This window comes from Amphibalanus amphitrite, unplaced genomic scaffold (genome assembly GCF_019059575.1).
Source record: "Amphibalanus amphitrite isolate SeventyFive unplaced genomic scaffold, NRLGWU_Aamphi_draft 000082F_arrow, whole genome shotgun sequence".
Taxonomy (NCBI): Eukaryota; Metazoa; Arthropoda; class Thecostraca; order Balanomorpha; family Balanidae; genus Amphibalanus; species Amphibalanus amphitrite.
The window spans coordinates 1-69,861 of NW_024881578.1; the positions used below are offsets into that span (position 1 = coordinate 1).

General features: G+C 49.8%; 5 protein-coding genes across 13 annotated transcripts; all 5 read left to right on the top strand.

Moving 5' to 3' along the window:
* The first annotated feature begins 2,561 nt into the window (after nucleotides 1–2,561).
* On the top strand, nucleotides 2,562–8,222 carry LOC122379648. 2 transcript variants are annotated; one of them, XM_043362009.1, is made up of 2 exons: nucleotides 2,562–2,673; nucleotides 5,541–8,222. In XM_043362009.1, exon 2 carries the CDS (start codon nucleotides 5,559–5,561, stop codon nucleotides 7,806–7,808), a length of 2,250 nt encoding a protein of 749 aa, XP_043217944.1. In that variant the 5' UTR covers nucleotides 2,562–2,673; nucleotides 5,541–5,558; the 3' UTR covers nucleotides 7,809–8,222. The 2 variants fall into 2 exon arrangements, with proteins under 2 accessions (XP_043217944.1, XP_043217943.1); XM_043362008.1 differs by lacking the exon at nucleotides 2,562–2,673 and adding an exon at nucleotides 5,248–5,424.
* A 13,807-nt stretch (nucleotides 8,223–22,029) lies between these two features.
* LOC122379667 (transcription factor Sp4-like) lies at nucleotides 22,030–35,509 on the top strand. Of its 7 annotated transcripts, none has more exons than XM_043362053.1 (13): nucleotides 22,030–22,144; nucleotides 23,083–23,282; nucleotides 23,580–23,688; nucleotides 24,424–24,614; nucleotides 24,988–25,119; nucleotides 26,524–26,710; nucleotides 31,190–31,332; nucleotides 31,703–31,871; nucleotides 32,298–32,514; nucleotides 32,846–33,029; nucleotides 33,351–33,458; nucleotides 34,007–34,093; nucleotides 34,680–35,509. In XM_043362053.1, exons 2-13 carry the CDS (start codon nucleotides 23,124–23,126, stop codon nucleotides 34,806–34,808), a joined length of 1,815 nt encoding a protein of 604 aa, XP_043217988.1. In that variant the 5' UTR covers nucleotides 22,030–22,144; nucleotides 23,083–23,123; the 3' UTR covers nucleotides 34,809–35,509. The 7 variants fall into 7 exon arrangements, with proteins under 7 accessions (XP_043217988.1, XP_043217985.1, XP_043217983.1 ...); XM_043362050.1 differs by having other exon boundaries at nucleotides 22,031–22,144; nucleotides 33,351–33,470; XM_043362048.1 differs by having other exon boundaries at nucleotides 22,037–22,144; nucleotides 24,424–24,626; nucleotides 33,351–33,470.
* On the top strand, nucleotides 28,054–30,617 carry LOC122379665 (dynein axonemal assembly factor 3-like). Its single transcript, XM_043362046.1, has one exon. It carries the CDS (start codon nucleotides 28,243–28,245, stop codon nucleotides 30,427–30,429), a length of 2,187 nt encoding a protein of 728 aa, XP_043217981.1. The 5' UTR covers nucleotides 28,054–28,242; the 3' UTR covers nucleotides 30,430–30,617.
* Nucleotides 35,510–36,163: 654 nt separating the features above from the next.
* Nucleotides 36,164–40,494, top strand: LOC122379668 (mucin-5AC-like). Of its 2 annotated transcripts, XM_043362055.1 has the most exons (5): nucleotides 36,164–36,326; nucleotides 36,659–36,763; nucleotides 37,579–38,343; nucleotides 39,182–39,322; nucleotides 39,686–40,494. In XM_043362055.1, the coding sequence occupies exons 1-5, from the start codon at nucleotides 36,234–36,236 to the stop codon at nucleotides 40,079–40,081; spliced, it is 1,500 nt and encodes a 499-aa protein (XP_043217990.1). In that variant the 5' UTR covers nucleotides 36,164–36,233; the 3' UTR covers nucleotides 40,082–40,494. The 2 variants fall into 2 exon arrangements, with proteins under 2 accessions (XP_043217990.1, XP_043217991.1); XM_043362056.1 differs by lacking the exon at nucleotides 39,182–39,322.
* An 11,257-nt stretch (nucleotides 40,495–51,751) lies between these two features.
* Nucleotides 51,752–53,339, top strand: LOC122379691 (transcription factor HES-4-B-like). Its single transcript, XM_043362083.1, has 2 exons — nucleotides 51,752–52,062; nucleotides 52,285–53,339. Exons 1-2 carry the CDS (start codon nucleotides 51,910–51,912, stop codon nucleotides 52,816–52,818), a joined length of 687 nt encoding a protein of 228 aa, XP_043218018.1. The 5' UTR covers nucleotides 51,752–51,909; the 3' UTR covers nucleotides 52,819–53,339.
* Nucleotides 53,340–69,861: the final 16,522 nt, after the last annotated feature.

Here is a 69,861-nt window from a genome sequence, read left to right on the forward strand (position 1 = left end):
ATATATATATATATATATATATATATATATATATATTAATATATATATATAAATATATATATATATATATATATTATATATAATATATATATATATATATATATATATATATATATAATATAATATATATTATTCATCATGATAGCATCGATGCGTCTTGACGAGATGAATACAATGAGACCATCCGCGCGGCTGTATCTTGTTCCTGTACGGAGTTATTGGCCAAAAACCTTTGGTGACCTTTGATGACGTCACATGACCTTACAGCTGCCCAACAGCAAAACAGACCTCAAGGTAGTGCAGGTTGATCGTCAAAGTACAGCTGTAGTAGTACTTAACGTTACACGAATATGATGTGTATTGTGTAACTGTGTTAGACATCTTGCATTGTATCATGCCAATAGGTATGCTTTGTCCCTATATGATGGGATGTTAAATAAAACTGATTGATTGATTGATATGAAGTCATGTATGGTATATGAGGCCATTCCGACCGTTTTAGTGGTAAAAACAGGGAGTTGATTTTTCCTTCATTGACTTATAATACAGAGGTCGCGAAATTGACCTGACCTTAGGTCACCGATATCAAAATTCCGAGATATACAAATTGTAGCTACTAATGACCTTATAACATCCTGCGACTTTCAAAGGCCTCCGACATCTACTGTAGCTCTGGCACGGTGACAAAGTTGCAAAAAAGTGACTTAACCCTCGCCGGCCGAGGGGGGGGGGGGCGGGTGCCGCCCCCCCCCCCCCATAGGGTTTTTTCGCGATAGCTCCGAACACGCTGGCGATAGAGAGCTGAAACTTGGCATACCTGACCTTTGATCCAAGCCGGATCTTTTGACACCAACCGCATTTTTGGGTCAGGTCAGGTCACTGACCTATGACGTCATAAGTGAACCTCTGCACGGTCTTCAGATGTCGCAACTTCGCAACGCCCTCACTGCCAGAGGAGATGTCACAGGGAAATGAAACTTGCAGGATCTAGTATCCATTATGAGTCCCACAACTTGTATATCTCGGATTTTTCCTAAAGGTCATATGAGGTCAGGTCATTTTCGTGACCTCACCATTATAAGTCAATGGGGAAAAATTCAAACTGCTATTCTGGCGCCGGGAACGATCTCCAACTATCTCAAGCACACAGAATCGTGATTTGATGCACTCCTTGCAAGGTTAGATGCGTCACTTTTGCAATGTTGACCTTGCGTGACGTCATTTATGACGTCATCAAGGTCAAATTAGTTTTTCGTCAATAACTCTTGATCAAATTGAGCTAGCGAGTCGGGAAAGGCACCAATGGACTCAGGAAGGCCTGCCGAATCGAATGATATGCGACATGACCTCTTTCGACCAGCTTCGTGACCTGGGGGTGCTGACCTGACCTTGACCTGAGGTCAACACCCCAAGTTGACCTGACCCGGACAAAAAGTATATCATTCGACGCGCCTGAGCGAGGGGAACACGATGCTGCCAAAATCGGCGCTCTGCGGCCGTTTTTTGCGAAGTTATTCACCAAAAACTGAACCGTACCCTGGGGCACTTGACCTGACCTCAGAGGTCACCGGTTGACCTAGGACCTTAAAATCGGGTACCAATATCTGCGTCTCGTAACGGCGCACACGCTCGTTTTTTCCGCGACGCGCTAGCTCCACCAGGGGCGAAACGGCGAGGGGGGGTCGTACCCGCCCCCCCCCCTCGGCCGGCGCGTATGTAGAAAACCAATAGGTCCGGCGAGGGTTAAGGTTGGGTCATTCAAAGTGACCTGGTGACCTGACCTTAAAAGTTGGGAGGTTCAAACTTGCACACCATGTGTAAAATTGATGAGGGAATAGTCGTATCAAATTTCGCGGCGCTACGCGCCGCGGTTTTCCCGCTATTTGCGAAAAACCTAAGGGGGCGGATATCCGCCCCCCCCCCCGTCGGTGCGCGTATTATACATATATGTAGCTATAGCCAAACGCCCAACATGTGAATTACACCTTCACGCTGCCAAACATCCTCATTATCTATACAGTATACGTACGGCACCGCTGCTTCGCCGGTTTCCTGTACTTCCCCCTACTCCCCCTGCCCCCGCCCCTCCCCCGCCACCAAGGTCGCGTGCAGGTGCCGGCTCGGTCGCCGGTGCAGGGCGGCGACGGCGCCGGCCGGCGGCCGCCCACGTCCACCGGGAGTAGTCGCGCGCCATCTACCCGGCACACCCAGTCTACCCCTTCCAGCGCGCCACCGACCAACCAGCCAATCGGAGGCTGCCACGCTCCTCTGCTCCGAAAGTCCCGGATGACTGCAAGCTCAGACATGCCAGGCTGGGGCCGTACTATGAACTGCATTATTTGTCAGCTGGCGCCGTATGGTGGCGCTAGCATAGCTTGTTGTATATCAATGCTAGATATAAAAGACTAAATATCTATCTATCAGTTTTTATATGAGTGCCATTTTACGTGTAGATGTTCATCTACTACCGTAATTATATCTAAAAACACGGCAGCTATCGTACGTCGCCAGCTGGCCAGCCAGCTGATTCAATCCAGTTGTTAACAAGGCCTGAGGCTGCGTTGCGCTGGAGGGCGCCAGTTCGCCGGGAGCTGCAGGTCGAGTCAGCCGCGCCCTGCCTTGTAACCGTCCCAACGGAAATCCGACGGCAGTTCTTCTGATGAAATAGGAAAGGTATGTTTGACTGTGAGACCTTTAAAGTCGGAGCTCGGCATGTTTCAAGTGGTTATACCTATAGTTCTGTTTGCGATGCGACGGTAACACTGAAGCGTCACTTTTGCCGCATTTTCAATAAACGGAAGGCGTAGCCTGAGATAGCTTGAAATTAGGTGCATACATTTTAGTTCACCACACCAGCATACCTAAGCGTGTAGGATATGTGTAAATTAGGTACATTTTAGTTCACCAGCATACCTAAGCTGTAGGACGGTGTAATGTGTAAATTAGGTAGGTACATTTCATTTCGCCAGCATACCTACATGAATGCATGATGGATTTCTCACATCCAGCATTTGAATTGTAGAGCATCGCCGCGCCGGCCTTTTTCCCCTTCCCTCTACCCTCCCCTCCTCGCTCCGCTGAGTAATTGAGTAAGCGGCTGTTGGTTAGAATGTGGCCGGCTGAGCTTACGAGTAGTGACACTGTCTGAAGTTAATTGCATGTCTCATAATAGCTTGGACGAGACCAGGCACACACTTGCCGATAAAGCAAATATGTTAGATTATTTTCCATAACGCCGTTGGCTGCAGTGAAAGGGCTCATGGCTCTACAGACTCACAGAGCCCCTATTGAAACCAGACAATGGTCCCATTTTGAATTTCAAGTAGCGCGCTATATGATAGTCTTGACAAACGTGGTACAAAATTATTATTTGTATGTCACAAAATTTAATCTGACTGTGTTAAATCGAACAATGTGCTCGCCACTGCACTGCTCGGTGACGGGCCCAAATACAAGAATTGGTGGTGGTTCGAAAGCCAGAAACCAACCAACTTAAAATAAGCTCAAATCCATCAAACTTGCAACAATGCTTCTTGCTGGCATATAAGTTACTTATCAGGCCAAACTTGCTGTTTATCTATATCCTACATAAAGGATGTGTCATTGTGTCATGTTCACTCAACACTTTTATTATTATGCTAAGAAAACGATTAATCTAAGCACAAAGTCAACGATTTGTTAAAATGCTCGACAATGTGGGTATAATTGAGGTCAAAGCTTTTATAGGCTATGGCTGAGGGCGCAATATATTGGTCACAAAAAGTAGATACTGGCCATGACTTAACTGACGCACGGTTTATAACTGTTTTGTGAGGCGTTTTTCATAACAATAGATCAAACCATGCATCAAGCATTGAATGATGGTGGTGCGAAAAACATCCTATTCGAAGCCCACAGAGTACCTACTTAAGCAATCAGACAACAGACACACTTATAGTGCAAAGCTATAGAGAGCTGGACGGAATGCTTACGTACGTACAAGCATAATGCTCTTCAGTTCACATCACAAAATTCAACACAGAAGTGATCCTGAAACTGGACGGTTCACCAGACTGTCAAAGCGGACTAAGTTGATGTGCCCCCGATACTGCTGTCCTATCACACGTCCTTAAATATATGAAACGTTAGCCTTTTATCCCATGCAGCTGCCACTCCTAGCGAGTGAGTTAAGTGCTGAAGGCAAGAGAAGGATTGTATGGATGTGCCGGAACGGCAGACACGTCTCTTGGCGTATGAACGCAGCCGTCTCGTATGACAGATTTACCACCTAAAGGCTGCAAGAACTCGGTTTTACAAAACCATTTCAGAGCTATGAGATGACAGAATAGGACGCAGACATTGGGCTGTGCGGGCAACGACAGTGCGCCGCAGCGGCAGAGGTCGCCCCGACTGGGACAACACCTTTTGGGACAGCTCGCCCTGTCGCTCAAACGGTCACCCCGGAAAGGAAAAAAGTGCAGTCCAACGAGGACCTGCCCCCACGACCGCTTGCCTCGGTGGGGAAACCGTCAGTCCAGACAATGAAGGGGGATGCGGATGGGCTTGTCCTAAAGGAAGTAAAAACGGCTAGTAATGGCTAGCTTTAGCGAGCGCAGGGTGTCTGCCGGCTTTTGGAATGCATCGCAGCTGTCGTGGCACTCAAAGCGCATCAATGGACAAAAGGGCCTTTGATGGACGGGTAGTTGGCGGCGTCAGCTGACGTGCTCAGTCAGCGACCGGTACCGCAGCGTCGACTCCGCTCGGAATGCTCTAAACAAGTGCGCAAGGGCCTGCAGCTGGATGCTACCATGTCACGGATACCGTTTGGAGGCCTCGACAGTTTCCCGCTGCATGGCGCCACCTGTCCGATGTCAGGGGACGCTTCAGTCGCCGATATCCTATCGGCCGACGTGTCGGTCGGACAAGACTAGACTACCCATACCTCTGTTTTCACGCCTGCAGTAGAGAGCTGGCCCTCAAATTGGTGACGAGCGCCAGCGGCCGTGAGAGTTGAAACAGCCCACAGCGTCAACGACAGGCTCAAGGCTGGCCACGGCGGTGGTGGATGTGAAAACGTTAATTAGTTTTGCAGAACCCTTTCTTTCAAAGGTTTGCAGACAATCGAGCAGGGAAGCTCTCAGACAAGTGTGGTATGAAAAACGATGCTTTGTAGCTACATCCATGCACAGATTTTAATAAGAAAGGAGCCAGGAGGCCTTTTATTCCACAATCATGACGTTTCTGGAACCGGATACCACAGTACTGCGTCATGCAGACACCGGTGCTTCTGAAAGCCAAGCGGAGGTGGTGTACCGCTGCTACGTCGCTATCGCTGTCTATTTCCGGTATCTCTCGTAGTTCGCCTGTCAATGTCTTAGGCTGTCAGTCTCGCACACAACGTGTAGCAGTGAACACCAGTGCTTATACTGTGGGCCTGTGACGGCGGTCAGTAATGAATTACTTGTGTTCAATTAACAGTGATTTTACTGGATGATTTATTGAGTGATGTGATGCATCGAATGCGCGTGGCATCTCAGTGAATGTGCGCCTTTATTTTTCAGAGTGGAGGATAAAAGAAGATGCGGACGATAATCGTGAAGATGCAAGTGCAGATAACGGCTATCCTGTGTGGGCTGGGTAGTGGGGCTCCATCCCCAATACCAAACAGTACTAGAGATGAGGTGCTTCAGCTGACTGGATTCGGTGCGGAGCTATCTCCCAGTCTACTGCCCGCTCTGTGGGACACCGAAGGAATATACTTCCCTAATCACAGCGCCAGTGTCAGTCATTGGAGACACTCCAGCAGGCCCTTGCTGCTGACCTACGAGCCCATGATTGCCGGCCCGCTGGAGCCACGGCGATGGCTCATCCTCGACGTCGGCGATGATGAGGACCTTCTGACGGGAGATCGCCCGATCGCCGAGCTGTCTGCTGGAGCTCAGCCATGGGAAGGTCCTGCCGGCGGTTGGCGTACTCGTGACTGTCTTGGCGGGCTGCGCGAGACGGACGCCGAACTGAGGGCGGTCCCCAGCCGACGCCAGTGGGACGACTGCAGCACGCTCACCTGGCGTCTGACCGGACTGGGCGAACACCACCCGAGACTAGCGCTGCTGGCCGGTCAGTTCCAGGTCACGAACGAATACAGCTCCGGAGCGCCCGTCTACCGCGCCGCCGACACGAGTGCCGTGCTGCAGAGGGTCGTGTCAGGATCGCGCAGCAGCTGGGTTCTACACTCACCGCGCGACAACGAGACCCAGATGGCCGCTCTCGGAGAGTACGCGGACCGCATCAACCTGATCCGGACGGAGCGGTTCGTGGCGTCGGGGCTACCCGGACAGGACTTTCTCGATCAGCCGGCCTTCGTTTGCCATCCGGAGGAATGGGAGATGGGCGATGCCGACTTCACGCTGCCTGACCTCGATGGGTACAAGGTGACTGACGACATCCATGATCAGGCTCAGTGGAGTCGTCAACGCTTCACAGAAGAAGACAGTGGGGCATACGCAAGAGCTTTTGGGACCCAACCTGAAGAACACGCTCGGATGCTGGTCACTACCAGTATAACCCGCACGAGGATGGACCTGATCATGCTGAGCATCACGTCGCCTAGAATCTCACTCACTGACCAGGGTTGTGCAATCATTCGACTGCACAACAAGGGCTTCCAGTTGTCAGTGTCCTTCCTGAGAGACAGCGGACACCACGAAGATCTGCTTGAAACCGGCTCCATCAGCGGCTGGAGAGATGTGGTGGTGAGCTTGACCGGGTCTGGACAGATGACTCTCACTGCCAGTGATCCCGACGGCCCCAGCAGCCGTCTCGCCGTAACACAGATACTTGTGTTCAACGAGACATGCGATCAGCTGCAGGGACGGACGTCCGCCTGTGATGAGGACACTTGCTTCAACGGAGGCACGTGCACCAGTGTCACACTCAAGCACCACCTTTGTCTTTGCCCACCTGGTTTTCTCGGACCGCGATGCGAAGATCGCGTTGACTGCGGAGAGCCAGATGTCATTGCCTTCGGTCAAGCAACACGCGTATCCGGAAACGCGTACCTGGACCGTGCCTACTATACGTGTTCTCCGGGCTACGCGCCCTCTGAGACGGTGCTGGGGGTGTCCTGGAGCGTGTGCCATCGCAACGGCAGCTGGGTAAACACACCGCGCTGTGAGCCGCTCGCCGGACAAGCCTACCTCAAGTGCGACTTCGCCGCCGAGTGTGCGGACTTCAACATGCGCTTGGACAACGAATACAACACAGACACGGACCAGGAGTGGGAGAGGAGCGAGCGGCTACGGACGTCCGACATCCGTCCTCAAGGGGTCTTCCTGACCACGTACCGAGCACGAGGACAGCGTACGCTCACCTCCCGTCTTCGTACACCGTGTTTAGACCTCCAGGCGTCTGGCTGTCTGCAGCTCGACGCCTACCTATCGAACGCCACTCTGACCGTGATGGACTGGCGCACGAACCGCGTCTTGTTCCGCACAGAGGAGGGCGGCCGCCGCCTGCTGGTCCCTCTTCATCCCCAGGCTGGCCCGCTGCTGGTGGTGGCGCAGCTGGAGCCGGGAGAGTCGGAGGCTGCGCTGGACTCGATCCGCGTGTACCAGTACACCTGTGACCAGCTGCTGAAGGTGACCCTTGCCGAGCCTCGGCCCTGGCCCAGGTGGCCGCCGGCCGGTCAGACCGACCGCTCGCCAGTACTTGTCTCCGTCTCCGAGGAGACGGAGACAAGTACTGGCGAGGCTGCCCCCATTCTGCTCGTCCTGGTGCCACTTGTGGTCTTGCTAGGGATAGTAATGGTGCTGGGATCCTCGCGAGACTAGCCTGACAATAATTGGCATCGAACAATAAACCTTGAACTCAGAGCTTGCGATGTGCCTGCGATGCGCTGTGAAGATTTGTTTTCACTGTGAAAAGAGTGTTCTCGTTGGATGTGCGCGTAATTTTTATGTTTTCATTTTCATTTTTTGTGTTTTGTGCTTTTGTGCCTTTTCGTTTCGTTCTCAAGATGTCTTTGTCTTTGTTCGGCGGTTGGGCGCTGCTGCAGTGGTGGCTGCGGTCAGGGAGCCGCCTTTGTGATTGGTTGTGGGCAGCGCCACGTGACCCACGTGATGACCCCCGGGCGGTACCATGTGACCGGGCCGACCCGGGGCGCGCAGCTGCCGGACACCTTTCCGTGCTTCTATCCTCAGGATACTGAAATCCTTCTCCTCCACGCCGCAACCCCCCCCCCCTCCGGGCTGGACAGGCAACTTCATCTCATGCGGGCTGCTCCCTTGGAGCGGCACCGCCGCGCTGCTCCCGAGGGAGCGCACCCCGTAGCCGGGTGCAGTGAGTGCCTTGGGGCTGGGTGGCCTGTCCTCTGGACGGGCTCAGCCCCGGCGACTCACTAGGGTACCTGCCCAGACCAATGTCTCCCCCTAATTCCTATCATCCTTCCGGCTCTGCAATGGTCTTGTCGACCGAAAGGGCCTAACCCAACAAAACAAACAAACAAACAAGCTGCCGGAGCGCCCAGTCTGGCGCAGTGTGCCCATGTGTGCCTTGATGTGTCGATGAGAGTGGCGCGCTGTCGTCGTGGGATGCAGTCACATGGGAAGAAAACTCGGTAAGGCATGTTAAAATGTGCATCTTTTTGTATCGTTTCATCTTCCCCGTCTGATATTTGTCTTAATGCTCTTTGTATTTGTTTGTCTTTAAAGGCATTACCTCGGTTGATTTAACCCTCGCCGGACCTATTGGTTTTCTACATACGCGCCGGCCGAGGGGGGGGGGCGGGTACGACCCCCCCCCCCTCGCCGTTTCGCCCCTGGTGGAGCTAGCGCGTCGCGGAAAAAACGAGCGTGTGCGCCGTTACGAGACGCAGAGATTGGTACCCGATTTTAAGGTCCTAGGTCAACCGGTGACCTCTGAGGTCAGGTCAAGTGCCCCAAGGTACGGTTCAGTTTGTGGTGAATAACTTCGCAAAAAACGGCCGCAGAGCGCCGATTTTGGCAGCATCGTGTTCGTCTCGCTCAGGCGCGTCGAATGATATACTTTTTGTCCGGGTCAGGTCAACTTGGGGTGTTGACCTCAGGTCAAGGTCAGGTCAGCACCCCCAGGTCACGAAGTTGGTCGAAAGAGGTCATGTCGCATATCATTCGATTCGGCAGGTCTTCCTGAGTCCATTGGTGGCTTTCCCGACTCGCTAGCTCAATTTGATCAAGAGTTATTGACGAAAAACTAATATGACCTTGATGACGTCATAAATGACGTCACGCAAGGTCAACATTGCAAAAGTGACGCATCTAACCTCGCAAGGAGTGCATCAAATCACGATTCTGTGTGCTTGAGATAGTTGGAGATCGTTCCCGGCGCCAGAATAGCAGTTTGAATTTTTCCCCATTGACTTATAATGGTGAGGTCACGAAAATGACCTGACCTCATATGACCTTTAGGAAAAATCCGAGATATACAAATTGTGGGACTCATAATGGATACTAGATCCTGCAAGTTTCATTTCCCTGTGACATCTCCTCTGGCAGTGAGGGCGTTGTGAAGTTGCGACATCTGAAGACCGTGCAGAGGTTCACTTATGACGTCATAGGTCAGTGACCTGACCTGACCCAAAAATGCGGTTGGTGTCAAAAGATCCGGCTTGGATCAAAGGTCAGGTATGCCAAGTTTCAGCTCTCTATCGCCAGCGTGTTCGGAGCTATCGCGAAAAAAACCCTATGGGGGGGCGGCACCCGCCCCCCCCCCCCCCCCCTCGGCCGGCGAGGGTTAACCCGCGCCCGGCTGGGGGTCCTGGATTTCCACGCCCTGCTGGGGGGGGGGGTGTTTGAACACCCCCCCTTGTAACTCGGCTCCTGGGCCACGTAGCGATACGCGGAAGGCGGGGTTCGAAAGAGCGTCAAAAATAATGACGAAATCACTTCTTTCAATTTTTGGTCAGGTCAAAGGTCAGGTCACCAGAGGTCATTGAAGGCAAAATTTCGCCGATTTCCAGGTCAAATGTCGAAAATTTCCAAGAAGCCAACGCATAACTCGGGAACCAGTAGAGCTACAGCGCCGCGGAAAAGCGCATTCGATAGCCCTATTAACGCCCTTTCTGAGTAATTCTCTCAGATTTGACCTAACGTCAACGGTTTTGCCTGCAGGGGGCAAAAACTGCAAAAATAGCCGATTTTTTCGGAAACAGGTTTTCTGCAATAACTTTTGATCCAAGCCTTGTACGAGCTTACTTTTACCGGCATCGTGTTCCTCTCGTCAAGACGCATCGAATGAACTATAACTTGACCTTGAAAGGTCAACTTGAAAATTTGACCTCAGGTCAAGGTCATGACCTGACCGGTAAGGGTCATGTTGCATATCAGTCGATCCGTATCGTCGAGCTGAACACATCTAAGGCGTTTTCATCGCTCTAGCATGCCTATATCAAAAGTTATTTGCGAAAAACTGTTAGATAACATTCGTGACCTAAGATGACCTCAGGGCATAAACAAGGGTCACGGACACCATTTTCATGTTTTGTGTGTCTAAACCACTTGTAATTCGGTGTTTGGGAGTGTTTATAATGTCTTTCGTCCAAAATAGGCGCATTTCAATTTTCTCCCATTGACTTATAATGGGGAGGTCGCAAAATTGACCTGACCTTAGGTCATCGATATCAAAATTCTGAGATATACATTTTGTACATGCTATTGCTCTTAGCAATCGCTGAAAATTTCAAAGCGATCGGTCACTCGGTGTAGCTATGACAGACATTGAAACTTTTTATGAGGTGAGGTCACTTCAAGTGACCTGGTGACCTGACCTTGAATGACCTTGGTCTGAAATTTTCACAACATGTGTAGAATTGATGTATGATAAGGTGTACCGCCGTTTTTGAGATATTCGCGAAAAACCACAAGGGGGGGTGTTCAAACACCCCCCCCCCCCCCAGCAGGGCGCGGGTTAAATGTTAGCATGTTTTGTTTGTTTTCCTTTGTTTCCGAAAACCGTTTCGTTGCTTTACAATAAATTCAAGTTAGCAGCGAGCGCGTTTTCGAGTAAAACAGGGACCTGCGGCGGAAACAGTGCTGCTGTATATCTGTTAGTGTAATTGATCTTATTTTCAGCCTTACATTGGCAGCCATATTTAAGGATAATTCTCGAACCGAAACCACTTCAAAAAGTCTAGTCTTCCTTGAGTTATTCTAGCCATGTAAAATTTTAACTACTGAGGTGGAAATAAAACATCTACATCTATATATCCTGATATTGTCCGCATCAATTGCTTTTTTTGGCTTAGATGGTGAAACTTATAAACGACTCTTGGGCTATGTAGCTGTGAAACAGCAGGCAGTCAGTTCCGTCACACTTCAATCTGGTAAAAAAATCTCGTATTTTCGTATATGACTTAGGTGTATCAATCGTATCTTTTGTAATTGTATATGACTTAGCATCATATACGAATTAAAAGAAAAATACTCGTTGCATATCTGCAACGCTGCAATATATTCGGTACTTCAACAGAAATTCCTGTGGAATCATCTTAGGGCCACGCCCTACGGGGAACGTCCAGTTAGCCTTTGTGACCAAAAGGGAGCGAAGCGATCACCCAGGCTTTGCGAGAAATATATCAGCGGACATGTGTCGTGCTATGCAGCGTCAGCCGCCAGGCGCGTCGCTCTGTGGCTGTCTGACGAAGGTGGCCACTTTGAGCATTTGCTGTGAGGGACTGTAGACGAGAGGAAGCAGATGAGCCATGAGAGTGATGTCATCATGAATTTCCACGAAATGTTCTCTCGTTTCATTCCCAGTCGCCTGCATGCAATAATATATGTTGTTGCAGAGTTCGGTTCGTTTCGGTTTCGAGCAGTGTTCGCCATGGGCCGGGCCAGCCCAATGGGCCATGGACTGGGCTGGGCTACGGGCTGGGCTGGGCCCTCAAATATGAAGGATCGATGGGCTGTGGATGGGCTGGGCCAGGAACTGTTAAGTGGAGTCAGGGGCTCGCAACTGAGACAAAAACTATAACTACATAGCTTATTACTGTGCAAGACTCAAAAACGAGTCAATAAGCACGCATGCAATGTGCATTGTGCATGCGGCTCGCAAAGTATTGTTTCTTTGCTACCTTTGGGTACCTGTGCGATGTCAATAATCTTTAACCCATTCATTTTTGACGGGCTGGGCCGGGCTGGGCTTTGACGCTTTTACCATGAATGGACTTGGGCTGGGCCGGGCTGTGAACCCATGGGCCTGGGCTGGGCTGGACTAGAATTTTGCGGCCCGTGGCGAACACTGGTTTCGAGCTCGGGTTCGCGTTCGGTAATCGGGTTTCGATGCAGTTGGGGCATTCCACGATAGATCGTACCACTTTTTTTCCAATTTGACACCCTCATCTCTCGGAATTTGACGAGAATTGGTCTCAGGGGTAATCAGGGGCTCTGAATCCACCTGAAACAATTTCAGGCTTATCAGATAAGTATTTTTTGAGTTATGGTGTATAGCATTTTTTGGATCTTGCTTTGCAGCGCTAAGTTTGGCGGTCTGTAACTCTAAGACGGATTATTCAAATGCCAAATGTTAGGTATATAATATTGAACTTGCAATGAAACAGAGATTAATATGTATTTTTGAAATTTCGAAAAATACGCTTTTTTGATATATGACATATCGAGTTTTCTTTCATTTGTATTTTTTGGACTTTGGAACCAAATTTTTTTGAATTTTTATTTCTTTAAAAAAAAATATTTGGCTCATTGTTAAGAAGTATGCAAAAAAAAAATAGGAAGGTGTTCTTTCTATAAATGTATTTATTTTACGTCACGATAACGGTTTCGAATAGTGATTTCGGGAGGGGAGCTTACAAATGGCGTGGTAAAGCTGCCTAGTGACATCACGGGTTACTGAAATTTCAATTCAAGTCTGAGTCATCTGAAAAAAGCGAAAAGAGGGTTCATTCAACCCTCTTTCCTATAAGCGCGAGGGTAAAAAAGGCTGTTTGGTTCTGACATTGTTTTGGACGCCAATGACCATAGCTGTCCGAGATGAAAGTTACAGGACGCATACATGGTGTCCTCCGGAGGTCTCACAACTTGTATATCTGGGAATTTTTCAAGGTTACATGAGGTCAGGTCGGTCACGTGACATCACTGTTATAAATCAATGAGGAAATATAAAAACTGTTGTTTTGGCGCCGAGAATGATCTAAAACAATCCCACGTACATGTTATCGTGATCAGGGGTGTCGTTTTCCGAAAATGATTGGTAGTGCCCAAAGGCGGCGGCTGGCCATATATGACGGGGCTTACAAGGTAGGGTACCCCCAAATCTGCCTTTCTCATCGGATTTCGGCCACTTATTTTTCGCCCTGGTCATTGACAAGACTAACCGAAATCTAAAAAAAAACACAAAAAAAAAACTTTGGAAATCTGGGTCCACACCGGACGCCATGCACAAAACGTGCAGTTATATAGGCAATAGTGTCGGAGGAATGCACGCCATTCTGAAAGAGGCCCACATCGACTTAAAAGGACGGCTGTGCTGAAAGGGGACAGGAACAGCTTTGAGGGCCCAAGCCGACTAAAAAAGACGGCTGCGGGGCCAGGAACGGTTTTGAAGACCCACGCCAATTGAAGGGTTCGACAACTAACGAGGACTGGAAACACAACGATAGTTAGAAAGACTTGCTTGCCAAAATAAAAGGATGACAGTACGAGGGGCGTTCAGAAAGCTACGGGCCCGACCATGAAGGAGCAGAGAGATACAGCATCGACTCATTAGACCAAAAAGTTCATTTATTCAATAAGACAAACACATTTCGCGCAGCGCTTCGCGAGAGCCCTCAAGGCCTCCATAACCAAGTGGGTTTTGGACCCATCCTGCACGTCCAAGACGGCTGAATTCGTCTCCCTGCTGTTAGCGAGGTTGCCGCTGCTAATTTTCTTATGTTGGGGAAGAGGTGGCAACCACTAACCAGAGTGTGCAAGGTTCGGAGAGAAAAAAGTGGATGCGACAACAACTCGAAGCTCATCGCTTCACTGTTCGTCATCCCGCCCATGTACGCAGGTGCGTGGTCGCGGATCAGGTGCACACTTTACGTCAGCTTCCCTATAGCCTCTCCTCGATGTTTATCGAATGGACGCACATCATCAATTGTGTGCCCTTGTTTCGGAAAGTTGACGAGCGGAGGGGGGTCGCATCGACCCCTCCCCCTGCCAGGCCGTGTTATGAAAAATGCCCAGGGCGAGGGTTAACGCTTGGTGCCTTTTCTGCACTAACTACTATGAAACGAATCACTGCTCTCTTCTGGGCGTCGCCCATCCTATCCGAAATGGCGAACTATGCTACGAATAGAAGCCCGAATCAATCACAGAAGAGACTTAATTAATGGCCACTTACTTAATTTGCGTAAGTGGACATCCCAATAACACATCATTTAACACACCGCCTTGCAGGCCAAAATTCCAACTCCTTCATTGTTCGGCCCGAAACTTTTTGAACGCCCCTCGTAGTTACGAGCTTCAGTTTTCGGGGTCTGATGCGGTAATGACCTGGCGTTGAACCCTGGGGAATAAGGCTGCATCACCCACTCAAATCAATATACCTATGGCCTATTCTGGAGCACCGCGGCACCTTCCGAAGTCGGTGTAGGGCCTCCAGCGGCTGGTGTGGAGACGGATCGGGGTCTATTAGGGGCGGTCGCGTGGTATGCGGGACTCAGAGGCAGTTATGGACCTCTATAACCAATTGCGTTTTCGAGCCTCTTAAAATCCATTAAGGACCGGAGTCCTAGACACGTGAAACCTCATTGTCAGCTACATGCACCTACTGTGGCTAGAACCTTATTTATGTACTTGCATATGTGCTTATTTATTATTTACTTATCTGTTTATTTTGATTTTTTATCAACTGATAAGTGACAAAAGATTGGTAGGGCTCAGCGAACATTGGTAGGTCCCAAATAAACATTGGTAAGGCTCGGGCCCTACCAGGCCTATACAAAACGACGCCCCTGATCGTGATTTCATGCACTCCTTGCAAAGTCCATTGCTTTACTTTTGCATTGTTAACCCGCGCCCCACTGGGGGGGGGGGGCTATTTATAGCCCCCCCCTCCCGTTTTTCTGCAATAACTTCCAAACCGCTTGACGGATCAACGCCAAAGTTTCAGGACCTTCGGCTGCATCAATTTGACACCTTGTGTCAAAATTTGAACTTTGTAGCTACCATAGGTCGGCCGGAAATGACGTCAGAGTGACGTCATGTTCGTCCGATTTCGACGCAAAACATTGAACCACGACAATCGCTCCCAAGAGCTCAGTTTTTAAGCTAGATCCAATTTCTTTGCATGAAAGGACTCAGAATTGACCGCGCTATCAAACTGCTGTCTCGGATTTTCAAAATTTTGAAAATTTCGAAAAATTTATATAATAATATTCAAAATTTATATTTTATATTTTTTTCAAAAAGTTTTTGACTTTTCGAAAAAAACCGGAATATATGTGACAGAACGCATAATGTTGACTAACTATAGCAAGTTTTAGCTAAATATCTTCAAAAATGGCCAAGTTATTCGCATTATTGCAAAAAATTCACAATTATTAATTTTTCAAATCAATTTTTCAGTACGTATTTGACATCGTACACCAATATAAATGGCACCATCGTGTTCCTGAGCTCAAACTGCATCCATTAGATACCTTTTTTGTTGAAAAATGTAAACTTCAAAATTTGACCTTTTTTTGACCTGAAAGTGACCTGACCTAAGCGAAATTCGACTCCAACTGACCTCGAATGACACAGACGACATCAAATTCGAAATCTATGGCCCAAATGGACCATAAAACATGTGTCACGTGACCGACGCATGATATAATATTTTCGTGACCTGTGATGACCTGACCCTGACCTGAAAATCAAAGTACAAGTTTGGTACCCTCAAAGTATCTAGAGCATCTCTTCACGAGTGTAGAAACCAAAAATGAGCCTGATCTGACTTGTAAGACGGCGGCCAGAGCCCAAAATGTGAACAAGCCAAAATGCTAATAATTTTTACTTTGACCTGACCTGTGACGTCATCGGTGACCTCGAGGTCAATGAAATTAGGTTTCGCTCGACAGTTTTTCCGGGGCTATCAGACGCCGTTTGAATTTTGACGATCGGCCCAGTAGTTTTGGAGTTAGGAGGGGGGGCTATGAGTAGCCCCCCCCCCCCAGTAGGGCGTGTTATACACAGACCCCAGTGGGGCGCGGGTTAACCTTGCGTGACGTCATTTATGACGTGACTAGGGTCGTAGGAGTTTTTCGTCAATAACTCCCGATCAAATGGAGCTAGAGAGTCGGGAAAGCCACCAATGGACTCGGGAAGACCTTCCGAATCGAATGATATGCCATATGATACCCTTTGCCCAGCTTCGTGACCTGAGGGGCTCTGACCTGACCTTGACCCGAGGTCAACTACTTAAGTTGACCTCACCCTAGCAAAAACTATACCATTCGATGCATCGGAGCTAGGCGAACACAATGATGCCAAAATCGCGGCTCTGCGGCCATTTTTGGCGAAGTTATTTACTAAAAACTGAACCCGTAACTTCAGTCACGTGACCTGACCTCAGACGCTACCGGTTAACCTGAGACCTTAAAATCGGGTAGCAATCGCTGCGACTTGTAACGGCACACACGCTCGTTTTTTCCGCGAGGCTCTATAGCTCTACATATTAGAAGCGAAACGGCGTGCTGCGGTCGTATCAACCCCTCCGAAACCCATTTTGTTTGCGGGAAAATGAGGAACTTATAGAAAGAACACCTTTCTAATTTTTTGCATGTCGATTTGCAATGACATGAAGATTATTTTGAAAAAATAAAAATGTGAAAAATTTTGGTCCCAAAAGTCATTAGGGGCAGATGAAAAAAAGATTAAGGTTTTTGCTCAACAATGAAATTTTTTCTTTGGAATTTTTAAATAGTAATATTAATCTTTTATTCATCGCAAGCTTAGTGTTGTTTACTTTTTGTTGGTTGCTTAACCCGTTCTTGAGTTATAGGCCATCAAACTCACCGTTACATACCGAAGTTGAAAAATGTAATGCAATATAACTCAAAAAGTTTTGATCTGAGAAGTCTGATATTTTGCCAGGCGTCTTTGGGGCCTATGAAATTAGGTTGGTAGATAGGGGGTATCCGGGACATTTGATAGATAGAGAACTAGGCAAGCTGGACAATCAAGATAGGGATGGGGCCAAGGGGAGAGGGAAGGAGAGCTCAGACAAGGGAAAAGATAACTTTTAATTCTTGTAGTGCTCTTTGTATGTAAGGCATGTAGGTGATTGGTAAATTCCTTTTTAATGACCTCCTTACAAATTATTTATGTTTTTGATGTATTTAGCTTGATACAAATTTTCGGCCACGGGCCTTGATCACATATCAGTTTAAACACAGACCACCACAGACCTTCTGTGTTTAAACTGATATGTGATCAAGGCCCGTGGCCGAAAATTTGTATCAAGCTAAATACATCAAAAACATAAATAATTTGTAAGGAGGTCATTAAAAAGGAATTTACCAAAGGGAAAAGATAACCGAGTCCCTCTGGTCATTTAATCCGCGCGGGGCTGGGGGGTAAATTTTACCCCCCTCGCGAATTTTTGCGATATCTCAAAAACGGCGGCGTGCAGCGCCGCCAAACTTTCAGTACCTTTTCTTACATCACTTTGACACGTTCCCTGAAAATTTGAGCGAAATCCGTCGGAAATTTTTTTAGAAATTGACGTTTTAGTGACGTCATGTTCGCCATTTTCGCCTCAAAAACGGCAAAAGTTCAAACGCCGCTAACATCTTCATTTTTAAAGGAATCAAGACGTAACAAAAAAGGTTATACGTAATTTTACTTTGTCTATCAAATGGCTATCTCGGTTTTTTGAAAATTTTGGATTTTGGCCTAAAGTTTTTCAAAAAACTGACTTTTTTGGGAAAATCATTATACAATCCAAAACTTTGAGTCTATCGAAAAAACCGGAATATATGTCAGAGAAGTGGTCTATGTGCACCTACATACCAAATTTTAGAAGAATCGGTTCAAAAATGTGGGAGTTATTCAAAATTTTATGACGTCACGACACACAATTTTTTTGAAAAATGACTTTTTTGGAAGTTATAGACCTCGTACGGAAACAAAAATAGCACCATTCGATTCGCCGTGAAAAACCGCATCAGATAGACACCTTTTTAGGCCTTAACAACCAACTTCAAAATTTGACCTCACTTGACCTGACCTTGACCTGACCTCGACCTGAAATTCATCCAGAGGTGGTCCATATCACTTATTGAGTGTGCCTATTGAATTCTATGAGTAAAATGACCCATAAAACATGTGTCGCACATGCCCTTTTCTATATTTTGTTTTTGGGTGACCTGACCTGACCTGACCTGACCTTGACCTTGACCTCTGAATGATATTGTATGCAACGAATATTGTCTTGGTAGCCTAAGAACACGTTTTGGGCGATCAGTCTCAGTCCATGACTCCATTCTTCGGCAACTACGGTGCAAGGCCGATACTGTAGAAACTTGCATTTTGTACCCTTGACCTGACCTTGACCTTGACCTCAAACTTTAAATTAAGTACATGTTTTTAGTAGTTCGTGATGAGAGCTTTCGATTGGCGTTTGAATTTTCCAAATCGGACCATTAGTTCGGGAGATAACAGGGGGGGGGGGGTAAAATTTACCCCCCCCCCCCAGCCCCGCGCGTTCGGCTGGAGACCCCAGCCCCGCGCGGGTTAATGCTCATCTCACCTCTGACCTCAACAACAAAATCCGTTTACATCAAATAAGTACCGGCCACCGGGAGCACAAATATCACCGGAAATCGAGCCGAACTATCAGCGGAAAATGCTACAAGTTCCCTATTGGCCACCGCCATTCTGTCTGAACTATAGACTTGTTGTTTCTTTACAACTATATGGTAACGTACCTAATGTCATGTGACATAATAATTCACATTTATTGGGCATGCGTCTGGCGTCACGAATGCGTACCCCTAGGTATTACCGTTATAAAAGTTGCTCGAGTCGGCGCATAAGAACTTTGCACTTCAAAAATTTAAAGGGACCCTCCCACCTTAACATTAGATTTGAGTTGAGATAGCCAAAATGGGGTCCCTGGCTCACAATTACCGGTTTCGGCACTCACAACATCGAGAAATGCCTTAAATCGGAAATATTGAATTTCAAAATTGCAGCATTTTGATTCAGAGGGGCTAATGCTTAGGAATACCCCTCTGAATGTGTGACGTCAGCGCAAATATCCAACGGTTTTTAAATGTTTGACTAAAACGTTTTGTAGCACGCGGTGGTATATGCTATTTGCGCGCAACATCTGCCGCAAACGCCGCACTTCTAAAATAAAGTCGCTAGAAACAGCGGAGATCCCAAAAAAGTAAACAAAAGTAAAAGTCTAATATCTTGAAAACCGGTGAATATTTTTCGGTGAAATTTGGTAGATATTCGTTTTCGCTCTTTCTGAACCGAGCGACATCACTTTCATGCCAATTCATAAACTTTTTTGAAGGTGGGAGGGTCCCTTTAACCCTCGCTCGTGGACGGCATTTCGCCATCCTTCCCAGTGGAGGGGGGGGGGGTAGGTACGACCCCTCTGCCGTTTCGAAACGCGGCGTCGTAAAGATTAGCAGAAAAACAGCGTATTGCTCTCGTCGAGAGGTCGCGAAATTTAATTTTGCGCGCCTGTAGCGTCGTTGATAGGTATAGGTAGCAGATATCGACATGAGGTTTTCAAATTTCAATGTCATATTACTTGATGAATTTGAAGCATTTTGGTGCCAAGTGTAATACCTACATTTTACCCGATAACTTCCGGGGCAGAGGCACAGCGCCCGCGGAAGCCGGCGGGGTCACATCCGTGCCCCGGTGGCCGAAAATGCCGTCTGACAGTTGGGGTCGAAAACGTGTTCTAACTTGTTGGTGACCTCTTCTTGACCCTGAAACCCTCAATAAACCAAGTGTCTGAGCTTTATTTGGCCGACAGATTTGAATTCAGGACCAAAAATTAGCCTCGGAAGGTCAAACTGCAAGAGGTCACCAGAGGTCACTGACGTGAACTTGACCTGACCTTGACCTTACATAGGTCAATAGAGGGTATGTCAGTGCCATGTCAGTCTCTTTTGACCCAAACAATGTCAAAATGTAGGTAACCGATATCATCGTTAAAAGCACGAAAAACTACAGTTTCGTACAAAATCGGCTGACCTTGTTACCTTTGTGGCGTCATAGCTGCGTGTAGGGTAGCCTGGGGCAAGACGCCCCAGATAATTTATTTTGCTGCATAAATTTTGTCCAACATCACCTGGAAGGCCAAATTTGTGCTCAATGCGTTCTTTGGACATTTTACTTTAAATTGCACCCCTCAAATGGATTCACTTATGATCCGACTCCAAGCTAGGAAGTGATTTGTGAAACAACTGCAAATGGGGCATTTTGCCCCAACCCCAGGGCAAAACGCCCCACGGCCTGGGGCAAGTAGCCCCATACTTAAGATTAAAGATTTAACATGGTAGTTGGCTAAATCTTATGTGAGAGGTCCGTTAGACCTCTGGAGGCACGGCACTGAAGTTAGCACATTCCATCCTGTCAGGTGCTCAGCTATGACACTATTGTATGAGCAGGTTTTTCACCTACCTCATAAGACCAAGTAATAAATTATTGCAATGCAAATGTTAACAAAATACTTCCTTTGCCATCCAGTTGCTGAGAAAAATACACATAAAGGCAGAGAAACTTACTGTTCGCCAGCTACCGAACATTAGAAAGTGGGTAGCCCGAACAACACATGAGGTAAAACGCCCCAGGGGCTTTTTGCCCCGCGACCTACTGGGGCGTTTTACCCCATCACGTAGTTCGGTCAGAGAACAACGCCTTGCACTCCAGGAAGACATAATTTAACACGAACCAACCCGGCATGATAAGCGTTAGACAATAGTTGTTCAAAATACATAAAAGTCGTTAACCTAATGTGGACCATAAAAGAACGCCATGATACATAATCTGACAACAAAACATAAAAATCACTCAAAAAACACATTTTTGGCTATATCTCCCGAAAGAGTCATCACAATTTCTTTCCAGTCTGCTCATATAATGATCATATAGTGCACGTTTTATAGAAGAGGTGATGTTTCCCCAGAACCCTGCCAGTTCCGAGAAACATCGGTGAGGCGTTTTACCTCGGCGGGGCGACTTGCCCCGGTCTACCCTAGGTATTTTCAGGTCAGGTCAGGTCACTGACCTTTGATGTTGTGCTAATTTAGATGAACCTCAGCATGGTCTGCACGGTCCTAAAATGTGACATGTCGCAACCCCGCGACGCCCGCAGTGCCAGGGCTATTTTACAGCTAGGCTGCTCCGACTCCTGGCTAGTCTCCACGACTCCGGGCGACTCCCTAGTCCCCGACTCCGACTCCCGAGTCCGGAACTCTGGGACCAACCGCCAAGCAGTCGCACCCGAAAGCCCGCGAGCACCAACGGCCGATACCTACCACCGATCACGCCGGTAAAAGGGCTCGATTTTTATCCGATCAATAGCAGTTTCGCTAGGGCTGCCCATCCCATAACACCATCCGCCAGTCGGCGGCACCGTCGGATGCGCGGAGCGCATCAGATAAGGGAGGTCCTTGAACCCATGCTCCTATGCCAGTTCCCCGCCCACCGGCTGGCCGCGCCCGGACAGCCAGCCCCTTTTCCGGCAGGGCGGCGACGACCGGCGCTGGGCCCGCCCCTAGCCCTGCCTCTTCCGGATTTTAGGCGGCGCCGAAGGACAAAGTGGGTGGGACGGGGGTGACCGCGCCTATCCACTTTCACCCGGGCCCCGCCTCACTCACCAATCACGAACAAGGGGACTGGACTTGTGCGCATTAGTAGGCATACGCAAAATATAGTTCTTACTATTTTCGTTATTTTTATGGTGAATTTTGCATTTTTAATTTATGTTTCTGCTTCTTTGTCTAAACAAAAATAATCTACAACTTGATTTGCCATTTTATGAAAATTGCTTTTCTTTTGATGAAATTTGGTTTTCACAGACGCCCGCCCTTCTGACGAAACGGGGATGTGCTTGTGGCGTGGCGAGAGGCTGCCCTCGTGATTGTAATTTCGGTGTTGCTGGTGAAAGTATTTTTCGGGTAAGACAAGTTTTGGATGCTAGGGATTTTCACAATTCTCGATTTTGGCAATGTGTGGGTTTTAAAGTGTTAATCAAGTTAATATAGGTGCGCAACATCTGTCTCATTTAGTAGGTACGCATGGGCATATATGATTGATTTTTGTAAAATCCAAGTAACCTTGCTTACAAAGCAGCATTTAAACCTGAAATCGCTGTTTTAGTATATTTGTCTTTTTTTCTCAGTTATGCTCTTGCAACCATATCAAAATGATTATTGATTATTTTCTTTGTGATCGGGTGGTTCGGAAAGTCACTCTTGGCATGCCATTGTTGGGTTGGGTGGGTAGGCTAGGGCTAGACATCCACATTTTCTTTCTTTAAAACTTGAAGTATTTTGTTTCCTTATCATCATTAAGTCCTTCACTTTGCTTTGTTTTTAAAATTTTATAGAAAGTTGACTGGAAGTTCAATTAACTTTTTTATATTTTATCCAAGGATAAAAATTGAATGAATAGAAGGTCATCCTGAAGGGAAACTTTTTATATGATGATGCCAATTTTCTTTTTCAAAAGTGATATTTTTAAACAATCAAAGAACAAAGATATTCAGTTCAATGTAGGTATTTTACTCAGGCCAGGACCTTCCCGTGTGAAATGTCAGATAAAGCCTAATAGAATGCTGACTTTTTAAAAGAAAGCCCAGAAAGGGCTCATTTGTCCTTGCTTGGTGAATATTGAATATTGATACTACCTACCCACCTATGCTGCCAGCTTAAAGTATGACAATTGATTTAATACAAGGTTACCTACTTATAGCTGATCCTTTATTTTTCTGATCTTAAATTCACCAACCACACGTAAGAAAAATAAGTCCTATTAAAAATGACATTATGCAACACGAATGGCTTTTATGCTGATTTTATGAATTTCTGTGCCTTATTATTATGTCATATTTCAGTGTTGTCTGAGGCAGACGAGCACTTTTGTTCAGAAGTCAAAATGCCAAATAGCTCCCAGAGTAGCCCACAACAACAGCAACAGCAGCAGCAGGAGCAGCAGCAGCAGGCTCAGCCGCAGATAATAGCCTCTTCGGGAGTGCCCATCACTTTTGATGGCCAGGAAGCCACCTTTATCCCAGCTGGCACCCATGGAAGTTTGGTGAGTGAGGGATTTGAGTTGATTTGTTTGTAAGAGATGAGTGATGTGTTGTCATTAAGTGATGCTTTTTACTCATCAACCAGCTACATGATTTACCTTGTTCAATTTCATGGTTTGGTAATATCTTTGAAGTATGCTGCCAAACTATCATATTTTCACAGGTTTTGTTTGCACTATCGACTATCGCTGTACCTGCAGTCTGTGGGGCAGTGGGCAGTGCTGGTGTGTGAGTTGTTACATTGTTGTGAAGCTGTTGTGGAGAATCTCACTGTGTGCTCTGCCCTCCTTTGCGGCCAGGTGTCTGGTGCTCAGTTCCTCTCAGGTGCCCAGCTGGTGCGGCCCCAGAACCTAATTGGCTCCAACGTTGTGCAGAGCGTCGGCACACAGGCCATCTCCCTCAGTCCAGGTGAGTGGCAGGATGTGCTGTCAGTGGCAAGGCCTCTTTCATCTGCTGTCATTTTTTGCAGATGTGTTATATGCCAAAAGCAAAGCTTTTACCGCCAATTAAAAATGGAAGCTGAATCGTTCTCAGTTGCTCATAACTGGCTTTACACGTTAATATGTTTGACTAGGACCAGTTTTTCCTCTTGAATTTAACATCAGAATCATTTACGTCTGTCTGTGCCATCAAAATAACAGTTCTGCTATCTATCTACATATGCATGACTGTTCGCGACGATGTTATTTACGAGGCTGGTGGCGTCTCGTTCTGGATGGTGGTGTGCGCCGTCCGGCGCTGTTTCTCCCAGTATAACCCTCGTCAGACGCCAGTGATCATCCCTATCACCGGTTCTCCGACACCTCCCCTGACGCCCTCCCCTGACGCCCTGCCGTGACGCCTTCCCTGACGCCCTCCCCTGACGCCCTTCCCTGACGCCCTTCCCTGACGCCCTTCCCTGACGCCCTTCCCTGACGCCCTTCCCTGACGCCCTTCCCTGACGCCCTTCCCTGACGCCCTCCCCTGACACTCTCCCTGCTGACGCCTTCCCTGACGCCTCCCCTGACGGCCTTCCCTGACGCTCTTCCCTGACGCCTTCCCTGACGCTCTTCCCTGACGCTCTTCCCTGACGCCCTTCCCTGACGCCCTTCCCTGACGCCCTCCCCTGACGCCCTTCCCTGACGCCCTTCCCGACGTCTCCAGGTCGACAGCTGCAGGTGCAGACGCCGAACGGGATCCAGTTTGTGCAGGTGCCGGTGCAGCAGAGCATGCAGACCATCTCCGTACAGATCCCCATGTCGACGGCTGGCGGGCAGACCGTCTACCAGACGGTGCAGCTGCCGGTGGCGGCCGCGGGCGGCGCCCAGCAGCTCCAACTGATGCCGCAAATCCAGGTCAGCGGTGCTGTGAGTGTTGGCGGGGTGCGGAGAGGGGAGGGTACTGGGGTGGCCACTGGCCATGGAGGGGCAGGGGCGGGAGGCTTTGTTCTGTTGCTATTGTGCCTGAAGAATCTCTTCCTGTTGATGATGAAGGGATATTTTTGTGATTGTTTCTTTTGTCAAGGTATCACTTGATATAATTTTTTACTGCATATTTCATTCAGAAGCCTCCATAGACCGATCCTGCGGAATTGGTAAACAGACTCCGCAATGTAATGTGTTTAACCGAGGCGCTCCACACCTCGCTGTTTGCCCTCGGCGATGGGTGGTTACTGGTTCCCTTCGGCCCGCTACCCGTCTGACAGTGCGTCCCGTGTGCGTGTCTCAGATGCCGCAGTACGCCCAGGTGCTGACTCCCAGCGGCCAGCTGCAGCAGGTACAGGTGGTAACCGCTCACCACCTGGCCTCGCTGCAGCAGGCCGCCGCCGCCCCCGCCACCGCCGCGTCCACCAGCAGCCAGGTACGGCTGAGGGTCGATAGAAGGACCTCATGTCTCCGTCCTTCGTGTCTGTATCGGAGTAAACGCGCTGGGATGGACGGGCTAGTGTGTCATGAGATTAACAGGAGCGTTAGACTAACGCTCCTGTTAAGTGGGCTCGATTTCTACACTGAGAATTGAGATATCATATGTGGCTTACATTTAACCCTCGCCGGCCGGGGGGGGGGGTGCCGCCCCCCCCCCCTAGGGTTTTTTCGCGATAGCTCCGAACACGCTGGCGATAGAGAGCTGAAACTTGGCATACCTGGCCTTTGATCCAAGCCGCATCTTTTGACACCAACCGCATTTTTGGGTCAGGTCAGGTTACTGACCTATGACGTCATAAGTGAACCTCTGCACGGTCTTCAGATGTCGCAACTTCGCAACGCCCTCACTGCCAGAGGAGATGTCACAGGGAAATGAAACTTGCAGGATCTAGTATCCATTATGAGTCTCACAACTTGTATATCTCGGATTTTTCCTAAAGGTCATATGAGGTCAGGTCATTTTCGTAACCTCACCATTCAATGGGGAAAAATGAAAACTGCTATTCGGGCGCCGGGAACGATCTCCAACTATCTCAAGCACACAGAATCGTGATTTGATGCACTCCTTGCAAGGTTAGATGCGTCACTTTTGCAATGTTGACCTTGCGTGACGTCATTTATGACGTCATCAAGGTCATATTAGTTTTTCGTCAATAACTCTTGATCAAATTGAGCTAGCGAGTCGAGAAAGCCACCAATGGACTCAGGAAGACCTGCCGAATCGAATGATATGCGACATGACCCCTTTCGACCAGCTTCGTGACCTGGGGGTGCTGACCTGACCTTGACCTGAGGTCAACACCCCAAGTAGACCTGACCCGGACAAAAAGTATATCATTCGACGCGCCTGAGCGAGGCGAACACGATGCTGCCAAAATCGCGGCTCTGCGGCCGTTTTTTGCGAAGTTATTCACCAAAAACTGAACCGTACCCTGGGGGACTTGACCTGACCTCAGAGGTCACCGGTTGACCTAGGACCTTAAAATCGGGTACCAATCTCTGCGTCTCGTAACGGCGCACACGCTCGTTTTTTCCGCGACGCGCTAGCTCCACCAGGGGCGAAACGGCGAGGGGGGGTCGTACCCGCCCCCCCCCCTCGGCCGGCGCGTATGTAGAAAACCAATAGGTCCGGCGAGGGTTAAGTTGTTAAGTATTCGAATAGTATTGAGAAATAACCGTACGCTCACTGTTCGTTGAAATGATCCTGCTGAAGCACTGAGTGCTGTGAATATATCCTACAATATTTTTAAGGGCATCTTATGTCGTTACTCTCTGATAGGCGTTGTTTCTTGCTCGACCTCTGCTCATGTATCGCTAACATCCCGTCTCCACCGGGCAGCCGACCAGTCTGTCCACCACCACGTCCACCACGTCTGTGATGGGCTCGGCGCAGACCTCGCCCGCCGAGGAGGAGAGCAAGGAGACCACGGCGGCGGCGGCCGGAGCCGAGGCTGCCGGCCAGACCATGGCGCTGCAGCTGGCGCAGGCGGGACTGTTTGGAGGACAGCAGACCATCACCGTGCAGGGTGAGTGGCCTAGAGTAGTGGCCGGGATTTGACGTGATCTGGGTTGGTGTCCTGGGATTGGAGGGGACCGTGGTGAGTAGGCCCTGGAGGAGGCTGGTGGGTGATATGGAGGCAGGATTGGACTTTTTATTCTTGGAACAGTGCCAGAGAAGAACTGGAAGGAGAGACATTGGAGGAACTCCATTTTTCACTTCATTTGACACCTAAGCACTTCATTGATCTTTCTCTTTTGAGCGTTTGATGCTTGAACCGTTTGGTCTTTTAGCGATGTAGTGCGAAATGACCTTTGATGTTTGTGCAATGCGAAATATGTAATTATTGTAGTAGGTAGGTGCTAATAATGCACGTTTTGATGTCATTTCAACCGTCTGCTGCGCTTTATTGCATCAGACTGCTCCCTACGTCGCTCCGTATTTGCTGTCATTTCTTTATGCATTACTGGTTTTCGATATTTGAAGAAAAAAAAATTAGGTTCGGTGTGCACGTTTTCAATTTCACTTTCGATAGTTTGTTCAAATTTTAATAACACCAGCTCTAATTCGCAATACAAAAAAAAAGATTAAAGTATCGAGAATCAAGTATCATCCTTGATGTCTTTTCTGTTCTAAAACGTCATATGGTATCTGATCTTTCCTCAGCTGTTGGTTTTACAAATGCCATAGCACGAACCATGCGTACAAATCCAAACACATTCGCTACTGCAGACATGTCGTTATCTTCCACCGTTACATATTCTGTGCAGCGTCGCCCACTCGACGGTAGGAGCCTATCGCTGTCATTTCCGTCCTGCAGCGCGCACGATACGCCACTTGGGAACGTGCCGCAGACACTGGCGCACGGGGCCCCCGGGAACTGGTTTTGTCGTCACTGGACCGCGGGACGGGACGGCGGACGACCGAGGTCGGATGAGTCACCGGACTCTGCCGCTCGCGGCTGGCAGTGCGCTGCGGCGCATATTCGGGATAATCCGTCGCAATGGTGTCCTCTGAGAGTGGGCGGTAGGATGTGATTAGAATGGTCCTTGGAAAGAGATGTCCCTGAGATGTCCTGGGGAAACTCACGCAGCACGGATGGGTTTGACGGTGCAAACTGCGTGAATAGTGAATACACATGTTTCGTATGCTGCTGGGATACGACTTGACTCGCTGCTCGAGATGAATTTGCGAGGTATCATATGTGATTACACGGAAGAAGGGTACTATCTTCTGTGATGACTATCGGGAAAATGGTTCGGACAGTCATGCACTGCTTATTCAGCGGACTAGTGGAGCTGTGACTCTGGGGTGCTGTTGTCATGGCAACGCGTTGGCGTCGCCGTTTTATCGAACTGCAAAGTCCCGTGCGACTCGAGTATGGTAGTTGACGCCGGTTTGTTATTCGGCTTGTTCGTTACAGGTTCCTTTGCCAATGCCAGAAATGGTTGGTCAGTGCAGTGCATCGTTTTGATTCAGTTTCAAGAATCAGCACAGCTGTCTCGCCATATTTGATCGGTGAATCTGACGGTCGTTACCTGCCGCCTTCGGTCTTTGACAATGGCTATGGACGCCGCCAGCGCCATGGGCTCAATCGCCCTGTGGGGATTCTCTCCGGCCATCGACTTCACCGTGGAAGATTCCAACCCGGGAGCCTTTGAGTTCTGGAACAAGGACGGGTGTGATGCTGCTAGCGTTCTGTTCGCTGGCGTGCCCGATCTGTGTCATATTCTTCAGAATCTTCCAGAAGCGCTGCATCACCCCAACCGACCGGTGGATTTTTATGTATTAGAGAACAGCGTTGAGGTGTACGCCCGCCAGCTGCTGCTGCTCTGGCTGCTGTGTGAACCGGCCGATAGTGTAGGCCTGCAGGAGAAGGTATGGATGTTCCTCGAGATCGTCGGTAATACTCTGATTCGGCCGAGCACGGCCCGTTATATCGCCGAGACGGCCACAAAGCTGATTGACCTGGTGACGGGCGGTGACGACTGCGCGGCGCTGCCGCTCGTCTCGCTCGCTGAGCTGCGCCACCGCGAGCGGGACCAGATAGCAGCGGTGTTCCAGTTCTGGCGGTCCTCTGACCCCAAGATAGACGTAGCGCACATGTGGGACCTACGTCTGCGTCAGCAACTGGCTCAGCGGTACGACGCGCGCAGTGGTGTCTTCGACTGGGACTACTACATGCGTCTCAAGGACCGCCTGGAAGTTGAGTTCGTTCAGCCGGAGGAGTACAAACACTGGCGCGAGACGGGTGTAGCGTTCAGACGGCCTGGCACCGAGCAGACGTGTCCGAACAAAACACTGGTGACGGTCCGTGCGCTCGGCCGGCCCGGCGAGCGGCAGCTGCGCCGCGGGTACTGGGGAGACATCGTCTCTGGCCCCTACGCGCCTTTCGGTCTGCGCTCTGGTGACCCAAGCCTGGCGCGGAAGCAGAACGGTCGCTTAGTCGCCACGGCCGCCACAGTCAGCGCCGCTAACCTAGAGGCTCTCTTCAGTAGCATGTCTTCATCGCTATCTACAGCCTCACACATGCGGGTGCGGTTCCTACCAGCCGACGGCGGCGCGGCGCTGTCGCGTCGAGCGGCCTTCCGTGGCCGGTTCGCGGCGGCTGTGTTCTCCAGCGGTATGAGTCACCTTCTGACGCCTCCTGTGACCGCCTGTCTGCGAGACGGTGCTACTGTGGCAGTGGAGACGGCTCGCTACGTGGTCTGTGTGACGGCAGAGCAGCAGGGAAGGCTCCTGGAGAGGTACGGCGAGCTGGCGGACACCGCCGACTGTCGACCGTTGAGAGAGAGTGACGGGGGTGAGGGAGGTGGAGAGGTGGGGGAGATGAGCGGGGAACAAGAACCGGCAGAGAGAGCGGAAGAGATGGAGAGGAAAGAGGACCAGTCGTCAATGGGAGAGTCGGAGGCAGATAGATCTGGGAAAACTGCAGGAATGAGCGATGGCGATCAGACGGAAGAAAGGCTGAAACCAAAAGAAATAGCTCCTGTGTCTCAGCTGAATGCTGGGTTAGAGAGCAGCAAGGCCGAAACGACTGTCACGGAAGAAGGCGACGAGTGCCAGCCTGCTGATCAAGCCGATGAAGGCAAACCGATTACGGTCGGAAACGAACACGCCTCAATCAAACCACCAGTGGACGTTGATGCTGGCGATCTCCCAAGAACAGTAGACTCTAAAGACGGCGACAAAGTAACTGAACTGGCAGATAATGTCCAACACTGTCAGCCGACAGGAACCGTAGAAAACGGTGCCGGAGAGCCGAAAATCTCGGGCGCTGCGGCTGGTACCTGTGTTGGAGACGCTACACCTGACACTGCAGAACAGTTGGAGAGGTGTCCACTGCCTGTAAAAGACGCGAACGCTGATGGGGAAGACAAGGTAACCTTCAAAAACGTTCTGGGACAAAAAGAGGGTATAAGTCAGTCAACTGTGGCTGCCAGTGACTCCTCTTCTAGCGGTGTGGACAACGTGGATCCATCGAGGGCTCCTTCAAAGGACTCCTGTTCTGTCGGTGTGAACAATGTGAACCCATCTTCCGCCAGTGACCCGAGCTCTGATGGAACCGACAGTAGAGAACCACCTTCCGCTAGTGACTCGCGTTCTACTGGTGTAGACAGTGTAAAATCGACAGCCTCGGCGGCGCGGAGGTTCTGGGCATCCGATAAGCTAACTGCTCTCCCAGAGTGGGTGTGTTTCGTCAAGCGACGCGCCGATGGGGTGGTCTCTGATCTGCTCTCCTGGTAAATGATGGGTGTTTGAGGGGTGCAGTGGAGCTCACGCTTTTGTGTATTGTGTAGCTGTTGGGTGAAATAATGCCGCGTTTTCAGTTTCATTCGTTGTGTGTGGACGTTTTGCTGTATGTGGGTCGTCGTTCTTCTCTAGATGTCTTGAGAATGAGAGGTAGCGGCTGCTGAATACATTTCAGCCTGATGGCACGTTTTTTACTTACGAGTAAAATTGTGAAATGACAGAAGAGTGAAGATCTAATCTTGAATCTGTTATACCTTTCTCCGTAACTGCACATCAGCGGTGGCAAGAATGCGACAAAAAAAAAAATGGAAGAGGTGCAACAGCCGGCGCCTAATACATTTTTATTGTGTACTTTGTCTTCCAAAATCTACCAGATTTAAGGAGAAATGGTTAGCCACGCCCTAAAGCCCCAATAAACAACGGCTAGCAGGAGCCGCTGACTGTAGATCAGAATGCCAATGATAGCCATAGACAAAATTGAGGACTCGATCGATATTGCCGAGAAAGTATGCAAATGTGTTCGTTCATGCCATGAAACCCTGATACTACCATACGTATTCAACCTAGCAATCGGTAATGAACAACATCGTTTTCCTATATTATTGTCCCTTTAAAAAAAAAACGAAGTTTATCTTAATTTGATGCGTTTTTCTAGTCCCGGCCTACTCAAAGCTTAGTCCCCGTTCCACCTAGTCTCTTGAGTCTTGAGGCATGTGCCACCCGTGTCTGACCTGTGCCTGCATCCTCTCGACAGGACCGAACGGCCCTCAGCAGCTGACTGTGTGGAGTCCGGGCACCAATGCCATCTCACAACAGCAGCAGCAACAGCAACAACAGCAGCAGCAGGCGACCGCCCGGTCCCAGGCAGCGACCGTCAGTGGCTCCAATGTTCTACAGGTCAGAGGGCGCTAATGACAGTATGGGGAAGGGAGGGCCGGGCTGGGTTGGGCTTGGAGACTGGAGTTGTACTCTTTATTCTAGACATAATGGTATAACATGTAGGTTACAGTCTCGTTTGTGTATTAGCTACAATTACTCGATACAGTACCCTGTACCCTGCGAAACCCATCCTGTTTGTCTCTTTCCGTCTCGACCCGTCCCATTCGTAGCCTTGCCCTCACTGATCTCACCGACTTCCTCAAATCAGTCGACGTCCCCTTATCACTCAGCTGTCTCCCTCCTATATGGCTATTCCCCACCGTCGTTACACCCTCTGTCCATCTCCCTATGACACAGACCTTCTAACCTCACCCTCTGCCTCCGTCAGGTACCCAACCTTAACTCGGTGATGAACACGGCCCTGAGCGGCCAGGTCAGCATACAGAACATCCCCGGCCTGGGCCCGGTGCAGGTGATCTCGGCACAGGGCCTGCAGCAGCTACTGCAGCAGCCCGGGCAGACTGTACACACACTGCCCGGCGGAGCGCAAATTATTGGTGAGATGGGGAGCGGGGAGGGGGAGGGATAGGGATGGTATTGATGGTGAGTGGGAGTGAGGGGGTAGCAAATGTTGTCAGACGATCGGTTAGACGACGATGGGGGAAAATGGCATTGATCTTGAGATGTTCTAGGGAGGTAGTAAAGGCGTTAGGAAATCGGTGAGATGCCGATGGTGAGGGTAATATGATGGTTAGATTGATGGAACGGAGAGTTGAGGTGTTGGGAAAGCGGTGGAATGAATTAAAGAGAAAGGATCGTCTGTTAAATGGCCCATAAGATATCTTTCTTGCGTAGTTCTTAGTGGAATTTATCGGTATTCTACCTTGCCTGCACTCTTCACATTTCGCTCCTCCCGCCCACTGCACTCTAAGACCGTCTCACCGCGGTATGCCGCCATCACTAACCCTCCCTCCGTCCCCCAGCCGCCGGGTCGACCTCAGCAGCGCCGGCCGTGGTGCCCGCCCCTGCCGAGGTCGATGTCGGCAACAAGCTGATCCAGATGCAGATGGTGGGCGGGCAGCTGGTGGCTCAGATGCCTCCCGGATCGCCTGACGCCAGCAGCGGAGACGAGGCGGGGCCCAAGACCAGGCTGCGCCGAGTGGCCTGCTCGTGTCCAAACTGCCGCGATACGGACGGAAAGTGAGTGGAGTGGGGTCGAGCTGGGGAGGGGTGATACCGCTGGGGGAGGGGATGTGAGCGGTGGACATTGGTGTCGGTGGAGTCTACTCTAGGGTGTCACTCGCTAACAGTGAGGGTAAAAGTCTAGTCGGTAATGCTTGTGATTATTAAAACTAAGTGTGGTATGCGATCCGATCTGTTTTGTTCTTTTTTTCGTATTGTTTGGTGAGAGCATAACTGCTACTGGCTGTAGAAGAGAACTGCCACTTTCAGACAGTCGATCGCTAATATTTTTGTGAGGAGTTGCAATTTACCAACCGTTTCTACCGTTATCACTCCGTCCTGCCTGCAGCAAAGTGATTAACCCGGACTCTGACAAGAAGCGGGTGCACATCTGTCACATCCCTGGCTGTAACAAGATGTACGGCAAGACGTCCCACCTGCGCGCCCACCTGCGCTGGCACAGCGGCGAGCGGCCCTTCGTCTGCAGCTGGGTCTACTGCGGCAAACGGTTCACACGCTCTGATGAACTGCAGGTGAGGAGAGGGGGACAGACCATACCAGACAGACTCAGCTATAGTCACTGGTCTTTCGTAGTGGGGTGTGCGTGTTTTTATTAGTCCCAGCGGTTCTGATGATTGCTATTGATTTCGGTTCTTCCTATCGCGCTACAAGCAGCCTATGTAACGGTTCACATTTTAGAACGGTTACAGAACGGTTACATTCAGGTTCCACAAATCACATTTAGTTGGTATATCTACAAAATCAACAGCCCCAGTTTTTGCTGTCTTTCCTGTGTCCATATGTTCCTGTATTGCTTCTCCACGATCTGACCTCTCGACTCGCCGGTTCCACAGCGGCACAAGCGGACCCACACGGGAGAGAAACGGTTCCAGTGTCCCGAGTGCTCCAAACGCTTCATGCGCTCCGACCACCTGAGCAAACACGCCAAGACCCACCTCAAGGTGAATGGACGGGTGAGTGCTGAGACTGGTGACGGGTGATTATTGGTGAGTGCGGATTGGTGAGGACTGTGACTGGTGACGAGTAGTGACTGGTGAGTGCTGAGACTGGTGACGGGTGGTGATTGCTGAGCGTGGATTGGTGCGGACGGGGGATATCGGATGAGGGCAGGTTGAGGGAGGGGTGACCCGGGTCTGACGGGAGGTGAGGACATGCGGTAGGGGTCTTGTGGATGGGGAGGATAAGATCGATGGTAGATGAATAGGTAGACCACGTCGAGGGGGATGACTATAATGGTTGGACGTGGTCCAATTTTCGAGGTCCCGGCCTTGGTGAGGTAGGCCAATGTTTCGTTGTAACAACCAGATGGCTGCCAATGTCAAAATATTCAGTTATGAACTTTTTTGGTGTTTTTACTTTGTATTTTTCTCTGTCATAAGTGTTAAGCGTAGTGTGTCCAACAGCAGCCGCTGGATCTGCCCACTATTCGGTAGCCGCAGTGAGATTTGCGGCGTGTTTGTATAACTGAGTTTCTGTGTCCTGCCGCCAGGAGGCGGGCCAGTCTGACGCCGGGCCGCGGATCATTTACGCTGACCCGGTGCCGCTCGAATGTGACGACGCCGATGGTCTAGAGCAGGTCAGTGGGCTGTCTGGGGAGTTCAGTGGTCAGTGGGCTGTCTGGAGAGTCGACCCCTTCCCCCTTCTCTGAGCAGCAAGGGGAAAGGACAGGCTGGGGTGAGCGAGCGTCCGGGTTGGTGGTGGCTCCGGCGGGCTCTGGGCGGTGAAGAGAAGCTGCTCACTCTTCTCTTAGTTTTTCATGGGCATTCTTAGGTCGTTGTTTCAATTTGTTCGTCATTGTGTGATTAAGTTTTGTGCATGAGGAATGTTTTTTTAAGACATGGTTGTGGTCATTAATAGCTGCTCAAACATAAACGTTGGCAATCGTGTTGTGCTTGATTGTCGCGCCTACCAGGGAGTCTCAAGTGTTTTCACAATCCTGTACGCTCTTCCCTTCATTTTTTCTAACTCCAGCTTCTGTAATGAATTTTAAAGGCTCCGTTTTCTTGCGGCGACTTCCCCTATTCTACATTAATTTCAGATAATCATTTGTATAACGATGATCAGTCACCATGCCCAGCATTGTGCTTTTTTCAGTGTAATGCATCTTGTGTGTCATGTCACATCGTTAATTTATTGTGACCTCCGCCTGTGTCGCGTTTCAGGACATTGACAGCCCGGCCCCTATGGGTGACGAGCGTAAACTGCTCATCACCGTGGACACTGAGAACGACCAGTCACAGCTGTCCATGGGTGACGGGCTAGAAGACCTGGACGGCAGCAGTATCGCGTAGAGCCCCGCGCCGCTCGCTGCAGCTCTGGGTGTGTGTTGTTTTACAAAGGGGATCCGCCGCCGACACGGTGGGACCAGGCGTGGTGCTCGGTGACAGGCGTGCTCTTGCATGAATCTCAATGGTGGACCGGCGGCACGTGCGTCCCGTGCACAAAACACGTGCCTGGCACGTGTGTTTGACGTGAATACAGCCTATCTCCGCACTGAGTGAACCAAAGTTCAGGTTCGGTTACTTGATGTACTTTTATGATACAACACAATCTTTTTATACCGCTTTGTACCGATTGGTAGACGAATCAAACTTACAAAGGATCCCGTCGCCCGCCGACTGCTTGCTAGTATTTATTCTAGGTATTGTATTGTGTTGCGACTACGCTGCTCCCTGGCGGGATTGTATGTGTTTTTGGTGGACTGGTGACCGAATTTTGAGCGGCTGCTACTATTACTGTACCGCCGGCAAATGTACATATAATGTGACGTCTTTCAGGGGTGGGGTGGGGGGTTGATTGTTGTGTACTTATTCTCGATACCTGACGTGTGGGGAGGGGTGGGGGTTAATACCTGACATGTGCTGGGGAGGGGGAGGGTGGGGTGTGCTCGAGGTCGCCTATAAGGCAGCATTGTGACCCGCCTGCTGGCGGATAGTGTTATTTGACTTACCACGCCGCATGTCGCCATTGAATACAGACATGGTTCAAATCACTTACGCTGTTTAACACCAAACTTGTTTGGTACAGCTCCGGTTTGGTTAGTATCTGAGGGACAATGATTTAGGCAGCATGTATCTGGCGACGCAAGCTAATGGCTGACTGCCTTTGTCCTCTTTGTCCTCAACGAGCCGAATGGGTCTCTGTCTTTTGTAGAGTGTGCTGGGATTGGAGTGACGCTCCAGTGGTAACTGCTGTATTGATGGTACCCGCGGTTCAGTGTCGTATGCGCTGAACCGTAAGTACCAAAGGCTTCGACTTCAGCTCTCGGCGACATTGACTTCGGCTGGTATCGAGCTGTGCCGTGTCAAGGTCAATGCCTCGGGAACGGGCCTCGCGCTGAACACCGGACAATCAGTGTCAATCACTGAAGTCCGAACAAACAGCGCACTGGTTTGAAAGCAAGTCCTCCGGTCAAGTCAAACAAAATCAAACACCGACCATAGACTCTACACTTGAACAGTAGTCCATCATTGACTCGACTCGCACTTTGGCACTGAGTTCTCCCCTCTGTGAGCTCGAATCCGGGCTCACATCGGTCGTGTCCTCTACGGTGCGTCATCGTTTCAAATGTCACCTTTGCACGGCTCGGGGCGGCGTCACCTGTCCTGACATTTCACCCCGTCCCCCCGCCCCCGCTCGTGACCAGGGACAGAGCTGTCCGTGGTCGGCAGGGTCATTGTGTAGCTGGTGGTGGCGAGGAGAGGTGCGGGGTCAACATGAAGAGCGCGTCCCTGTATGATGTCCAGAAGAGGGCCGAGACGGGTGGTGCCGAGCCTCACCAGTCGCCCTCGGCGCGACTCAGCAAGCCGGTGAGTTTTTACGAGGCCGCAGAAGACAAGAATGGCGTCTTGTTTCGCTTATGTGCCCTCGCTTTTTGACCTAAGGCTAAAGCCCAAAGGTATGATCTTCAGAGGGTGGAGAGCTCATCAGAGTTACCGCTTTTTTATGTTTTTTTTTTTTTTTTGTCGTAACCTTTGACATCAAGCTTTTGCGACGTCCTATCTCTGTCTCTGTACGCTGATCAGAGGACTCTGACGCCCGTCCCGCCCCTGTCTGCACGCTGATCAGGGGCTGATCTGATGTCCCCTGTCCCTGTACACTGACCAGGGTGCTGATCTGACATCTCTTCTCTGTCCTACAGTGTCTCTGCACGCTGATAGTGCTCAGCCTGCTGATCGTCCTCTCGCTGGCCGTGACGCTGACCCTGCTGCTGACGGGCCATGACTGGCTGAAACTCAGCTACCTGGTGAGTTAAACTCGGCTCTTAGCGAGTTCAGTTTAGCACGGGGTGAGTTCCACTCAAAACTCACACTGGTTGGTTGTGGGCTAATCAGTAAACTCCGTACATTCCAATAATTCCATACCAATTGCTAGTCGAGATTCTCAAGCTGTTTGATTATCGTATCAAATGTCAGTTCAGGGAACAAGGTCGCGTGATTTGTACGGACGAAATCTAACCGGTTTAATTGGATGGGGCACTTACGTTGGAGAAGCCAGATCGTGACGTCGCAGTTAGGTCATACCTATGCTACAGTTGATTTCAACATATGTATGTCATGTTCACGAAATGCATGGTCTTCAGCCTCTGTCAGGGTGACATTCAATGAGGCATGTCATGGGCTGCTACCTTGCGTACATGCTCGGTGAAAGCCACGCCGCTCGCTCGGCGGCGCACGTCGGCATGCATTTGTGCCGGTATATCAAAAGGCACGTGTCAGAGGCCTGACGTGCCGCACAACGAGTGTTGTATGCGACGTGATTTTATAGGCAGTAGCGGTGACGAAAGCATATTGGTTGACTGACAGAAAGTCCTGCGACAGAACAGTGAAACTTCAGCAGCATTTGTGCAAAACGTTTGATCTGACATTTCTTTAGATTTGAGGTTTTAGGTGAATTGACCTCCCCGATCTATGCGCATATCCCGTGTACTCGATAAATAATTAGCTCAGAATATAATTGTAAGCACTATAATCTAATTTTAAGCACTACCGTTCACTGTACGAAAGTTACCTCCTCTCGCTTTATACATAGTAAACACCTTCGTGTATTTTGTGTTTGCAGGGTAGCAGCAAGATGTCAAGGACGGTCACGAAAACAGCGCCAGATTCAGCGAAAACCGGTCAAACTTCTCTCGATAAGGCGTCCGGAAACTTGGATACAAACGACACCAAAGCCACAACAACAGCGTCACCTCCCAGATCCACAGTTCCTTCTCCAGAGCCGAGGTCTCCAACCACAAAGTTCTGGTTCAACGAAGTTATCTTTTACAAACCGCGGCATCATAAGGCTGATTTGCTTAACGCCAATATCAGCGATGCAAGTGATTTTCCGACTGGCAAAATGAGCCCAAAGCCTTGGGGAGGAAACACGAGCACCGTGATTGTTACACGAACTACCTCGTTCGCTAACAGCACAACAAACCACACGGAAACAAAGAACAGTACCGTGCCCGCGAACAGTTTTCTCCCAGACTTGTGGCAAGACTTCGCCAAAACGCTCTCGGACGCTGCTGGAAGGCACATCCCTCTGCTTTCGATGTTCATGCCGACGCAGAAAGATAATCAAACAAGAACCAGCATGGACTCTGGCCGGGCTGTCCCGACCTCTCCAGTCTCTCATTTCAAGGATGGAACGCCGAGGAGATCTGGTAAAGGTGTCCCGAGCACGGCTGACATCCCTTCGAGTACGGCAGCTCCTTCCACAAGCACGGCCGCTCCTTCGACAAGCACGGCGACTCCAGTCTCCAGTACGGTCGCTCCCGAAGATCCTCCGACCACATCAGATCCGCAGCAGGACACACCACGACATGGCCTCCGCGTCAGAAGGGTATGGTGGTGGTGAAATGGGAACAGTTTGCTTTGAGGGGTCTTTGAGGGTCTGCTTGAGCTCTATCACACCTGCTTCTGTCAGGCCTAGCATGGTTAGCTGCATGCTTCCTTCTACAAACCAGTCCTTTCAGTTTCCTACTATAGCTAGCTTTTTCATTTCCGGACAGTGTTTAAAGATATTGGACATAAATGACAACGGCCTAGAAAATGTTTAACGACTTAAAGAGTCATGTATGTGATGAATAACTAGAAAGGAGCGAGGTTGCGTCTTGCGAGTACCCGTACTGTCTTGTCAGTTGTGCTCGTTCCTGTTGTCACCGATGACTAATAGCTGAAGCAGCACTGTTCTGAACCGGACTGATTCACGATCTACGGTTAGGCTGCCACAGTGGCGCGCTGACTTTTGTGACGGGTGTGACCTATGGCAAATCCGTGCACCACAATGTCGACACGCTGAATTTGACGGGTCTTTCTTTTCGACTTATGTAAGTGCTAGCGCCAAAGTTAGACGAGAGCTGGCTGCCTCGCATGATTCCTTTCTTGTGACGTAAAAGACGACTTAAATGAAGCTATGTGATATTTATTTAATAAACTAACTCCTAACACCCGTCTGGCTCTCACCAGAACATGTTTCTCTGACTTTCGACTGAGCATGGCGACGCATGGCCGAATACTTCACGCAACTCCGACCACTTCGCTTCCTCTGAGTTCTAATTCTGGGGCGGAACAACCTTCTAACCTCTTACTCTAACCTAACACCACCCGCTAAAAAGGCTAGCTTACCTTAACCTGACCTTTAAGCAACCCTAACCTGACCTGTGCCTTATGACGCGCAGGTTCCTACATGGATATTCTCCACGGGACACGCTGGGGCGTTCACCCGCAGTGGTCCCCGCTTGGGTGCAGGTGGATCTGGAACGTATACACGCACCTACAACCGGGCACGGAGCGGTGTGGCACACAGCTGGTCGGTCCAGGTCGGTCACGAGAGGACTGAGGGAGGAAGGGAGGACAAGTCGGGTCACGGGGAGGGCCCAAGAAGGGAGGAGGATAACTTGTCGCGGGGAACAGGAGAGAGATAATGATTGGATGTGAAATAAAGGTCGACGCAAAGGACAGAGATCAAGGTCTGGAGAAGGGTATGGAGGTTTGAAGATCCTCAGATGGGACTTATGAAGAGAATCTGGAATAGAAAAGGTTGATTTATTGAGGCATGAACATTTAATTCGGTAAAGGGTTCAGTTGTGTGTGCTATTCGAGCGCGAGTTGTTTGTAGCCGGAAGTTTATTCGACATAGACACCCCACGTCTCCATATTATTTCAATAACTGCGTCCCACAGGACCAGACTCGAGACGGGGTGAGGACCCACACCTCGTCAGACTCGACAGTTCGTCTCCCAGAGCAGCGCTCCTCTGGGGGTATCCGCCTCGTCTACGACGGAGCCACGGGGACGTGGAGACGCGTCAAGCTGCCCGCCGGTGGCGCCACCTGGACCCGACCGGCCTGGCGGCCGATGGCCGTGCCAACGCTTCGACCGTGGAGGTTCCGAAGTCCCGCTGCCGCCGGGTCGTGGGGCGTGTTCGGAAACCCTCAGAGCTCGACTTCCGATGACGATGATGACGATGATGATGACGCGTTTGCGGCGGCTCGCCGGAGAATTGCAGCGGCTCGGAGGAGGATTCACCAGTATCATCAGAATGCGGGCGACTTTGGGGGGTATACAACTTGGGGTTGAATGTACCGCTTCATGAACAGTGCAGATAAACGCTGCGTTGTGGAGTGTTGAATTGAAGTGACGCCAGACTTACCTGTTTATAAGACGGAATTGGTGCCAGTAGGAAATATCGTTCAATACCTACCTGTGTAGCTCGGTTCCCGTCTTACCTAGCTCGCATTCCGTATGAGGCTGGCTGTCTAACGTTATAACTAACGTGGTGTGGCAACTACTTTTATGTAATGTTATTCTAGTTGTTACACAGCACATGTATTTTTTATTTGCAATACCATGGTAGGCGTGTGCCACGTAGAGTACAGTTTTATCGGTATAAGCGACGGCCGTCTTACATTTAGGCATTTATGCCGCAACTATATAATATCTATATCATAAGCCACTTTTAGAGTGTAATAAAGTTGTTTGCTTACCGAATAGTCTGTTCGCTGGAAGATCAGGCGTTCGAAGTCGGAGTCGGGAACGGGAGACACCCGGAGTCGTGACGACTAAATCAACGGAACCACCAGAATCAGTACCTACTTACTCAGGCTTCCGTGTTTCGGGCTGAGGATTAGTGAGGATCGCGTGAGGTCAAGTCAAAAACGTCATCATCTCAATGCTCTTTATCTCAAACGAAGACACTTGTCACAATCCACGTGAGACTGAGTTCACATCCGGCAAACAACTGCATTTTGTTGTAGATACCGGTGCGATTTGGACATCTTCCTCAGCAGTTTGGCGGGCAGATTTGTGGTTGCAATGGTACACTGCTGAGCTATGCTCAATGCTGCTCTAATTGCAATATGTTTGGTCTCTCACAACGATCTCTCGCTCCTCTTCCCTCATACCCTGCACCACTCCTCCCTCCCGCTTCTTATCCTATCCACCCGTTCACGATGCCTCCCCTTTATCTCTGCCCTCCTTCCCTCTCCTCTTCCCTGTCAACCCGTTGGCGGCCCTCCTCTGTCCACCCTCTATCCCTCCCTCTCTCCGTGCCACCCGGGCCGGGCCGTCGGCTGGCAGTTCGGCAGTGAGCCACCTGTTCCCGAGGCGACAACCAGCGTGTGGCCTGACCAACGGTCCGCCGCTCGGCCGGCGGCCGGCGGCGCGGCGGCGCGCTTTGTTCGAGCCGATTTATTGGCAGGCGCGCTGAATGGCGCGCGCGGCGCACAATCCGGCGCGGAATCCGCGCCGCGCGCCGCCGCCGCGCCGCGACCGTTGCTCGATTGTGGCGCAGGAAGAGAGGAGCGCCGGTGCCCGGTTTGAAATCTCGCCGGGGTTTGGTGGTCGGAGGCCTTCGAGGGAGGCTGGAAGGGGCACCTGTGAGGGCTGAGGGCAGATGGCAGGCGTGCTGCATTGGCAGACAGGTCCTGAAGTCTAGAATAGTGTCACCTGTTGGGCTTGGGTGGCCCTGGCCACCCAGGGGCAAGTGCAGAGGTCGAATATGACGATCATTCGTCGCCATTTTCACAGGAGCGTGAGAAATCTTCGACTATGGCTAGCTCAGCAATGAGCTGACGTCGCTACATAGCATCGCTAACAGCCACATCCCGTCAATAGCATCACACTTTGTAGGCATACCTTTGTAGGTATAATTCGAACGTCATCGGGGCCGTTTTCCCTAAGGATCCCTGATCAGCTTTGCTCCCACTACTCGTATCCTTCAAGCTCGTCGAAATGTCCTCTTATATTCGTATAGGTTAAAAATGACACCCTTTTACCTTTTACCTCTTTCAACGGTGACACACTTCTCGCTCACTCGCTGATTGCCCGGGAACAAAAGCATAGATAACATGTTAAAACGAAGGATAAATAGACGGATCAGGGTGCTACATTTAATTATTTCAGCACAATTCATTCGTATGTATTGCAGCTTCCATCTAAATAAAGCGATACCTATAACTAAATAAGCATATATAAATAAAGAGCCGAGGCACTTTACTGTGCACACGTGTAGGATGCTGGCCCTGGGCGAGGATGGGAGTCGGAACGTGTTTTATTTGTAAGATTCACCGACGTTAGCATAAATCTGTTAGGCCTACAATAGCCGTTTTCACGACGGGCTATCCGGCGAGTGCACCTAGTTTGACCAAATCTGCACCTAATCTCTTTTACAGCAAATATCTTTATTTTAGGAATTTATTTCAGTGTTTTAATCGATGATACTCTCTGATAATATGACAAAGGCATATATGTAAGCAAATAGTGCAACCCAAGCTGATAGCTACTAAGAGACATACTGAACCTAATTTGACCAAATCTGCACCTAATCTGCACCAGATGTGCACCAAATGTGGACCAGATGGCCGTCGTGAAAACGGCTATTACCTTCCATAAGTACCTATAATGTACGTAGGGGAAGAGGGGGGATTTGGGGGAACACCGTGACCGCGTCCGCCCCCCTAAGCTTTTCGCCAATGGGAGAATATGTGTGAAGTCTCTTGGTATTATTGTCTTGGTTGCAATATTTCTCGCGTGTTTTAAGTATTTATTTTGCATGCTGCTAAAAGGTTTTCATGCATCACGACTTTTAACCCGCGACCCGTTGGGGAGGGGGGCCAAAGGGCCCCCCAGTGGTTTTTCGGAGATAACTCAAAAACGGCTGCGAATTTCGACTTGAAACTTTCCGTACCTCTCCGGACATCAATTTTACACAAACCCTGAAAAAAAAATAGGTCTCAGGTCATCTCAGGTCACGAGCTATAGAGGTCAAACTAAAGTCATATTCGGCGATTTTTCGTCGAAATAGTTGTTCACGGAGAAAAATCGCAGAAAATCAGGGTTTCAACTTAGCGACTCAAAAATGGGACCGTAGGTATAAAAATATGGCCAACAAAATGGCTGTCCCGAAATTTCCAAAATATAAAGATCTCTAGATCTAGGGATTTTCTAACTCAAAATTTAGATTTCTTGAGATATTTTTGAAATTTGAAGAAATTTTCAAAAAAACGCCTAACATATTTTAGAGAACCCCTTACTGGCCTTACACATGCTAAAAATTAACAAAATATCTCTAAAACTGCCTGAGATATAGCCATTTGAATGACTGAAAAAAGTAGCGACTGTTCTAATGACGTCACAAAATTTTCGGTATTTGTGCTTGAAATCCGTCAGGAGTAATGTTTATGATTCTTATCGACCTCTTGCTGACTGAATATGATCCTTTACGTGACTAAAGTCACTTTTACGTAAAAATTGCCTTTCGTTGTAAACCGGTACAATTTGACCTTATGGCTTATTTGACCTTCCTGTAGCGTCGTAGGTCCAAGAAAAATGGTCAAGGAGGTTTCTGTGGATGCATATATATGACATGTCATTGAAGAGCATCCTAACAGTTTTCCTGAGGTAAGGTCACTTGGCTGACATGGTGACCTGACCTTGAGTGACCTGGGTTTGATATCTTCACAACATGTGGAGAAAAGATGAATAAAAATGTAGGTATGCCGAAATTGGCGCCACCCGCCATTTTTTAGATAGCTTCAAAAGCCGCACGGGGCGTTTAAAGTTCAAACATCCTTGAACCCGGTCCGGCACGGTTTACGCGAGTCGTGCAGGCATAACTTGCAGTGCACATTGATCATTACGACAAGGCATGGTCCGTACTTATGGAACATCATCACATCACAATTGGATTATGGAATATGTGTCTTCCTTTTTTAACCTCACGAAGCCGTTATCAAGAAAGAAATTGTGTGTCGTTTAACGTTTTCACTCGCCTTAGGCTTAATGCTCAAAAAGTGGGTACATAGATGAAGTCTGAACTGCAGTGTAAGAATGTATTGTGTGTTTAGTAAATGGGTGTTGTGGTACGCCAACAGCACATTGAAATTTGAATTTCTCTGGAAGGCGCAGTAACGGCGTGACCTCGGTCATTATTCCAGCTCCTTCTGCATTTTAGATACAAAGTGACGGAAAGAATGCTAATAGCACTGTGCCCAGCCGCCCTCAAAGAAAGGTCGATAGGTACCTTTCATGGCATTCCCTCCTTCGCTGTCGATCTAACTATGCCTAGAAACCTTGGACCATTGCACATATTTTCGCTGGGGCACTAAGCGGCTATTCGAAGCCAGTTAGCTCACTTCTCACTAGACCTCACATCAACTACCAAAGTCAAAGACTCGTCCCCGTTGCCCCGTTTCGGTTCAGCCGAAAACTATGTCAGAATCGCCAAATCGTCCGTAAACGACGCGAAACTCGCTAAGCGGTGTCACTGCTGAGATAAATGTCCTCTCGCTGGTTTCTTTGACGTTCCGCCTGCCCCCGTTCCTGCTTCTCCGCCCACTCGCCTCCCCCTCCTCCCCTCCCGACCAGCTGAAGGGGCGTGGGCCACCGCGCCGAGCCCGCTCCCAGTTCGGCACTCGTCGAGCGGACAAGGTCAGGCGGGGGCGGGGCGGCGCATTCCTGGACCGACTCCAGGCCGGAAATACGAGTGACAACAGTGGCCGCTGTGTGACACAGGAGCGCCGCAACGGCCCAGGCCGACCAGGAGCCGCTGTCCGACCATAGAGCACCTCCGACCGGCGACGGCCGCCCGCTTTGTCCGGCGACCACTCGGGAAGAAATCCTGTTTCGGTTTTCTTTTTAGGCAAAGAAACTGGTGCGCTGAAAGCGGCGCGGTAATGGATCGGCGGCGTGAATGGCGCGGTATGCACGGCGGTTGGCGGAGGCGGGCGCTGTTCGCGGCGCGCCAGATTCAAACGTGGCGCGGGCTGACAGCCACACGGCCATCGGCCACACGGTGAGGAATGAACGCACACGATGGCACTCACACGCGCGCAGATGGAGCTCCGCCTCGAGTGTTTGGATTTCAAGGATTACATGTATGCAGTTTCTAATGGCATTCAAATTCCCCACGGAAGATCTGGAACAATTAGCAGTGAAGCTCATTCAAAATGCCACGAACAGTAAAAGAGCTTTTCTGAAAACTGATTTCCGCGAAGGCCAAACCACACACGTTGATCGGTTCAATATCGGCATTATGGCAAGATTGAGGAAGGTGCGGTCGGGCTACAGACTGTCTGAATGCGTTGTTAAGCTAGTGCGAGTTTGAAACGGAAATAAGACTGCAATCCAAAGGTGAGTGTTGTTTTTACTTTGACTGGGCAGCAAGCTAGCTGATCGCCAACTTATTACCAAAGATCACAAGGTCACATTCAAACAATAAGCTGGGATAAATGTGTATTTAAAATCGTTCGGTTAAACAGCACAAAACGTACATAAGACTTGCTTCAAAGTTCAAAGTTACACTTCGAAAGTATTTCTTACATTTTGAAATCTAAGGAAAACATAGGAGCTTTTACTTTCCAAGAACTTTTGCAGGGTCAGGAATCATAATGCATAAAGCCTGCTAATTCTTCGCATCTAGCATATATTTCGCCGAGCGATGATAAGACCCGTCCGTCACTTGGCACCTGTGCTCGCTCACCATACCCATCGCCCAAACCGTGGGAACCTGCACGAGTCCAGACTCCACACCCCTGGCTGTGCACCTGACCTTGCCTGGTCGGCGACTCAATGACGCTGCTATTCCGGGGCGCCGCCATATGGCACTCAATTCGGCACACCATCTGCCATCGGAGGGGAGGGGCCTTTAAAGTTTAAACTCTCCGCACTGGGGGCACGGACAGGTGACGGCTTCCTTCGGGGGCGCCCGGCGCTGCGTCGCCAGCTGCCGTGGGCGCGCAGTGCGCCACAGGTGCCTCCTGTGCGCCGCAGGTGCCTCAGGCGCGTCACAGGTGCCGTCAGCGCGCCGGAAACGACGCTCATTCGTCTGCCTCCGGCGGCGAGCCGAACACGCAGTCTGGAAACAAGCGGACGGTCACGCTTGGTGGACTATCGCAGGCTCTAATTTGAGGTGTTAAATTAGAATCCTAGGCAGACTGCGGCATCATCTGCAATGCGATATTGAAGTCTCCTCAGCTAGACAAATGAGCGGCATTAGGCTTGTTAATTCAGCAAACATTTTGAGAGTGTATGTCTTCCGTTGCGGGAAAACACATACGCTGCGCTTTTCTCTCGCTCAGCTACGATTGAGTGCGCTCATTTTCCTGCTGGCATGCCAGCCACGCTCCATTCGCGTTGATTACATGTAGCTGTCTGCCTGCAAGGCACGGGGCGGCATTCAATCAGGCCGAATGGTGGCTACAAGCTCCGTGCTCGCGCCGCCGTCGAGCACGGGCCTAATTAGCCTGCCGCAGGAACCGGGCTCGAGGCCAGAGCACAGAGGCCTGTGGTGGAACACCCGAGGCTTGTGCTCGAGCACCCGAGATGGCTTGTGCTTGAGCTTGAGCTTGAGTATCCAAGGTTTGCTCCCAATTTTGAAACGCTCATGTCAGAGCGGATCCAAAGCCTAATCTACCGCCAGAGCCGCTCGCAACCGCCCGAAGACGCTGGCGTTCAAAGTTGAGCCGGGCCGACCCGTCGGACCGATTCAAAAGGGGCGACCGTTGGCGACGGACGACGGCGTCTTTCAGCCGTCCTCCGCGCCCGACCGCCGCGCCGGGCAGCTCGCTCGTCTTGTCGAGAGAGGACAGGCGGCCGCAGGAAGATTCCTGTCCACAGAGGCGGAAAATGTATCGCAACTTGGCGGACGGTTTGTAAACAGTTTGTCGGAGAGTTCAAAATTGAACAACCGCTGGACATGTTTCTGTTAATGGCGTCGGCGATATGGTGAACAGCTAGTCAGAAAAAATATCAGTGAAAGGGATATCCAGCCCACCAGTTTCCTCATTTTCTCAGCCGTTGGCAGCGATGCGTTCGGCGGCAGCCGGTGTCGTTAGGAAACCCTACACTTCTGTCTCGGTAGCCGGGCGGGGGAAGGAGGGGCGATTAGGGTCGGCTCCCGCTGAGACACCAGCTGCTTGGGATCAGGACGGCTATCAACCCGTCCCAGTGGCAGAGAGACGCGAGCACGACGACCCGTGCCGTGGTGGCCGTTATGCCGTGGATCGCGGGACAGATATCGGGCTCACAGCCTCCGCGCCGGAGCAACACTCAGGCATGCCGAGCTGGTGTGGGTTCGGTCTGGATCTTCTTGATATCATGACAGGCCAGAGGCCTAGAGAGGGATGTTATCGTTTGGAACGAATTAAAACTAATGACCGGACCAAAGTGTTGCCTGATGGTCTGCGCGCTCGGTGCACGATGCAACCGGGTCGGGTGGCGGTTAAGTTCAACGCAGAAGTACTGAACGTATGAAGTAAGTAATAAGTATATTCTGTATAAGGCTACAGGTAGACGATGTGGTGTAGCCGGTAAACTAGCCGATGGCGCTCATAGATGCTGGCGGCCCATACAGCGGCATGCATCTAGAAATGCTGGTATGAGTGCCGTTTACGAGATAGAAATTGCAATATCTTTTACATTTGCTTGCTATGATATAGAGACACTTTTAAATAAAGTAGTGCAGAAACGGCCTAAAATACATGCTTAACTTATTTCAGCCTTCAATGATATTACTCATCCCTGGCTATCTTCAGCGGCGGCACAAAAGACGATCGTTTGCTTTTAAAATTCCGGTTCTGAAGGATTTCTGGCACTCATTGCTCATGAGGTGAATAGGTAGTGGTAGAGACTGGACGAAGAGGAATCTGCTTTTTGTGCTTTTACACCAAAGCACGCATTCTCGGTTTGCATGTCTGTTGCTAGTGAAGTTAAAAATTCTTTGAAATAAGTGTTTGAAAAGAAAAATCATTGAATAATTGGCTTTTCATAAATTATGCCTAAGATATGCAATACCGGGATGGCCTTTCATGGTTAACGTGCATGTCGCTTAAACTCAGAGCTATTACAAAATGCGTCATTATGAATCCCAACTAAAGTAATGTCCCTGAAATCTGAATGAAAAGTGAAAGCCATGAAGATGAGGTGTGAGTAAAAGCATATGATAAAAGTAATATACAACCAGTATAGCGCCTTTTGGGGCGACTAACGGAGCGAGCGAGGGGGTGAGTCTTGCACGTGCGAAATTTCGAGGGGGTACCTCCAACTGACTTGTGCACGGCACCCTACTGACCGGTTTCTAGCGATGTGCCAAATTTGAGCACAATCGGCCCAGCCGTTCTCGAGATCTGGGAGCGGCATTCTGCACGTGCGCACTTGCAGGAAGGGTCCCAACTGACTTGTGCACGGCACCCTACTAACTGGTCCCTAACCGTGTACCAAATTTGAGCGCCATCGGTCCAGCCGTTCTCGAGATCTGGAAACGACCCCTGCACGTGCGCACGTGCAGCAGCACCCCAACTCTGGCACATGGATATGCAGTGCCTAGTGGGTGCCTACCTACATGCCAACTTTCAGCGCAATCGGCCAAGTAGTTACCGAGATATTGCAACAATTACAAAACTGACACCTCTTCGTTTTGCACGTGGCACGTGCATAAGGGGTCACCCACATGCATCGGGAATAGTCCAATACTTGGTAGAAGGAATGAAGCTACCCTACAAAAATTACCGCGTGTAAATCGGTCAAGTGGTTGCTGAGATATAAGCCTCGCAAAGGCGTCCGCACGGCCGGCCGGCCGGCCGGCCGGCCGCTCATACTCAGAAATTTCCGTTAATCTAAGGAAAGACTACGCTCGCTTCGCTCGCTCCGTAATAAACGATTTACAGTATGCGAACCTAAAATTCGTCTAATTTTCCTAAGTTTTCCACTGAGTTGTAAGCTCTAGGGAATTTTGATTAGACAGTGCGACATCAAGATGAAAGCAAGCCGGCTACCTTCTCGTGAGAACTGCAATTCGGGAGTGATGACATTTAGAGAGATCCATCCATCAGCCTTCTCTCGTTAAACCAGCTATCCCTTTTCGGGAATCCGATTCCTCTTTAATAAGACATTTTTAGGCGCCATCCATCCAAAGAAGTCACCAAAACATGTGTATATCCCGTCAAATTGTATCCGTCTCCAACACCAAGATCAAAGGTGCCGACAGGACTGATGAGGCGGTGACGGCTGGCGCTGCCTGTGATGGATTAGTGAACCCCGCCCGGCTGCCGCCCGGGAGTCCCGCCCGCCGCCGCCGCCGCCGCCTTTCCGATTTTTAACCGCCCCTGGGCGGCCAATGGACCGCCCCCTATCACCCGTTGGTGCCACGTCCAACTTTCACCGTTTGAATGGCGCCGGGTCACCACTGCGTCTTGGTATTTTTGAACACTTATTCTTCATTAGGTTTGGGTTAAAGTGATCAAAATCTGGCTTTCCAGCCTGATCGAGACAGTCCACACCAGCCAACAGCGCATCAAATCACCAACTCATAGCTCCTAGTTTCTACAGTGTTGTGTAGGTTATTCAGTGACGCATCAACTCATGCCTCTAGTTTCTCACGTTTTGTCAAAGCTCACAGTTCACACATCCCCGGGGTCAGAGCCTTATGTCACATTCAATGTCCGATGCCATGCCCTTCGTAATAACTAATATCCCTCGATCGATTCGTCATCGTGGGAGAATTTGTCTTGAAAAGATTCATTGCCGATCGACGAATAGCGACTGATTCAAGGTAAATATGTAGATTGTAGTGCCTTGGACCGAAGAAAGCATAACTTTAATCCAAAGTAAGAGCAGCATCAGAATGTTATTTGAGCCACAATGTGACCGGCTGGTTTCAGAATGTTGGTCGCAGTATAACCGCTTGTTCAGACTCTGCAGTCCTTGGCATAGCCCTTAGATGAAAATAACAGCACTCGCAAAGACGCAATTATATGCTCCCTGTGTACACTCTAAAGAATCCAGCTCAGGACTGAGGGGCCTACACAGCCGCTTTATAGGTATTCATATCATTTATCAGGGACTATCTAAAGAGAGTCTGTTAATATTCTAAGGAAGAGTTGTAAATAATCACCCGGTGGATCAGCGCTTTATTCAGCAAACCTTGCAGTCTCCCGTCTCTGGGAAATATAATATACAGGGTGATTTTTTTACAATTGTTAACCCGGCAGTTGCTGGGGTATTTCGCCACCCACCGTTTGCTGGGGGGGGGGGGGCGTTAAACGCCCCCAGCCGATAACTCGAGAACCAATAGGCGCAGCGAAACGCACGAGGCGGCAAACGATAGAACGCGACGAGACGCTTCAGATGAGTACTTTAAAGTTGAATTTTGAGGTCACAGGTCGGGTCAAGGTCAGGTCAAACACCTGAAATCGGGCTTTCAGTAGCATGGACTTCAAGACTTCGCAATGGGCGGCTCTCGTCATAAACTCTGTCAAAACGGTGCACAATCCATCATACCTATAAGGCCTACAAGAGTGTCATCTCCATGAAGGGGTCAGTCAAGCATAGGTCAGGGTCAAGGTCAGGTCAACCGGGTAGACACATATCCCCGAAAATCAAAACTGATATTCGCAGCCTGTGACACATGTTTTATGGGTAATTTGGGGCGTAGAACACGATGGTGACATTCATTTTGTCATATGTGTACGTGTTTGGCTCAAAAAGTTCAATTTAAGAAATGCATGTATCATGGTCGTGAAGTAGTCACGAGAAATTGCCAAGATTCAGTTCAAGATTTTGGAAAATGCGGATCGAAAAGCAATAATCGAAGATAGCCATTTGATTGTTCATGGTATTGGCAGTCTAATGGCGTTTACGGCATGTCTGTATGTCTATTCTGTGATTTTATATGATTTTTTTTTGAAAATATACCGTTTTTGGTCGAAAACTCAGAAATCATGACGTACCTATAACCTCGATATCTCAAAAATTTTCGGAGCGATTTTTTTGAAACTTTGTTACAATACACTTCAATCAATTCCCTACAGGTGCCAAAAATTTGGCGCGCCTGCGGCGCGCCGTTTTTATGCTATGGCCCGGCGAAAAAAGTGGGGGCGTTAAACGCCCCCCCCCCCAAGCAACTCGCGGGTTAAAAGTTATGAGGTGTAGTGGCATTAAAATACAAATATACCCATGGTGCTAAATTATATACCAGGATGACGAGCATTCTGGGGCATTGTGATTTTATGCAGACAAGATGTGAAGGAACGTCCATCGTGTATTTTACTTGTGCTTGAACTTACCCCCCTTCCTCACCCCTTTCTGTGGATATGCGATGGCTTGTCACGGGTTGTTTACTGCTTCTGGTTGGCCTTGTGACACAAACATGGCAAGACCAATAAATAACTTCACAGCTCACAGGATGTGAAATTAAAGGCTGGCTCATTGATGTCATTTCGGGATTTTTGCCCAAGATGTTTATAATGAAGCCCTAAGCTCCGCCTGTATTGTTTTGATTGTTATTCAGAATGCTTTCAGGACTGAATTCATTGTAACCAAAACCTCGTGTAACGGATTGTGTCGTGATTCGAAAAGTCGTATACCGCCTACCGCGATGGCTAGCAAGTGGCTAAGTGCTGGTCCGTGCAGTGTAAAGTGAGTAAAGTGAGTGTAAAGTGAGTTTTAGTAGTCAATGTTTTCCACGTTTCTTATCAATTTCGGAGAATTCCGGTACATTTTTGTCCAGTGCAATCAGTTCTGTCGTAAAAATAACACCGCGTTCGGCCTTATCTCATGCTGTTCGGTTTTCCCCACGCGTCCGTCTCCGGTCGTGGCGCGCGTGGCGGGTCGGGTCGCGGGTCGCCCGTCTCGGGCGGCTACCGCCCACGTGCCGCCCGCCGCCGCCCGCCACGGGCCACTGCGGGCACGCTCCGCGATAGGCTCCGCCCCCACCGCTACTGGCGACCAATCAGCGGCCGCAGCGGCGGCCTCATTGATGATCCGCGCGTGCGACTGCCCACGCGCCTCCGCCCGCCGTCCGCCGCCCGCCGCTCGTCGATTTCAGTTCAGCTCGGAAGGTCAAGGAGGGAGGACGTTAGTGCAGAGAGTTGGATCATCATCGAGTGTCTCACAAACTGAAGTTTTTAGCCATGGAGCGCAGACAGCCGAAGCCGGCCAAGCCGATGAGCGAGCTGAGGAAGATCAGGAAGCCGATCATGGAAAAGAAGAGACGCGAGCGCATCAACAGTTGTCTGGCCAACCTGAGGGACATGCTGATCGACGAGAACGCCGTGCAGAGACAGGTGAGCACAGCTTTTTTGCTGTTTACAGTTTGTTGTAGCTGCAGTGTTCCGTCGCTTGTTCTTCCATCTGGGGGGACCTGCTTGACCTGAACTTCTTTCAAGTCTCTCTAATAATTACAGTTGACCGTTACCTCTTGAGTGTCATAAATCAGGCTAATAACTATAGTAAATCATGTAGCAACGGTCAACACCTCTCTGACGTTCTCTCTCCTCGTTCCTCAGGGCCCGAAGCCGTCTAAACTGGAGAAGGCCGACATTCTGGAGCAGACTGTGGCCCACGTGCGCGAGCTGCAGGCTCGACTGCGTCTGGGGGCCGCCAGCACCGCGCCGGTGACTCCAAGCCTTGCAGACTCGTACCGCGCCGGCTACCAGCGCTGCCTGCAGGTGGTGCGCTCCTTCAGCGGGATGGCCGACGGGCCCGGAGCGCTGCCGAGACTCGTTCTCAGCCTCGAGCAGGGCCTCGATCATCTCCAGTCGCTCGGAGCCGGGATCGCAGTCGGAAGTGGAGGATCTGGATCCACCTACCAGCCGCCCAGCCCTCACAGCCTCGCCTCAGAGTCGCCGAGGAGTGACGCCAGTCCGCGGGATGGATGGGCGGCGGCGGCGGCAGGAGCCGGAGACACGGATGCCGCCCAGTGGAGCAGTGTTGACTGCGAGTCCTCGGACAGCTCGGCGGAAGAATCGGACGTGCTTGACCTGACCTCACACGCTGCCGATGGTCGCGCGGCCGGCGACGCTGTCTGGAGGCCGTGGTGAGGAGGAGGGTCGCGAAAAGGCCGAACTCAGAGAGCGCTGTGAGATGAGAGACACCTTCCGGGTGCCGCTAGTGCTGTATATATATTCTTAGTGGTCAGGCCGATCCGGCGACTGCGTTAGTGTTTGTGGTTCATGTCCCGAGAGCGCCGATTCTTGAGCTGAGGTGGCTGAGATGTCCCCAGCAGGTGCTATCCAAAGACAATCATCAAGTGCATTGATATTGAAATGGATACAATCAGTTGTGTACGTTAAGATAATTTCACATGTATAGTTCCATCATGATAATCAACCAGTGTCTTCTTCATTGTGTGTAACTTATCCACTTTTAACTTATCATCTTTTAATCTTAATGATTCTTTTGATGTCGCTTTGCGAGGCAAGACTAGTCCACAGTGACTCGTCTTGGCATTATTCGGTGCATGCCCTTTCCTTCTTGTCTTGCATAGCATGTTTTCCCAATTGACGAGCATTGTTACAAATGTGATACGCATGTGCAAAGACAATACATAATTATGAAAAGCTTCAGCTTTGAGAACTGGATTGGGATAGCTAACAAAAATGGAGAAAGAATAATGACAAAACACAAATGGCGCGACAAAAGAAAGATAGAAACAGACAAGCAAAAAAAAATGCACACAAATAAAACCTCATGGTGCCGATTCTTCAAATAACACAAGCAAAATGGATGGATGAGACGGATCCTGTTCTCCATTGTCGCTTTTCTACACGTGATACATAAGACATGAGCTATGAGTATAAAGAGGACTCACTGCCCAAAATCATTGGGCAGTGAGTCCTCATGTTATCATGTTATGTTATCATGAAAATCATGTTAGTTATACGTACGTACATCGTTTGAGAGGACAAAGGAGTCACTGATTTGCCAAATTGAGAAAATGGTGAGCTGTCACTAACGGATTTATTTCGCTTTTGCTAAATGATACGCATGTTGAGAATACCTGTATTCCAAACTAATTCAAAGAAATAAGGGTATTGCATAAGAGATGGCAGGTCCGAGCAAAGAGATCCGGAAACTCTGGAGTGGAACTCAAATCGCGAATACCTACCTAGCATGTCGCATTGCCCTACAGCCTTGAAATTGATTTCATTGGGAAAAATAGAATTAATGTGTGTCTAGGGGACATTTCGTGCCCATACGATGGTCTATAAAAGTTTCTTTTTAGTAATGTTTCAATGATGAATGCCTTCTACCCAACCCAGTATTATTCTGAATATATGCCGACAAAAGCAAGTTAGATATAAGAACATTAATAAATAAATGTATTACGTCTCCCAGACTTTTCCATCTCAGCCTGTGGTCCACGGAGACATTTTCTCTCCCGTCCAAACTCCCACCCCTGAAACACTGTGTATAAGCACCCCTGAAGCAGCTCGACCTCATCAGCCGGTCGTTCCCCGCAGCCCTTCCGGTCGAGCTTGGCCAGCTCTCGCTGAGGGCGGCGCCGGCGGCGGCGGCCCGCGCTGCAATGTCTCTGAGATGACTGGCCCGTCTGCGGCACTCATAAACCGGTGTCCCTAATCACCGGCGGCGCCCGCTTGCGTGTCGGCACGGGATGAAAGGTGCCGCCGAGAGCCGGCCGGCGCCCGACAGACGTCCAAAACGATGGACCGTCGAGCAGCGACGGAGTAGCGGGGCAGAGCTGACGCCAATTTGCGAGAGGTTGTCAGCGCCGAGTTCACCGGATAACTTCGGCAACAGTTTAACAGTGTTGCCATTTGAGTCACTTTTGAGTTGTTGTGGATGGATGGTTGATTTCCGTTGGATTGCATTGAGTTGCCTGTGTTACCGTTTTGCTTCCATGGAGTTTTCGTCGAGCTACCGTTGAAATACAGTTGAAACGCCATTGAGCTGCCGTTGAGTTTCCGCTGAGTTGTCATCCGATCGCCTCTGCGTCTTCGGAACATAATGATGACAAATCGCGGCAGCGTCTGAGACCGTCTTCCCGCGATCGCTCGCCGTCCGGCCGCGCGCCGCTCGACCCTTCTCCGCGGGGGGTCCGGCGCGGCGGCGCGGCGGCGCGGGCGGCGCGGGGCGGGTGGTCAGCTTCTGAACGGACGCCCGCCGGCCCCGCGCCGCCCCGCGTCCGCCCCGCGCCGCCCCGGCCGATCACATGATACCGCTCAGCTGCGGCAGGCGGTGGCGGGCGGTGGCGGCCGGGAGGTGGTCACTAATCCATCACAGCCGGCACGGTCCTGGCAGCGTCATCGGTCCTGTCGGCACCTTTGATCTGCGCGGTCGGTGATGGAGCCGGACAAATTTTGCATACAGAGATGTAATAATAGCCTATTGAGAGGGTGCCGCCACCAAAGGACCGCCGCTTTTGTGGTGATATTACAGAGTGATTGGATATGTGTTGGATATGTGACCCGTGCGAATACGGCCCCAGATGCCACTCAGTTGTCCCTGGGCTACAGCGGTGGCAAAACAGTTGTACTTCTAGCAATGAAATATGTTTTATTGCGGAAGTTGTACTAGGAGTTATGAAAGATTAATATCATTAAGGCATCTAGCAAATGTGCGGCAAAATTCAATAAAAGAGCTGTAACAAATACAGCCATTTTAGAGTAATAGAGCACACCAACACCAAATGTCGAGCTAGCGAGGCATGAGGCAGCAATGCAAACCCACAGCTACTCCAAAAACTGGTAATTAAAACGAAACCCTTCCCACGCATGTCGATCCCATGTGGAACCACTTTCTGCCACCATCCGACCCTCATCGATCACCCCAGCAAGACCAGTCTAATCCCACCTCTCACATTACATTCCCCAGCGGATCGGCGCTCGTGCCCTCCGACCACCCCAGTAGCGTCCGTCCCTGGCCGGCGGACTTTGATTCGTACTGATCCTTATCAGCTGGTAACTGGAGACAAAGAATTGCCGGCGGCTGTGGCGGCCGGTGGCGGCGCTAACCATGCCCCCAGGCGAGTTATTATCGCCCCCGGGACAGGCTAGGCCGCGGTGGCTGGCGGCCGGTAGCGACGGTCGGTCGCACCCGTCGGTAAAAGCAAAGGTAAGAACTTAGAGCAGTGTTGGCGGTTTCGAAGCGCGTTGGCGGGGCGGGGCGGGGACAGCGGTAATACCTTGGTGATAGCCCTGGAAGCAGGTGCAATGGCCTGTCCCGTAGCTCAGTTGGTAGAGCGATGGACTCCCGGTAGTGAGAGCTCGGGTGCGAGTTGCTCCGGAGCTCGATATCTGAGTCTCCTGACGGGGATGGTCTGCGGTTAGTGGGTGCAGCCGCAGCCAGTTGAAGTCAGTTGAGTGGGACAGACCATGTCCGGCTTTGAAGTGCACGTTAAACTTTGGCATCTAAATTCTCCCGTTACCCGGAATTGCGCGATCGGACGGTAGGTGTCGGGGTCTACGCAACAAGCTCTGTTTACAGTGAGCTCCGGCTCTGTCAATCCATCCATTCAAAACATTCTAGCTCATAGGCGGCGGAACGGGGAGGGCACCGGGGCACCGTGCCCCCTTTGATTTTGGTATTTTAACATTAGCGCTATGGTCGTTGCATGGAAAGAATGGGACAAAAAGTTGGCAGTGCCCCCCCCCCCCTTAATTGAAGGTGTTCCACCGCTACTGCTCGAGCTAAATTTATAAAAAAGGGCTCAGCTGAAAGGATTCAATTTTCGAATTTTTCCTTCTTTGTTTGCTAAGCACCAAAAGTCCAGTTTGAACATCCTGCTGCGCGTTATCACATTTCCCAGATTCGGAAAATGTCACGGAAACTACTGGGCACCTACTGTCTAGCCCTGTTGTATTCTTTTTTTCCGACCGGACATGAGCCGAAAAGCGTTTTCCAGCTGAAGAGGAGGTCGTGAGAGGAGGGATGTGGAAGGAGGAAGGAGGGTAGAGTGTGGGCCTCACGGACAAATAGCAAGGTAGCTGCCAGTTTAGTGACTAAGCAATATTCTCATCAGTGATGCCAGAGGCTATTATTATCTCCGACTATCGGGAACAATAACGATAGCTATTAGAGCCGATTTCATGCTACAGCAGATTTTCGCACTAAAATTAGACATTTTAAGCCATGGTTTAGAAACGTCAGCATTTTGACCGCCCAATCTCCCCCCCACCCCCCCCCCCCCCCCCGCCCGCTCCAGGGTGGTTATTGTGCGACAGCTGTTGGAACAAACTTTTAATATGCAATATGCAATTCAAATGGATATATAATCATGATGCGTGCAGTAAAAAAAAACTTGATTGCTGACTGTTGTTTCTCAACACAGCGCTCAAAAAAGAAAGCACAACGAGCAAGTAAGTAACTCAGTACATCCCACTGCCAGCACGGTTACGTATATCAAGCAATAGAACCCGTAAAGTTTGTGGTAGTCAGGTCAGGCGAATGCCTTGGGGCCACTGACAATGACAACTTGCAAATGCAGCCCCAACTGAAACTTTTAAGCCCGACATGTCTGAACTATAGCAAATTTGTCAGCCTTCCGGGCTCAAACTTGTGCATAACGCTAAGCTGATCGAGTTTAAATCTGCACCACTTCCAGACAACATCAGTCCTCCCTCTCCCCTCCCTCCCCACCGCCCGAGGCGTGGCTCGCGGCCTGTCCGCGTGCCGCGCCCGGCGGCGTCCCCCGCGGCTGGCCGGACGCCAAGTCACGTGACCAGACTGACCTCTGACCTGGCCCGTTGCGTGCGTCTCTCGAAGGCAGGTAATTGGTCTCGCCGGCTGCCGCCGCGCGCGTCTGAATGAACGTGTTTTTGTGCTGTGCGCCGGGCTGCCGTGGTGACGCTGCCATTATCCACGACGGATGAATGAATGTGTGGCATTATAAGCGGCGAAGGACCATTAAAGGGTAACGGATGGTCCAATGAATCTGTGGTCACTGCAGGTTGAGATGTAATTTGCATTGGGGTCGGGTCGTCCAGATGGCTTTTCAGACAAATATGGAGAAGGGGAAAATTAGTCTGCCTGTCCGCCCGAGTTAGTGTTGCTAACTACCATCAGTGTAGTTTGGTCTAATTATATCTTATTAGATGCTATATTTGCAGAGAGAAAGCAACTTCATGCTTGATATTCAGGCTGCATTGTGATGCACGTAATCTTGCGCTTGAGCTTAGACTTGGCGTGTGAAACATATATGTTGTCTTATCAGCAATATCCATGTTTAACATCCTGTGACTATGCAAATGTTGTAAAAAAAGCAAGGATAAATGTCGGAAGAGACAATGAATTGAGCAAAATACCTACCTAGGTAAGTTAACTTGCGATTTGCTAAGATTTTCTTACACGGCACATTCACTCAGAAAACTCCACCGTGACAAGTTATCTAGAAACTCTATCATAGAATTTCTATCTAGAAATTCTACCAAACGGGTAAAGGGCTGCGTTTGGGAAGCGGATGCGGTAGCATTTTTCGCCGTAGGTAAATTTTTACGAATATGACTTGCCAATTTTACCTAGGCAAGTATTTTGGCGCAAGAAGCTTCGGAAGCCTCTTGTTCTTGTATCAAAATAGCTGACTATGGTAGACTCGGTCACCGTCTCTTCGTAGGATATAGCTTCAGTTCGTCCATGAATGGAACTATACATACTTTTGTGAAATACGCCCACGCTAAAGCTGACCTTTTTCGAACACGTGGTTTAGGTATAAGTTGATCGATTTCCGATAAATGTACACGTATTGAAGGCCCACGACTTGAAAATGCAGAACGCCACGTCTCCGATCTCTACAGCATGATTTTTCTTTTAAAATAGCGAGCGCACCTGCTAGTTTCACATCCCATATCCTGAAATATGTGAGGCTGCTACAGGGACGAAATAGCCTTTTGCTGCTTCCATGCAGCGGGTAGCGAGTGCAATATCTTTCCTCCACTGCCAATCTTTTCCACCACCGTAATTACTGTCAAACTACGGTGGACGTTATGCCTGCGCATGGACCCGAAACAGTCATAAAAGCATTAATTGAAGTGATCTACTGGTCTAATTATGAAGGAGCTGCAGATTCAGAGAATGCCAGGGCGCGCACATTCGCTTCTGGACATGCTCCTGGAAGGAATGTTTGTGATTTACTGCTGAGTCCATGGTCTACCGTGTTGATTTTCTCCGGCGGTTCTGCCGCCAGCATCAGACCCATTACGGCTATAAAGGCAGCCAGCGCTTCTGCATCCTGAAGTGAACGACTGGCTTCTGAGGCCGCTCAGATGTCCCCCGAGGCTAACCGAAAAGTTGCAGCCCATTCGAAGTTTCCAGGCCGAAATTGATGAACCGTCGTGCATATTTCAGCCCTGCCTTTGACAATAATTTAAACCACTGGCTTCGGTCATCCGACCTCGTCCCCACTCACACAACAAAAGCAACACCAAGCAGGCGCATCCACGTCTCCTGGCAAGTCATTGTTGCAGAGACAGAATCAATTTGGCTCCGTCGCCACGGCCCTTGACCGGCACCGTGCCTAATAGTGCCGTAAAGGTGCAGGCGGCGGCGGCCGGCCGCGCCACGGGGCGAGGGCGGCGCGGGCGCGACCCGCGGCCACCCATAAAACTTATCCGGAAATCACTGCACACTGCATAACGCTAATTGCCGGCTGCAGCCGGGTAATTGTTGTTAATACGGTGAGAAGTTGGTGGGTACTCGTTTGCGGCCGGCGCCCGCGGCGGCTGTACCGTGGGAGCGCTGGCGCGCCGCAGACGCCGCACCACGCGCGGCCGCGCCACTAATGTCATCGGAGGTGCGCCATTATTGCGACAAAGACGGTGATTCGCTGTGGTGGTGGCGCGGTGGCGGCGAGGAGGTGGTGGCGGTGGCCGCGGGCGGAGCTTCTGGGCCGGACGCCGCTGAAAAACCTCGGTGTGGCGCGACTCGATACTCGGTCTCCCTTCTTCGTCTCCTCCCCTAACTTCGATGATGACTGATGTCACGCCTCAGACTTGTGCCTCTGAAGGTCGAATCAAGGGAAGATGATTGGGGAAAATAGGCACTAGGCGACAAACGATTACGCCGATAATGTAAGGCGCACGGACGATGCAAGGAAGCGAGCAAAGCAAATAATAATTCCTCTAATCCTTCCAAAGCTTTCCAAATTCGGCAGTAATGCTGCTTGCTAGGCTACATGGCATTGTCCATCCATACCTACATCTGGTGGACATCTGGGACATCTGCCACCCTAGCTTATCAGCGAGTTCGGTGACGGAACAGCAGCTTCAGGCTTGGGAATAGAGATTGCATTTCGTAGCAAAATTTAGCATTGCTTTCTGCCGACAGTGCGACAGCTCATATGATCCGACGACCCCACAACAAAAAGCCTGCGTAGTAGCTCAATTCAAAACATGGCTTCACATAACTCCAGTAGACCTGATTAGACCCACATGAACGAACATAGAACCGTCCAGCCACCGAACATATGGCGGTCCTATATACGAACGTATATAGGACCGCGCGATCACCGAACGAAGGGCGGTCCTATGAACGAACATAGAACCACCGAACCACCGCCGCGGGGTATGGCACCCAAGAAAGCTCCCATCCTGTCGCCGCGGCTAATTTGTCGTCATTAGCTGGTCACGATAATGGCGCACTGGGCCGCCCGCCGGCAGTTAGCGTCATTAACGGCAGCGCGCCATAGCTGTCGACACCACGCCGATATCGTCCGCACACGCGGGGAGCGTGATTTCGGCCTGATTTACTATAGGATAATACGTCAAATCGTTGTGATTTCCGGCGTGGAAATGATGGCTTTGGATGTTTGAGCTGTTGGCGGTTTACCGTAGAGCTGAAGTGATGTAAATAGGACTGCGCGGTATAATGGCGATAGTTAGGGAAGTGATGGTTCCGGTACTGTAGGTGTCAGTGGCGTCGGTGGTATAACGCATATCGCAATTTAGCAGGGGTGAACTCATCAGTTTATTCACTGATTTCAAAAAACTGCGGATCCACCAATCGATGGCCGCCTCCTTCGTCTGTCGAGCTCGGAGCAACTCAAATTCCGTCAGACTCTCGCAACGAAGCTGTTCGTTCTATACCTATCAGCTCATTTGGGAGTTTCTGTTGTGCTGTAACAAAATGTCTAACTAACGCATATGCATTTGCTTTAATTGAAGTTATGGAAATAAATGGCTGCCATGTTCAAAGCTACAAGTAAGTGCTAGCACGGCATCTTTCAATTTAGTCGGCAAAACGGTAGCTTTTAGCTTTTTCAAAGTCAAGTCTTTCATCTCTCTGGCGGATTAAAAAAGACATTTGGGGCATTTGTCTCTCACTCGGCTCTCGAACTCGACAAAGTTGGTTGCTGTCTCACCTAAAGAGCTTTAAACACGTTTTATACGGAGAAAATAGCTCTCAATTCCAGCGCAACGCATACGGAATCGTAGCTTGATGACTCTTTAGGTCCTTCATACAGCTTCTCATACTTCTGTTTGGATCGCTAGTTCTTCCACGAAACCATTGAAATATTTTTATATGTCTACAAAGATGATCTAAGATGTTTATCGGAATGTAGGACATTTGAAAGGGCATGGCCAAGTGGCATTGTTTCATTACGCTCAGCGATTGCTTCTTGGAGCTGTGTAATTGTGTATCGTATTTGGCAATGAAGACGTCTCTGAACACTAAATAGTCATGCATGTCTTGCGGCTTCAGTGATATCTTCTGCTATGAAGACATGTTCCGTGCCAAGAGTTACGGGGTGTAAGCATGTCGTAATCAATGCAATTACCAACGTCACTCATCGTTTCCTGTATTACCTTTCACGAAGCGTTCTAAACGACCGCATCGTTGTCTGCACGAGCAAGCAAACCTCTAATTATGATCAGCCTCCCCGTGGTCTGCCTCGTAAATTCATTTCGAAAGCGACGGCGTCGTTCCATCGCAAACCAACAAAGAAAACAAAGGCCGCTAGAATGTATCACTATACAATTAGGCGCCCGTTCTGGGCGGCGTTATGTTCGCCAGTGTCGGCGGCAGCCGGGGATCGCCCTCAGGGCGCCGCTGTTCTGCAGGTGTGAGCAGCCAGAGGGCTAGTTTATCGCGGCTAGCCGGCTGGCGAGCGCCGCGGAGACCCGGGCCAGCGCCGCTGATGCCCATCTAATAGAGATTGGATTATAGCCGGTCGGAGCTGGCGGCTCGTTAGCATTCAGCTGAGGCCGCCGGAACTGGGGCCGGCGTGGCACGCGCTGCTGACCAGCGGAGACAGAGCGGCGGTCAGGGGAGCCCTCGGAGAGCGGGCGCCGCGGCGGGCGTCTCGGCAGGGCGCGGCGGGCGCCCCTACCTGACGCCCGCCGCGGCAGTCGAGAGCTACCCGGGCGCCCGCCGGCTGTCTGGATCGTGGGCGATTCCTGGAGTGCAGGCTTCGATCGGTTAACTGCCGTTTGCGGCGCTGAACACGTGCGCAACAGAATCGTTCCGCGAATGGTGCAGCAGTGCGGCTACCGCCGGCTGTCGGCTGGCCTTCAGGGGCGGTGGTGCCACGTGCTCTCCAGCTTCTGAGCTGTCGTGTGCCCTTTTAGAACGGTGGGTTGGATACAGAATATGATCGGTTTCGGTGTTAAGCACAATAAAACTTTGCTCATGGCAAATCAGATATTTGTGTTTCGTTACACGTATCTCGCATTTGATTGCAATAGGTATCCCAGATGAAATAAGGATCACATGTTGTTGTGATTGCGGCTCGTTAGCACTTGTGATTGTATCTCAATACCTGCTGGCTTTGTCATTTTCTTCCGTTTATTTTTAACTTTGCACAAATATATAAAATTATCTGGCATTACAGTCACAAAACAATTCACTCATTGTAAAGGTGGTTGCACGCACTGCATGTCTCGTTTGCTGAAAGGCAGCCCCAATTCAGACCCATACGATCTCCCGTCACCGCCACCCCGAGTCATGGGTGTCGGTGTAAAAAGCGGCCGCTATCTAGCTGATCTCGTGTCCCCCGTCCAGATGACACCTGGCTCACCGCGCGGCGCCTCTGATCCCGGTGCCCGTGCCTGATCAGCCGGGTCGGTCGCGCCCCTCTCCGGCCCGCCGCTTGCCGCCCGCCGCCCGCCGCCACTCGCCGCCGCAGCCGCCTCATGTAACCGGGCGCTAATTGTTGCGGGACCAAGGCGGCGGGACTCCTTCTGTAATTACCCGAAAGGGGGCCGCCTCGCGTCCAGGTGACATGCCCGCGACGTGATCATTAGACGGTCCAAACGGTCATTTGGCCCGGTCGCACTGGCCATCATGTCTTTGAGCTGACCGTCTATCAGCCGCGTAATGGCAGATATTTGAAGAAAGCGGGCGGATTCGGGCCAGCTTCTCCGGTACAGGCGCACGCCGAAATTGGCAAAACGCAGTGATTACAGAGGACGAGAGGAAGGCATGCGTATTTATTGCCGTAAATTCGCGGCCTCGCAAGGTGAAGCCCGCCCATAGGCTTCCCCCTGGCTACAAAAACAGCGGGGGCAGCAGAACTGTTTAGCGGAAGGGCTAATACTGATCTCCGGGAAGGCGGCACGAAAGAAACATTTCCAGGGCCAGCTGAAAACATCGCGAAATAGGTGTGACTGTGCCATGCGAGATGGACAAAGGCCGTAGCTGGACGCCGTATTCCATACAAAAATGTTTGGATGCTCAACATTCTCAAAGACCTGCCCACATTGGGTGGCGTTATGAACACAATTGATAAAACGATCACCTATAATACAGGGTGTCCAGAAAAAACGGATACTACTATTTTTTGCTGTAATTCCAAAAATAAGCACCGCACATTTTAAAATGGCAGTATCTTTTTTTTGCTGGACACCCTGTATATAATAAGCCACGAGTACGTAGAACAAATCTTTTAAAGGTCAAGCCGATAGGCAAAACGTTGAAAAGATTTTTCTAGCTACGGGCGATTTAATAACTTTATACCGTACCGCCGATATCTTTCGGGCACTTAAACGTAAAAGAAAAAAGACATTTGATAGGTATTCATTTTGATCGCCTTTTCAAACGAGGTAATTCAAATATAAGGGCTCATAAATTTATATCGTGGTCTGGTGTGACTTGTCCTGTAGTGCGCCACGGTAGCTCCCAATTGCCAGATGGGTCAGCATTCCGAGATGCATCCTCACCCCCTCCATCTCACCCACTCCCCCACTGAGTCTCTCCGCACCCCCACCGGGGAGCTACGTCGCTCTGTCGCGCGCGCGGCGCGAAACACCATCGTCGTGCGCGCCGGCGCATAAAAAAGGATAAGCGCGCGCGCGGCGCTCAATTTTCCGAGCGGGCGGCCGTGTATACAATTAGCGCGCGAGGCGGAGGCGGTTCCACAGATCTCGCGCGCTGCCGCTTACGGACGAGCTGTATCTATGAGCGCGTCTCTGTGTCATCGTCAGAGCGGTACCGGTGGCTCGGAGGCCTGTGTTCGGCTGAAACGGAGATCTGCAGCGCTGAGCTCGGCCCATTGTGGCCGGCGGGATTACACGTGTTTGCTGGATGCCTTGGCTGGGCTAGGCGAGAGCCGAGAGGTGTGTATTCATGGCCAGGTGTGAGAATAGGTGAGAGTAGGTGAGAACATAGGAGAGATTGCTTTGAAGACGGGGGGTACTGTTCGATACTGGGTACGTAAGAATCGTTGTGCATGATTGCACGCATATACGAGGAATAATTAGGAATGAATTAGGAGCTGAAATAAATTAGGAATTGCAAGAAACTGCAAACTAGATTCTGCAAAACTAATGCCTGCTAGACCTTTGCTGAGGGCTGAGGTAATGCTTACTGCTCATGAGGCCACTTGCTGTGCATGAAACGTTTGCACATACGGGGCTTAGTTAGCTTCTCTGTGGGCCCTGTGCTTAGAATCGTCCATGCAACGAGAATTCTACATACCTACTAGAACTATCCCTTAAAAATGTAAAAATAGCATAATAACACATCTCGACACACGATGCAACAATACCTATTCCCAAAGATGATTCTTCCAACTTAACCCTATTAGTGGCAGGGGGGGTTGTTTTTATCCACCCCTCAGGTTTTTCGGGAATATCTCCGAAACCGCTGAAGCTACGATGCTGAAACTTTCTGACTTTTCCTAAAACTAAATTGGGCATATTCCCTAAAAATTTTAAGTTCATAACTTTACCAGGGGCGGCTCCAGAGCACTGGGAATTGTGGGGTCCTATTCGTGAAGCGAGTCATTTGGGCGAAGATCACGATGCTGCACCAGTTTTACGAACAGTGAATGAAAGGTATCATGTGATATCATATACAAAGTTATTCTGCATCCTCTTTTGACACGTTTTTGCTATAATAGGCGGATCCAGGCGTCCAAAAAGGGGGGTTATTTTTTACCTCCTAACATAGGTGCCCTGACACCGCCTATGCATGACCAATACAATTTTAGTCGTTCTCTCATAAGAAAATTGTAACATAACAAGACCATTGCCACCCTTTTTAGAAACAGCACCAACAAAAACCTTATTTACTATACTTTTTGTGTACCCCCAATCTCAATGATTTGTATCCGCCTATGATTTTTGAAAATGCATATTTTTAGGATCCATGTGAATTCCTGGTTCATTCTCTATCGATCGGCAAAAGTTGCGTTAAGATTGGTTCAGAAACCTGGCCGTGATAAACAGTCTAAAATGTATCTGCAATTTGCCCGTTTTTACCCCCCTCTACCCCCCTATTGACATTTTTTAATTTTTTTTTTTTTTAGAAATGTAGATCTCGTTGAGCCAAATCGAATGCCGTTTGAATTTTGAAAATCGGCCGGTTAGATCTCGAGATATCAAGGGGGGTCGTAAACAGCCCCCCCCTGCCACTAATATGGGGTAGCCAGGAGCCTGCCACTAATAGGGTTAACTTGCACTCAAAACATATGAAACGGAATGGTGATAAAAAGTATATCGTTTTATTATTGATTATTTGTTATTTGAATATTTGTTATTATGCCTTTGTTAACTATTTTTCTATAATTCTATTGATGTTTAAAAATTGAAAAGAATTAATAACGTATAGTTAGGAAGCAATGGTCTTTACTGAATATAGCATGTAAAACATTGCTGTGTTAAATCATATCCGATGACAATATCAAAGCAACTATTCTAACAGCCAGACGTTATGGCCTCAGGGTGCCTTTGTCACTTATAATATTCATATACTATTACAGTTGTGTACCTACTTACATAGATACATAAATCAAAGTCGTTTATACTTCTTAATGCAAATATGACCCGGACACTTTTCCACAATTCTGCAGAATTGCTCACATCCGCTTTGCCCAACCCACCTAGCACCGCTGGGTCACACTGGGCAGCCGGTCCCAGTCGGTCCCAGCCGGTCCCCGATGGTCCCCGATGGTCCCACCTGGTCCGCGCGCTCGGACGGTCCAGCGGCTCGCGTGGCCGCGCTCTCGACTCTCGGTCGCTTTCTGGCTCTCCTCTGGACCATGAAGGGGCGTCGCGCGCTTTCCGGCTGGCCTGGCGCGGAATTTGCGGCGCGCGCTGCCGCCCGCTCCCACCGGGATCACCTGTGTCGGCCCGTGGGAACTGTTTGTTGTGCTCGTGTTCTCGGCCCATGGACGCAAATAGCCGCCGGCCAAATGCTATTGACGGCCCAGATTGCCCTTCCGCGTAACGACTCTTCAGGTCGGACCGTCTGAATAGGCCGGATCAGTCCACCGCGCTGCCGCTGAAAGGCCCAGTCTTTGGCGCTTGTTCGCCTGAAAGAAATTTGTTCTCAGGCAAAATGAGACGTCTTCGAGCGGTGAGTGCTTATGGGTAGATCGAATTCGTTTACTATTTATTGGTTATTATTGGGAGCCAGATTTAGATGTTTATGCTGCTTTCGGCGTTCCGAGAGAATGTCTACGTCTTTAGGATGCGGATATCAGGGGCTTAGCGGCATTCTTGGACGTTATTTGAGCCTCATATTGTAGAATTATGTCCTTCTTTACAGAAACGGGCACAAAGGGCGTCCATTTTCACGGAGTACCGTTAGGTTCGTTCAGGGAACGGCCGTCGGCGGAAACAGGCTCTTGCAAGAAACATCTGTCTGGCAAAGATGCTTTTCGAACACTGGCCTTTGAAAATGTTTTCATTTGGAAGCCAGGACCAATTCGTAACATATATGTAAAGTAGTACGGCGTAGGCTGGTCTTGATGTTTTCCTGGAAACATATAACTTCCTCTTGCTGCCAAAAATAGTGCATGCTCATTGGGTCAATTGACAAGCTCATTGCATGGGGAAACAGCGGCTACCGGGCCTATTTCAGCGCGGCTCATCATCATTAGACCTATCTCTGGTACGTCAATGACCAAATGCTCCAGAATGCAGCCCAGGTAGCTACCGCATCTGTTTCCTCTTTTATTGAAACATAACTCTGGGAAAATATTCAAACACAAACGGTGAACCTGCTCTCATCTCCTCCAAAACTGCCAAAAACTACTGCAACATCCCGCATTCCATCTCGCTCGTGACTTCGGGCGCTGCCGGAGGCGGTATGCGGGCGCCCCGGGCGCCCCACGGGCGGTCCGCGGGCGTCCGCGGGCGTCGTTCCCACGCGGCGCCCCGGCCGAGGCCGGCCTGGTGACACCACCTCGTCGTGCACCTGACCGCGCGTCTAATTAACATAATGGGCGGTAATGATGATGACGCGCCCGGCCCGGCTGGCGCCGCCTCGATTAGGCTTCCAGACTGTGGAGAGCAGTCAGCTCTCGGCCATTATCTCCTGAGACGGGAGCGGCGCGCCGTCCAGCGGCCGTCCGACGGCCGTTGGACGCTGGTGGGACGCTCGACGGTGACAGGACGCCAGAGACTCCGCTACTGGAGGCCTGGGACAAGGGAGATACCATGATCGAGATGATACGCATTCGACCGGCGTGATCGGTCCAGACAGGACGAATGGAACGGAAGTATGAGCTGAGGCGTCTGACGAAAGCTGCTGGCCGCTTCATGACTGAGAGCCTGCGAAATATGTATTTAACTGTTATTACTTGTGTCCAGATGATAACATCTACTGGGCTCACTTAATTGACTTTTATTCATCCTCCATGCTTTTGCACTTAAAGAATGATAGATGAAAAAACTACATGTTCATTATGAAAGAAATTATTGATAGAAACTAACCTTATGAAAGAACTATTCACTAAATCCCTTCCCAAGTCCTACTCGATGAACTCTTAGATTACCATCCGACTTCCAACTGGCTGCCAACTGACTCCCAATGACTCCCAACTGACTCCTTAGTTATTACCACCTGACTCTTTCCACTCTACCTTAGTTCTGTAATCTGTACTCTGCGCGTCACCTTCAGATCAGCTTTGGAACGCCGCAAGATCCCGTCGTAAACCGTGGATCGCTCTCCTAACGGGAAGCTGATAATGACGGCTAAATGCCGCCCGCTGCGCACGTGACATGGATGAGGGGCGGCTATAGGTGGGCTATCGATGAGCCGTGGTCGGGACTGGACGCGCAGCAAAAGCACGTGGTGCACCATGGCTTTTGGGCTGGCAAAAAAAAAAAACATTTACGACCTATCTTTTACCTACATGTGGTTTTTTAAGGCTACGGCTTGAAAAAAATATATATGATTTGCGAGGCTAAAGTAAAACGCATGCTATTGTGCATGCACTAAAATGATTTATAAGGAGAGCTCAATTCAAATAACTGATCTACATAAAGTGAGGCTCTGAGGCAGGCGGTGAGAGAGCTTGTCAAGAATCCGAATTATCGCCCTCATATCTTTTGTCTGAATGCGTAACCTGAAATGTTATCAAGGTCTTTGAGAAATTTTATTCGACTGAATGAATTCGTATGCTTAATGAATTTTGTTAAGATCTTGCAAGCTCATGAATTCTGAATAATGCTGTCGAACAAAGTGCTCATCAGATTTAGTTGCAAAATGCACAATACTCAATTTCAGAAAAAAAATGTCAGTTGGCTTCGCTCGTTTTTCAGCTTATGGTTTCTTCAGGAACTACATTATTTATCTTCAACTACACTTTTTTTTAGTGTAGTTGGTGATAAATTAAAGATTTTAACAATTATTGTTTTTACCACTTTTAACACGCGCAGTTGATGGAAGGATTGCGAATACGCCCAGTGGAAGGGGAGGGGGGGCAATGTCGCCCTCCCTAAGATCTCAGCTCCCACTGAAGCTAGAAAAACAAAATTTGGAGGTTAGGTGAGAGATCTATGGAACTCTGTTGCATGTGAATTTCACCACCATAGATTAATATCTTCAAGGTCAACTGAGGTCAAATGTGGTCAAATCTGCCAAATGAGCGCATTTTTGCGTTTACACGCCGATAACTCAGAGTTACTGGTCGATTTCCCTTTATATTTCACTACACAGAAAAGCATACATTTTGGAGCGTGTATGGTGAATTTGTAGTGAATTCAACAATAAATATGGCAGTTAAAACTTAGAAGCCTGCTAACAGTAAGATGTCGCCGGCTGAGGCGGAATCGGCCGACGCGGGAAACGCGGCAAGCACAATTTTATGTTTACACGCTCATAATACAATTGTTTTTAACTGCCGATTTTCAAAATTATTTAACTATAACATTGCCTGTAAATTTCTTAGTCTTCTCACAAAATTTGACGTGAATTAAACATATAATCAGCGGTAAGGAGCGCGATGGAAAGACAAAACCGTCTCGCCCCGTCCCGAGCGGTGGCAGAATGTTTGACTTTACACCGCTATTACCAGAAAAGTTGTGAACCGATGTTCGTATTTCTTACACGAGAAGATCTGCAATTCAATTATGGACAGGTAGCCAAAATTTCACATTAATGTTATGTTTGCGGCGCGAGTGGAAGAAAAAAAAACAGGAAGAGTAGGCGAAATTCCCCCCCCCCCTCCCCTTCCACTGCGCGTGTTAAACGTTTACCAAAAGATAAAAATTGCAGACGCCTTTTGTTAGAACGTAGAATGACGGAAATATGCCACTAGAGCCACATCCCCTACGGCTGCCAAAAGATGACTGTGCTTAAAAGAGAGCTGAGGAATTTCACCCCACTGACCCGCCGTGCTGAGCTGACGTCGCTAATTGGACATCGTCGTCTGTAATTAGAACTGGAGGTTACTGCCGGAGTCA

What these genes read in the sequence shown, in the direction of transcription:
- LOC122379665 (XM_043362046.1), top strand. Translation starts at nt 28,243, where the DNA reads ATGGCTATGGACGCCGCCAGCGCCATGGGCTCAATCGCCCTGTGGGGA.
- LOC122379648 (XM_043362009.1), top strand. Translation starts at nt 5,559, where the DNA reads ATGCGGACGATAATCGTGAAGATGCAAGTGCAGATAACGGCTATCCTG.
- LOC122379691 (XM_043362083.1), top strand. Translation starts at nt 51,910, where the DNA reads ATGGAGCGCAGACAGCCGAAGCCGGCCAAGCCGATGAGCGAGCTGAGG. An exon ending in AGAACGCCGTGCAGAGACAG is followed by an intron (nt 52,063 to 52,284) that starts GTGAGCACAGCT and finishes CTCGTTCCTCAG; the next exon opens with GGCCCGAAGCCGTCTAAACT.
- LOC122379668 (XM_043362055.1), top strand. Translation starts at nt 36,234, where the DNA reads ATGAAGAGCGCGTCCCTGTATGATGTCCAGAAGAGGGCCGAGACGGGT. An exon ending in ATGGCCTCCGCGTCAGAAGG is followed by an intron (nt 38,344 to 39,181) that starts GTATGGTGGTGG and finishes TATGACGCGCAG; the next exon opens with GTTCCTACATGGATATTCTC. An exon ending in CACACAGCTGGTCGGTCCAG is followed by an intron (nt 39,323 to 39,685) that starts GTCGGTCACGAG and finishes TGCGTCCCACAG; the next exon opens with GACCAGACTCGAGACGGGGT.
- LOC122379667 (XM_043362048.1), top strand. Translation starts at nt 23,124, where the DNA reads ATGCCAAATAGCTCCCAGAGTAGCCCACAACAACAGCAACAGCAGCAG. An exon ending in GGCCATCTCCCTCAGTCCAG is followed by an intron (nt 23,689 to 24,423) that starts GTGAGTGGCAGG and finishes CGACGTCTCCAG; the next exon opens with GTCGACAGCTGCAGGTGCAG. An exon ending in ACCTCAAGGTGAATGGACGG is followed by an intron (nt 33,471 to 34,006) that starts GTGAGTGCTGAG and finishes TCCTGCCGCCAG; the next exon opens with GAGGCGGGCCAGTCTGACGC.